This window comes from Poecilia mexicana, unplaced genomic scaffold, assembly GCF_051168715.1.
Source record: "Poecilia mexicana isolate PSO_F unplaced genomic scaffold, ASM5116871v1 scaffold_15, whole genome shotgun sequence".
In the NCBI taxonomy this organism is placed as follows: domain Eukaryota; kingdom Metazoa; phylum Chordata; class Actinopteri; order Cyprinodontiformes; family Poeciliidae; genus Poecilia; species Poecilia mexicana.
Window position 1 is genome coordinate 27,748,337 of NW_028263384.1, and position 68,987 is coordinate 27,817,323.

At 39.0% G+C, this 68,987-nt stretch overlaps 4 protein-coding genes across 6 annotated transcripts in view; 2 read left to right on the forward strand and 2 right to left on the reverse strand.

The window, feature by feature from the left end:
- Nucleotides 1-6,934, forward strand: part of plekhh2 (pleckstrin homology domain containing, family H (with MyTH4 domain) member 2) — a 32,698-nt gene extending 25,764 nt beyond the window's left edge. For both annotated transcript variants that reach the window (XM_015008422.2, XM_088013163.1), the window contains 9 exons: nucleotides 767-944; nucleotides 1,929-2,084; nucleotides 2,484-2,581; nucleotides 2,680-2,821; nucleotides 3,806-3,939; nucleotides 4,031-4,160; nucleotides 4,750-4,836; nucleotides 4,994-5,131; nucleotides 6,250-6,934. In XM_015008422.2, coding sequence (XP_014863908.2) covers nucleotides 767-944; nucleotides 1,929-2,084; nucleotides 2,484-2,581; nucleotides 2,680-2,821; nucleotides 3,806-3,939; nucleotides 4,031-4,160; nucleotides 4,750-4,836; nucleotides 4,994-5,131; nucleotides 6,250-6,435 — 1,249 coding nt within the window. In that variant the 3' untranslated portion in view covers nucleotides 6,436-6,934. The remainder of the gene's footprint in view (nucleotides 1-766; nucleotides 945-1,928; nucleotides 2,085-2,483; nucleotides 2,582-2,679; nucleotides 2,822-3,805; nucleotides 3,940-4,030; nucleotides 4,161-4,749; nucleotides 4,837-4,993; nucleotides 5,132-6,249) is intronic.
- Nucleotides 6,935-17,309: 10,375 nt separating this feature from the next.
- On the reverse strand, nucleotides 17,310-19,768 carry epcam (epithelial cell adhesion molecule). Its single transcript, XM_088013164.1, has 9 exons — nucleotides 19,412-19,768; nucleotides 18,981-19,091; nucleotides 18,632-18,896; nucleotides 18,487-18,552; nucleotides 18,345-18,408; nucleotides 18,134-18,232; nucleotides 17,862-18,059; nucleotides 17,731-17,775; nucleotides 17,310-17,632 (listed from the first exon to the last, which is right to left on the reverse strand). Exons 1-9 carry the CDS (start codon nucleotides 19,473-19,475, stop codon nucleotides 17,615-17,617), a joined length of 930 nt encoding a protein of 309 aa, XP_087869290.1. The 5' UTR covers nucleotides 19,476-19,768; the 3' UTR covers nucleotides 17,310-17,614.
- A 7,545-nt stretch (nucleotides 19,769-27,313) lies between these two features.
- Nucleotides 27,314-29,523, reverse strand: LOC148155381 (tumor-associated calcium signal transducer 2-like). The gene is made up of 7 exons (XM_088013203.1): nucleotides 29,351-29,523; nucleotides 29,023-29,133; nucleotides 28,674-28,938; nucleotides 28,529-28,594; nucleotides 28,387-28,450; nucleotides 27,746-27,844; nucleotides 27,314-27,671 (listed from the first exon to the last, which is right to left on the reverse strand). The coding sequence occupies exons 1-7, from the start codon at nucleotides 29,412-29,414 to the stop codon at nucleotides 27,525-27,527; spliced, it is 816 nt and encodes a 271-aa protein (XP_087869329.1). The 5' UTR covers nucleotides 29,415-29,523; the 3' UTR covers nucleotides 27,314-27,524.
- A 2,212-nt stretch (nucleotides 29,524-31,735) lies between these two features.
- On the forward strand, nucleotides 31,736-60,476 carry LOC106930706 (uncharacterized). Of its 2 annotated transcripts, XM_088013169.1 has the most exons (26): nucleotides 31,736-32,146; nucleotides 34,599-34,654; nucleotides 34,759-36,837; nucleotides 37,366-37,488; nucleotides 37,617-38,456; nucleotides 38,703-39,857; nucleotides 41,384-41,517; nucleotides 43,022-43,189; nucleotides 43,313-43,492; nucleotides 44,518-45,109; nucleotides 46,097-46,237; nucleotides 46,327-46,544; nucleotides 47,149-47,224; nucleotides 47,317-47,607; nucleotides 48,082-48,318; nucleotides 48,405-48,557; nucleotides 48,836-49,014; nucleotides 50,401-50,593; nucleotides 50,683-50,802; nucleotides 51,297-51,401; nucleotides 52,745-52,765; nucleotides 52,855-52,916; nucleotides 53,000-53,183; nucleotides 53,914-54,039; nucleotides 54,720-54,858; nucleotides 58,764-60,476. In XM_088013169.1, exons 1-26 carry the CDS (start codon nucleotides 32,106-32,108, stop codon nucleotides 58,903-58,905), a joined length of 7,755 nt encoding a protein of 2,584 aa, XP_087869295.1. In that variant the 5' UTR covers nucleotides 31,736-32,105; the 3' UTR covers nucleotides 58,906-60,476. The 2 variants fall into 2 exon arrangements, with proteins under 2 accessions (XP_087869295.1, XP_087869294.1); XM_088013168.1 differs by having other exon boundaries at nucleotides 37,617-39,857.
- The last annotated feature ends 8,511 nt before the right edge of the window (nucleotides 60,477-68,987 follow it).

Here is a 68,987-nt window from a genome sequence, read left to right on the forward strand (position 1 = left end):
GTCGTCCCCCCTGGTTGAAAAGGGGGTGCGGGTTTTAATGTTTTTATCTTTTTTAATCTTTTTTTTCAAAATCTCTTTCTTTCTTAGTGTTTATTCAATGTCACATGCTGTTTTTTTATAATGTAAAGCACTTTGAAATGCCTTGTTGCTGAAATGTGCTATACAAATAAAATTTGATTGATTGATCAACTAAGTTTGACACACAGCAAGCAAAAAAGCCCCAGATTATAGAATAGAATAGAAATATTCTTCTATCGTCCCTGAGTGGGAAATTCAGCTGTAAATTAACAGGCTGAAGCACGTAGAGTTACATAAATGTAAAAATTAAAACAAAAATAAGGTTGAGTCTGTACAGAAAGGTCAAATTTACAACATAAACAATAATACTGCACAGTTATTAAAAATAACAGTCATATTTAAAGAAATGTGCAACTGGCTCGAACCGAAAAATTTAAAAAAATTTACAAAATGTGTGAATGATGCTAAGATAATAAAGACAATAAAATTGAGAATAAACCCATACAGGTATGAAGTTGAGATAATCTGACGTTAAAGTCATAATATCATGAGAATAATGTCAATAATAACTTTATTATTTTACTCTCATATTATGATTTCTCAAAATATTATGATTTAATCTCGTTATTAGAACTGTATTCTTGTATTCTTATGACTATCTTATATCATTTTATGGCTTTTTCTTGTAATATTATGACTTCTTAAAAAAGAGGGTCAGAGTTTTAAGAAGCATTTCTCTCCCTGCCAGGACGGAGGTGGGAAAGTATGCCATCTACTGCCAGCGCTCTCTGGAGCGGACCCAGCAGAAGGGCGAGCGGCAGGCCCGGCCGTCCCGAATGGAGATCCTGTCCATCCTGCTGAGGAATCCGTATCACCACTCTCTGCCTTTCAGCGTCCCCGTCCACTTCCTCAACAACACCTACCAGGTAGGAGCACCAGAGTGCTGGTTCACTTTCTGGGCTCAAAGACTCGGCTAGCAACAACTGGAGCAAAGCCAGGTTTCACTTGGATGTGTTTATATCACTAGATCTGAACCAGCTTGTTGTTTATCCCACTTTACGCTCCATCGACCTTATATTTCTAGTATGTTTCATAATGACGGCTGAAGTGAAACTTAAGCATAATTTATAGTATGTAAAGGTAATTTTATAGCACATTTTCCGCAACAAGGCAATACAAAGCGCTTTGCAGAAACTAAAAGGAAATACAAACAAAATAACAAACCAAAGGAAACAGCAAAAGAAGAAAAAGCTAATAATGTTGGTCCAAATATCCAGGGTTGGTAGATAAGTATAAGTAAATATCATCTGGTCTAATTCATTTTCTGGGTTGGAAGAATAGGAGTCTAAAAAGTAGCTGCTAAGGTCGTTTTTCTGGGTTCCCAGTTCTAATCCCGGTTCTGGGTCGGTAGATAAATGTAAGTAAGTATCCTCTGGACTTTCTAAGTGTGCTCTAAATGTGTAAAAGTAATGAGCAAGTACTCCACAATTTCTAAGTAATAATAAACACTAAATGTTCCTGTTCTGGAAGATTTTTTTCTGGATTCTAAATTCGTTCTAATTCCTTTTCTGGGTTGCAATAATAGGAGTTTCTCTGCATAATAACCTAAAAATTAATCTAATATTGGTCTAAATGGTGAGTTATCTAAAGATTGGCTAATCTAATTCCTGGGTTAAAAGTGAGAACACAGTTTCTAAAAACAGAAAAAGAGGAAAGGACATATTAGGGCAAATGGCAACATTCAGACAAAGCAAAGGGCAAAACAGACATGTGTGAAGGCGGTGACGTCATAAGTTCCTTTCTGGGACGGGAACTGTTCCCAAAGTTAAGGAACCAGCGTCTCTCTACATTTCCCAAACCTCTTTTTCATCATCTGTCTTGTCCATCTTTCTTCTGCTCCGTCTGTTTAGGTGGTGAGCTTCGATGCGTCAACAACTGTGGACGAGTTCCAGAGTCGCCTCAACCAGGACACGGGGATGAGGAAGACCGGACTTTCCGGCTTCAGCCTGTACACAGACGATCCCACCGGACGAGAACTGGAGCACTGCCTGTCAGGAGGCATCAAGGTGCGTCTTTCAATCGCAGGACGAGTCTGGCTTCCTGCGGCTTTGCACCACAATACATTAAAGATCTGCTGTTGTTGTTTCAAACTTCCAGAAAACTGCAAAACAGCGGAAACGCTGAGATCCTTTACATCAAAAGTAAAAAAGCAGCTGCTTAGAGATGCTTTGGAACCAAAATAAATGAAACACTGACCAACATTTTTTATGTGTAATTTTAACGATGGCATTCATCAAAATGTAATGTTTGTTACTGTTTTTCTTAATTGTGATGCTTTTTCTGACTTTGTATTTTTATGAAGTAAAGCACCTTGAGCTGCCTTGCTGCTGAAAATGCTATTAAAATAAATTAGATTGACTGATTTAGCATGCTAACACTGGGCTGGATGGGATTTTTGTTGGCAGATTTGTGATATTCTCTCCAAATGGGAGCAGGCGTCTAAAGAGCAGCACTCTGGGAAGTCTGAAAACACCAGAACCGTCCGCCTTACCTACAAGAACCGGTGCTTTCTTTTATTCCTCAGTCCTTCTTTGCTGTGATGTGAAAAATGAAGAATAATTATTAGTAATTTTGTGATCTTTCTGCATTGTCCGTCGCCAGGCTGTACTTCTGTCACCAGATGAGAGGCGAGTCGGAGAGAGAGCGGCTGCTGCTGGCTTACCAGACTAATGAAGCCATCGTCGCCGGACACTTTCCCGTCAACAAGGAACTGGCTCTGGAAATGGCAGCGCTGCTCGCCCAGGTCCGGTAAAAAGCTCTCTCTCTCGTCGGTTTTAAACTCAGAACTCCAGCATATCTCATGAAGCATCACTGTACCAAAAAAACATATTTCCTATGCAGGGGTGTCCAAAGTTTTTACCAAATGGGCCAAAATCACTGAGTCAAAAGGACTCTATAGCCAAATTTTTTTATTTTTTTATCAACTCAGCAATAAACTAAACATGCAATACTTCAATTAAACAGAAATGTATTTAGATACGTTGCTGAAAAAGGATGAATAAATTATTCTAGATCCAAAACTTAAAATTGGGTTCTGCAATTAAAAATAATTTTACTAATTTTCTAGGTATCAGACAGAAAAAATAGGACATAATTTAATCAATTTTGAGTAATTAAATCAGTATTTAGGTCAGTCTTACTTTGAAAATTCTTGCTGCATTTTGTCAAATCTATTAAATTAATTATATTTGAGTACAGCAACATTTCTTTTGAATAAAAGTCACTGGTACTTTTAAGAGAATCAAAAAGCAAATCCTTTGTATAGTGAGTGCTGCTTTGTATTATTTCATGAAATAATTATTTTTTTATTGTGAAAAGGAATTAAATTGTTTATTTACATATTTTAAAGTATTTCTAATATGGTATAAAATAAGTTTAAATGGTAAAATGAATTTTTTTTTCCCAGTTTTATCCGATTAACTGTCAGAATAATTGATAGAATAATAAAATGATCATTAGCTGCAGCAGGTTGTGACTTTCTACAAGTTTTTAACCTAAAGTCCAAAAAAATAAAATTTGTAATTTATGCTAAAATTTTACAAAAATGTTTGTTAAAGACAAATATTTCTTTTTTTTTTTTTTTCAAATAAGCGTAGTTAAATAAAAAGTTTAAATTGTCCGATATTCTGCTCACGCAGTAAAACATTTAAGACTTTTAACTCTTTATCTGGGAGGCCAATGCGAGTTTGAAAGTGTAAAAACCTGCTGTGTTTGATCTCGTTTTCAGGTGGAGTTTGGAGATTTTGAACGGTCCTTGTTTGCCGGATCGGCTCAAAATAAATCCAATCAGACTTTAAAACAAGTGTTGGACCGATTCTACCCTAAACATTACCGCAGAACCTCATCTGAGGAGCAGCAGAGGTAAAAACACAAAAACAGTTTGCTTTTCGTCCTTGTATATGCTCTCAGGTCTGATTTTAAGGCCTCATGATGACATTTGTGCCGTTTTCAGACAACTGATGCAGCGTCTGTCTGCCCGCTGGGCCTCCCTCAAGGGGCGGGGTTCATCCGAGTGTGTCCGGATCTACCTGACTGTCGCCAGGAAATGGCCGTTTTTTGGTGCTAAGCTGTTCCAGGCAGAGGTGAGGGAAGCTGCATGAGACAAATGCAGCTTTGTCAAGTTTGGGCCAATACTGAGCTTCACATTTGGATCTAGAATGGAAGCCAATCCAGATCCAGAACCTGAAAAACGAGCCCGCATCATCACCCCTCCTCTACTGTGGTTGACAGTTGGTATGAGGTGTTTGTGCTGACATGCCATGGTTGGTTTGACTCCAAACAGGGTGCTGTGCATTATAGGTCTGAAACGATTAATCAACTTAATTGTGATTAATCAGATCAATTACGATTAATCAATTATTGAAATAATCGTCAACTAATTTATCAATCGATTAATCATTAACTGGAGTATACAGACTAAAAATGGCCGTTTGCTGAAAGAACAACATATTCAGAGCAGTAATTAAGCCAAAACTGTACAAAAAATAAATAAATTTCGCATTTAAGATGAAAAACTTTCACTGTCTGTAAATATGTTCAACCCTAAACTCTTCAAGTGGCATTTTTAGATTCACCAGGTTCAAATTCTGTAAAAAAAAAAAAAAAAAACTTTTGCTATCAAATTATTAATCAGTTAATCATAAAGACATTTGTAAATATTTCCATTTTCAGACTACCACTCCCTCCCCAGAGTCGGGCCAAAGTGTTTGGCTGGCGGTGCATGAAGACGGGATCAGCGTTCTGGAGCACAACTCGATCGTAAGCTGCCCTTCTGGAACAGACATGCAGTCATAAACACTTTGCTTTACGGCCTGTTCTTTGCCTCCATTGTCCTGTCATTAAAAACATAAAACCTTTATGTGCTCTGAAGTCCGATCAGAGACCGGTGTCGGTAACAGTTTAACCTGTGTGTCAGAAACTGCTGGTGACCCATCCCTACAAGAACCTGATGACGTTTGGAGGCTGCAAGGAGGACTTCATGCTGGTGGTGGGACAAAACATTGGCAAGGACAAACCTACTGAGAAGCATCTGTTTGCAATGGACGCCTCCAAAGTGAGCAATAATTTATTGGAATGATTTTACCACATGAGAATTTGCCTATCACCTGATTTTTCTCTAAAATATTTGAAAGAAAATGGAGCTTGTAAAGCTGAAATACCTTGGCACAATGCTATTTGGCATTAGCAAAGCAGCCAGTCCCGGAGTGCTAGTCATTTTCCTTGGTGCTGATTGGCTGTAATCTCCAAGAGTGGACATGAAGAAGACTGTAGAAGACGGTTTCCACCGAGGGTATTAATGCATATTACGAAAAAATTCACATTTTGCACGTTTTTTTACTTTCCTTTGGGTCTTAACTGCTTATAAAAACAACTTAAGTACTTAAAAAAACACCCAGACATATTTTGGTGTCTGGAAAATGAGCCATTTCTAAAACTTCCCAATGGTTGAGTCACATTCCAAGAGCACTGCATCGTTACCTAGCAACCCCAGCTGATCCCATACCCTCACCTAGCAACCACAGACCCGTTACCTAGCAACCCATGCAGATCTCCAGCACATTTGGATGGCTGGTTCTACCTCTGTAGGTTTTGTTGTTGACCTACTGTCCATAAACCACTTGCTGGATTCTTGTTGGTTGTGCAGGAGTCTCTATTTCTGCTTTTCAGTTTTGTGTAGTTATACAATGGTACTTTACCAAAGACTAAAGAGAAATTCTACAACCCGTAAAATCTGACACTACTCCATTTTTGTTTACAGTTTGTGAAGAAGGAAGTTGTATTCATGTCTTCTTCAAAGGTTTTTGTTTAATTTTCTTCAGTGGTTCTTGGTGCAGCGCCACCACAGGTGAGGAGGGGAACTGGTTTCTCAAAGAGTTCGTTTTTTTTCACAGTGCAATGTGAAAGTGAATCAGAGCAGCTGAAAATGTAATAAATGTTGCAACTTTGGTCCCCAACCGAACCGAGTTTAGCGGACCACGAGGTGTGAAAATGCACTTAAAGTCATGGCCATAGTGAATGCATGTAAAACATTTGGTTAGAAATGTCATCTTAAAAGTTCCATCTAAGTTAAGTGAAGCAAAAATGGCAGTCAGATAAAGTGAAATGTGTTAGACTTTAGCTAACAGCCCATTTACTCTGCTTTGTTTGTGTTTGTTTGGCTTCGTGGGACAGATCAGGGAAATCACCCTCCTCATCTCCAGCTACATCAACAGCGCTCATCAGCAGAAGGCCGCCGCCCACCACCTGTCCGCCCCGGCTCTGATGGTGGCCCAGCCCGTCAGCCTCAAGAGCAAAGAGCTGAGGAGCAAATCCCCGCCGGCGCTCGGACGCCCGAGCAAGGCCCCCACGCTGCTCTGACGCACGCCGAGCTTCAGCTAGAAAAACAAGCTCCGACTCTGTTCTTTCTGCAAACAGAATGTCTCTTCAGTTCATCCTGAAAAAGTGATCTGTTTGGTATATTTAGTATTAAAAAGTGGAAACCAGACCTCTCTTGGCCAGCAGAGGTTTTAGCATCTATTCTAAGTACACGTTTGCTTGTGATGAGGAAGGTAATGCTATTTATTATTAACATTGTTCCTAAACCGCTCATCAGTCTCTATGAGTTTGGTTTATTTCCTTCAGTAAAATTGTATTTAAAGTCTGTTTTGCTATTTTTATTATTATTATTATTATCATTATTATTATTATTATTATTATTATTATTATTATTATTATTATTATTATTATTATTATTATTATTATTATTATTATTTGTTTTGAGTCCAGGTAAAAAAAAGATGCAACAATTGCAGGTAGAGTTAAATCTAAGCATTAAAAAAACTCATCTGTCTACCAATCAATAAAGATTTTTATCATATTTTTTATCCAGAGAGCTGTTTTCACAAGCTTTACAGAAGGAAATATGAGAAAATATTTACATCAATACACCAACACTTTGCAAGAATTTAAAAAATCCCGGTGCTCATGACGGCAACTTTTGAGTATTACCGTTGCAAAAAGGTATTGTTTTTACAACCGAGAGCAGTTGATTAATGCTAATTAGAGTTGAAAATTAGGTTTTACGGATGCAGAGCTGGACCAAAGAGCAGAAGGAGGAAGTTCAAACCATCTCATCGGTCATAAGGATCTTATCCCCGACTCCAACATCTCTGCCCAGATTTCTTACCTAACCTGCCCACAGCATCAGCATCATCCACGACTCCTTGAAGATACATGGATGATGTGAGATTATGAGTTGGGATAAACAAAGTTTGTTTTTATCATTGAATTAAAGAACAGAAGTATTTTTTTACTCCAGGCTTCAAGAACAAAAGCAAAGTTCTTTCTGGGAAGGACATTTTATTCTTCCCAACAGCTCAACTTCAGAACCACAGAACCAGTTCTTAGTGCAGCATATTACTGTTAAAATCTTTCAAGTAATTGTATGTTTTTCATGTTTCCCTTCACCCACTTGAACTTGGCCAATTTTCAAAATGGCCACCATTTTTGAGCCTTATAAACCAATTATTGCCATAAAATGGTACCGATTTTCATTACTTGAATGAACTTTATGTCACATCATTTATTTTTGACAATGTGTGACAGAATTCCTTCATTTATTTAATTAAGTTGAAGGTTGTTCTGTTTTACCGTAGAAATTATTCATCGAGCTGTAAGCGTGGCAGTAGTCATGTAGTTGCAGCAGTTCGCCATCAGAGGGCGTATCGAACATTGAACGCTCCAACGGAAATTCAGCGCTCTAACGGCTGGTGATTAGCGGGGAGTTGCTCTAATATCTGTCTGCTAACAGGCACATATCAATTATTAATTCAATTATACTAATATACAAGTATTGTAGAAGTCCATATTAATGTAGGAAAAGTTGGCCATTTATCGCTGAGTGTGTAATGTTATTTGTTAGTTTCAGTAAGCTAGCTAGCAGTTTATGATTGAACAACGGCAACGTCCTCGTCGAAGAAGATAACGCCGTTGTTGAAGCTTGAGTGAAGCAGACCACTGTGCTGCCTTAACGCAGCACGGCATGCAGAAGTCACCCGTTCAACTCCACCATGTCCAACCAAGAGCCATCTCTCAAGACCCGGTCTGAGGCTTCCAACGTCTCCTCTACAGGCTCTGCAGCAGCCAAAGTCAAGAGCAAAGGCTGCCAAAGCCCGTCTTAGGTTTGCAGCTAAAGAAGTTAACTTAAAAGTAGAAAAGGAAAAAATAGAGGCATCTATTGAATTTGTACAAGAAAAGAATTTCGCTTCAGCCGTTGCTGAACCGTTGCATTAGAAGCAGCTATTGCCTCACAGATCGGTACCAACCCATGTTCATCTGTAAGAGCTGAACGTACTGAACAATATGTTATCAGTCAAGCTAAATTGATAAATGAGGAGGAAAATGCTGCTTTTCAGCCAGGACAAGTTGAAAGTGCACTTCAAAATATACCAGAGTTCAACAGTAATGAGTCGTTACACTTTAAAAAAGATGATGACCCACAGCAAACTCCAGTCTGTCCTCCCAGTTACTAGGTGAATATTAAGTAACCGCATAAAAATGCGGCTAAATAGCCGATGTTAATGTGATTATAATTTGACGGGTAAAAATAGAACATGACGATTTTTTTTCATCCTGTTGGTCAAAATGAAGTCTAGCGCGACCTCTGGTATAATTGTATATATATGAGGTGTGCCTCTAATATATATATATAATTGGTTCGAAAAGAAAGGCATCAAAAACATTGTATTCAGACTCAGTGCTCTCTTCCTTAGAGCTACTTTTGTCTTAATTGTTACCTGGAAATACTTTATGGCAAATCTTCTTCATCCCTGTGGTAGCTAAATAGCCAATGGCAAAACTCACGTGAAAAAACATGCTAACTAATGGTCCTCCATACTAAAAATCCTTGCAAGAGTGTTGGCGTTCGAAGAGCTGATTCTATATGAACTGATGTTTTGAAATACAAGCATTCATAACCTCAGAAGTTCTTTGATCTTTTTACCACATCACAGATGAGGTCATAGCTACAATGAGGTCACTGTAGTTCTGTAGTTCTTGCTTCTGCTCATTGCTATGGAAAAGATCAGATCGGTTCTGCATAACCCAAACTACTGACCCTTTGCAACTGCGTCACTTAATCATTCAAGGCGCCATGATGGTAGCGTTGCCACCTTTCAAAAATCAAAATCAGGGACGCCCACCACGGCGCGTCGTCCTACTGTCATGGGGTTGGATGTCCGTTGCAGTGATAGACAATATTTTATGGCAGTGATTTTTGTCATATTTTATGGCAGTGACATATTGCTAAGTGAGCCAAAGAGTGGCTCACTTAGCCACTAAGTGAGCCACTAAGTCACTTTGGCTAAGTGAGCCAAAAAGCCACTTGCGTCTCCACAGATCCAGGTTGCAGATCCCTGGCAGATGGAAAGTGTGATCCTATCTCCATACAGCAGCTAAAACTGCAGCACTATAATTTTTAATTAATTGTTAAAATAAAATTGTGAAGGTTAAAAAAAAATCCACCACTGATTATTAACATGAGACATTTATTTAGTATAACTTATTTGGTACCCCGTTGGCCCCCATCTAGATCCGCCTCTGGGCAGCAGGTCTGTGTCTGGTGCATTAATGACCACTGAACAATTAATTCATAAATATATAAACATTTCAAAATAAAACATACAGAAAGCCCTAACAAACCTTTTAAAGCATGAAGTATTTATGTATTTACTGTTAATCTAATCTATGTGATTTGTTCTTTAAATTATCATCTGTATTATTTTGGCTGATATTAAGCAAATAATCAAACCAATATAGTCTACTAAAAGCACAATAAAAAACTTAATCATAGCAAAATGTTACCACAGGGTCTGCTGTGGTCCTCTCCTGATTCTGCCTGGTATCACACAGCACTGCGCCACGATGGACACATTTTTCTTATTTTTAATTGCCTGTATTCATCCTCACTAACATTATTCAGCCTGGGATTTGTGTCTTCCTTCTCACGTCTGTATCTTTACGAGAGGTTTTGCTTCTAAGGACGGCGGAGAATCGGGTCGAGGATGTTTTAAAAAGATCCAGGTTGATAGCAGCTCACTGCGGCTGCGTAGTGTCCGTCTCTAGGCAACCGTGACAACAGCGTCGGTCCGTAGCGTTCTGGGGTCCTTTAGCTCTTGCAACCATAGACATGAATACGTAGACCCTCATGGAGCGCTGAGTCCTACGTAACAGCGTCCGCCATCTTCTATGTGGCAGCGGAGCGATCGGAGCTCCTTAAGTCCTGTTCTGTGTTTCAACTGTTTTACGAAACAAACTGGATTCATTGCTACGGAGCCCCCCAGGGGACATGGGGAATTTTTTTTCTTTTGCGTTCCCTCGCAAAACTTTTGCGTTCCCTCGCAAAACTTTTGCGTTCCCTCGCAAAAGGTTTTGCGTTCCCTCGCAATAATCTACTGATCAGTTCATGCGGCATAATTGATACTATAAGCCTTTTTTACGGTGGAAGCCGTACTTTCTGCTTTAATACAAGCTTATAAGGTTTTTCCATGGACTATTGAGTTATTATCGGGGGGTAATAAGTCATCTGATTGTGTCTCTATTGTGTTCGTGTCTGAATGGTTTAAAGGGCTGCTTTCTGTGCCGTTCCATCTGAGCCTTAACAGACATAAACATGCAGTAAATAAATCGATTTTCAATCAGTTTTTTGCACCAAAGCGTTAATAATAATAAACACGTTTTCACTGAGGCTATATAAGAGCAATATGAATGAAATAAGTAATTATTGATATGACAGGAGCAGCGGCTTTGACACCTGGTGGTGGGCGTGTCGATGTGGGAGTGACTGTCATGAAGTATGAATGGGAAGGTGACGCTGCTGGCTCTGTGTGTGAGGCAGCGGGTGATCGGGTGGTCAGTCCTCGCAAAGTTTGGAGCATAATAAAAATTTAAAAAATCGATAATTGTGACAGAACAAAGAAGAGGTTAGGAGTTGATTGATACACGGACAGATGAGATTCCCCGAGTTAATCCAGTGCGGCCGTCTACCACCATTAGTTTGCTGTGTTTTATAATAATAAAACGTGTTTATTATTATTAACGCTTTGGTGCAAAAAACTGATTGAAAATCGATTTATTTACTGCATGTTTATGTCTGTTAAGGCTCAGATGGAACGGCACAGAAAGCTGCACTTTAAACCATTCAGACACGAACACAACAGAGACACAATCAGATGACTTATTACCCCCCGATAATAACTCAATAGTCCGTGGAAAAACCTTATAAGCTTGTATTAAAGCAGAAAGTACGGCTTCCACCGTAAAAAAGGCTTATAGTATCAATTATGCCGCATGAACTGATCAGTAGATTATTGCGAGGGAACGCAAAAGTTTTGCGAGGGAACGCAAAAGAAAAAAAATTCCCCATGTCCCCTGGGGGGCTCCGTACATTGCATTACCTTTCACAGGTAAGGATGAAAGATCAGAATCACTTGACTTTGCAGCCAGAAATTCGCTTCTAAACAACCGAAAAAATATTTCCTATGTAGTTTAATTGACCCGAAATAACCGCTGATTGTTAGCGTAGCCGCTAACGTTTTCACACTGTTATCTAATGAGAGCTGATTAGAAACCACTGTTAGAGGAGAAGTTCATTAAAAACCAGATGATTTAGTGAGGAAAGATCAGTCAGGATCAGACCTGGAGCTGTTCTTCAGTCTGTTTCCAGCTCAGCTTCTCCATGTCAGTATTTAGCTATAAAGATGCTACGAGTCAGAGCCCAACATGCTGAAAATGTCTTTTTCTGATTGTGAAGGAAACATATATTTATTTTCTATTACACTTTTGGATAATTACTCTATTATCCTTGGCTTTAGCCTGTGAACCAGGACGTCTCAGAAGTCATTGAGTTCTCCCAGTGTGACCAGCAGAAGCCCTGCCTGTGGCCAGTGTTCCCAGTATAATAAATAAATGCTTTATTCTTTAACTTTTTGTGTATTTTTAAATATCTCAATCTGAAGTAATAGTGTATTAATACAGCTTATGTAATGAAATAAAAATAATTTACTCTGTAGAAAAGGGTATGGTTGTGTAGGAGATTTTCTATGCACCCTGAACGCATCACAGGTGTGCAGCTCGGTAACCCCACAGGTAGCAAAGAAGCAGTCGGATGACTGTGTGCGTTCATAAACCTAACCACACACACGTACCTATATACCTGCTTCATGTACATGTACATTCTGGCAAACATATATAAAGAGCAAACATTGAACTGGACTCTTCCTGATCTGAGTCCACATAAACCTGTGTTCTGATCGCGATTGCTACCAACTTAGATCCAGAAGTCTTCCCAACACTGTTGGAATTATTTTCACTCTTTGCTGTCAATAGCAGAGTTTATGTATACTGGTATACTGTAATAAATATTTTTTCTCTGGAAAAAAGTAAGAAAAATATGTAGTTTAATGTTTTTTGTCTGTGTATTTGTACTTTTACTTAAGTACATTTTTGAGTACTTTCTCCACCACTGTTTATTTGAACAATACTTATTAATAATTAGTTTTTTTAAACCAGGTTGTAAATATTTATTTACACGAAGCAGCCCAACAGAAATTCAGTTATGTAACAGCTGTTATCAGTTGTTAAAGGAAGCCTCAAAACCATACTGATCTATTATAAAGTGTGCAACATATATGATAATGCTGTTCATACAAATGTAAAGTAATAATATATAGCTAAATCAGGTACCAATACTGAAGGACCTTGCTGTATGTGAGTCTCACACCACTGGTAGGAGATAAAAATGTGTGAAATGGACTCAGAAGCAGTTGTCTTAATGGTTAGCATTAGCTTCTGCAATCTTTAATGTCTTTATCAACTTGTAGTTAGCTCATGCAATTTTAATTTTTTTAGTGATATAGCATTAGCTTACTTTTTTACATGTGTAACAGCTTAGCATTAGGATAGCTAAAATTTAGCAGTTTAGCTTTAGCTTCTACTAATTTTTATGTGTTTAGTAGTTTAGCAATTAGTGGAGCTAACTTTTTGGTTATCAGTGCTCACTTCTGGTAATAACTACTGCCAATTTTATTGAAGACATAATTTTTGGATTACAACATTGGCAGCCATTTTGAAAAATGTCAACCAGAGAAATGTATATGTTTTCCTTAGTTAAAATATGACACCAAATACTTTAGTTTAATTAGTAATTTTAGTGCAAAAATGTGTTTTACTTACAGCCATGTTGGTTGTCATCTGTCATCTTGAATTTTCTAGTTGCTAACTTTTTTTTTAACTAGCCCTTGCAAACTTATGTACCAAGTTAGGCTCTTATATCTTCATGTGAAAGGTGTTTGGTGAAATATCCAATTATCTGCTGCAGTATCTGCTCAGAATATGCTTCAGGAACAACAGAACGGTCATTTCATTTAGAGTTAAAGTTAGAAAATATTTATTTTTCTTCTTGCAGATGATGCTTTGCCTTTAACCTTTTCCCTGGGTCTTACTGTGTTACTCAAACAGTGATCATCATAAAGCACTAAGGACTTTGATATGAGCTATAGGGTGCGGTCCCTCAACAGGAAGTGAAACCAAATGAAAGCAGGAAATAAAATGCATACACTTGTTCAGCATAAGCTATATGCGGCTGTTTTCTAAACCATAAGATATTCAGGTTTGCTGAGCTGGTTGTATCGAAAGTGTAGAGTAATTTTTGTTTTGTGCTCATAGTTACTGAACAGCCAGGAAAGCGGTAAACTTTAATCCCCTACTGCCTTCAGGCCTTTCTGAGAAAGAGAATAACTGGAATCGGTTGACTCACTTGTCTCAAAGACTGTGTGACACAGTCTTGTATGGGCAAGTCTTATTTTCTTTAGGTTTCACAGAGAATGAAACTTAAAGCTCAAATTAGTTTTTTCAAAGTGAGATTATTGCAGTTGTGGTGTCTGGGCCTATCCCTTAGACCGGTTCTGTATTGTAATCTGTAAGAAATGGATTATTCTTGATTAAATACATCTACTTTAAAGCAGAATGCCAAACGTAGGACTGTTTGCCACTGTAAACAGTTTAAATACCACAGGTCCAGTTTAACCTGAATTCAAAGTTGTTCTGCGTTTAGGGAAAAGATGCTTTCTGATTTATATGTAAGAACCAAACCACTAATCCGTGAAATATCAATTTGTGATGTGGCAAATATGACTGATATTATTCATAATTTGGACATTAATGAGTGTGGAATCAGTTTCAGTTTTATATGGAAAGGTTGTCAATAGTCCAAACAACATGTTCTTTATTTTGTCAACATGTACCATCAATTAGAGCTTAGTTAGATCAGATTGGATGAAGTCAAAGTACACTGAAGATGTAACTGTTTATTCACAGAATAGGAATATAACATTTTATCATCAGCGAAGAGATGCAAACAAACAAAAAGAAAAATTTTTGTAGAAATTTATTTCTAAGTATTTTGACAAAGACATTACTTTTTTGGTCAGTTATTCCCTCCGGTTTTGGATGCGGCCAAAATGATTTCTCTCATACTTTTTGACTTTTGGATAGTTATGTGTAACCATGGCAAGAAGATATTTTTACCTAACTTTTTACAAGTTGAAGGAAGCTTCCAATTCAAACCATTTCTCCCATTGATAATAATGGACAATGATCATATACCCTACTTCAACATCTCTCTGGCCGGCTTTCTAAGCATATGGTCAGATGGAGATGTAAAGAGGAGCGGCAAAAGCAAATGAGGTGGATTAGCAATGGTTACCAATAACTGATTGTGCCATCCAGGACCCATTACTGTGTTTTATTGTCTCTGCAGCCCAGAAATTGAGCCTTAAGAGACCTTCTAGCTGAAATTACAGGCTGATAAAGATCTCCCAGCTGATGGAACGTAATAAGCTAACAGATGCACTACATTTGATCAAAGCTGTGTAACTGTGTGATACCTTCACAGGAAAACCTCAGACTAGAGTATCTTATTCACATCACAAGTCATGTGATCAACAACCAGATGCTACTACCTGACAGAAAAGACAAAGACGATGTTAGAAAGTGGTATGAGGATGATGGTACAGCATGAATTTTTAATGACTTACCGTGTGAATATACTTATTCACATATGATTTCAATTGCATTTCGTATTTAATGAAAACACTACAATGGTATAAACCAGACAGTACGTAAACGTAAAATTGCACCATTCTAAGCAATAGGAAAATTAAACTGCCTAGGGGCTATTCACCCTAAGATAGCAAGCTGTGAGACAGTTTTAGGCAAAATAATGTAAAGCTAAGCATATTTGTAATATATTTGGAGCAACTGCAGCTCAGTGGTTAGTGTAGTAGTCTTGTGATTGGAAAGTTGTAGGTTCAATTTCAGGTTCCTCCTGTTACATGTCGATGTGCCCCTGGGCAAGGCACTTAACCCCAAGTTACCTACCAATCTGTGTATTGGTGGATAAATGTGAGAGTATGAATGGATGAATGTGACTCTCCTCTACAGAGAATCACATTCACTCTGAATGTGACTCAGAGCGGAAATGATTGGAAAAGTGCTCTTTAAGTTCAGTCCATTTACACAAAAATGTTAAAATTTATATTTTTTAAAATATCTGAAATACTGCCAAACTGGTGGGGTAACTTTTTGTGTTTTACCCACAGGTTTCACTTCATGCCGTAGTTTATTTTTAAGCAGTTATGAGTCACGGTGTCAAAACCTTAAACTGTTGCTGCAGCCAGCTGGTTACTCCACAGGTTGTTGCTAGGTAACCAAAGAGTGAGTGAGTTAGTTAATACCACCAACCTTGCATAGCTTGCAGTGAGAAGTTGAATAGCAAAAGCTCTCTCTCTTCCTACATTTCCTAGAATGCTATTCGGTTCTGGATTAAAGTTCAGTGAATATTGTATAAATATCCTATCAGAAATATTTTCTATTGATATTAATCATGTGTCTCACAGTATATGTTATTGATTCATTATCCAGCCCTAACTTGGGTTACACTTTAAACAAAGGCCAATTTCAAGGCATCAAATTGCCTTCAACCATGCTTAACTTTTTATTTTTGTCCCCAAGTATCAGATAGCCTTCAAATTAAATATTAATTCACTCAGTTTTTCTCAGGTAAAAGTAGCACTACTTTTTTATTTTACTGAATTATTCAAGTAAGAAAGGAAATGTTAGAGATTGCTCAAGTAATGACTGTTGGATCACAGCACCTTAATTCTGATGTCAGACTGACAAAACTAGAAAGTGCAAATTCTGGTATTTTAAAAACTAAAATGTGAAAAATCTTAAAGTGACTAAATGACAATGTACTTTTATACCTTAAACTTGTGTTTTCTTCTAAGAGAGTGAGAGACGAACATTTTTTTAGTGTTGTGGACAAAGGGATAAATGTGTAATTGGTTTCCGTAAATGTGTCACAAAGCCTATGGAAATCTACGTAAAGCGACTGAAACCAGAACATTCAGTCATCTCCTTCTCCTCCTCATTGGTGCAGAGGGAACTGTCGTGCCGATACCTGCAACAGGTGCCGACAGCGATGTCCCGCCCTCATTCCTGTAACAGAGAGCCGGGGGGAGGGGAGACATAAGACACGCCGACCTGCCCCAACAAGTTACGAAACCTGTTTTTGTGGCCTGGTTGCTATGGAGACAAAAGGCAGGCAGAAGGGGACAAACTGGGTGAGGCAGGAGGGACCAGTAAACAACTTCGACACTTCGTTCAGCTTTTGTTTACGTTCTTTTGTTGGGAAGTTTTAATAATTTAGCTTCTATGGAAAGTTTTGCTCCTGCCGCCTCAGAACCATTTTGTTTGATTCTAGAGCTTGAATTGTCCAATTCTGTCTTATATGAACACCTGGTGTGTTAAAGCAACCAGACCAACTGGTTCAGCATGCAGAGAAAGCAGTTCTGTTGATAAGACAAGCAATTCACAGTAAAGGGTTTTCTGTGGAAAAGTAAACCTACAGTGTGTACGAGTATATTTTAGTAAATTAATTATACAACGCTCTAGGTTAAGACTGCTTTGGAAAACTTTACATAATACAGTAGCTTTCGAAGTCAAGGATGGATGGAAAACAAAGCTTCCAGAGGCACCACACCCAGGTGACCCTCACCTGAGCTGAAAATCTTCCACTGAAACTGCAAGTAAACATGTCAGACAAATTATTTGAGATCAAAGTGGTTTATGTCAGAAATTCTCACTTAAAATGAATTTTACTTTGCAACTTAAAAAAATACACTTAAAGTCAAGAATACATTTTAAAAGTAGTTTTATTAAAAAGTCAAACAGCATAAGAAACTGTACAGTCCATGATAAGAAATTTCCAGCTTTTGAACAGATTCTAACATTAAAATGCATTACATCAACCACATCTTCAAAAAAATAAAAAGTCATGATCAGATACATGTTGTGCCAAGAGTTTCCACATGTTATAAACGGGCAACCATAAGAGAGAAAAAAAACTTTTCTGGAAACAAATCTCAGTTTCTCAAAAAAAGACTAAAAACAAAATGGCACTCTTCCTCTCAGGATGACTCTCCATAGACTTCCTGCTGCCTTACATTTGCTCCCTTTGCTGGATTTTTAGGAGAAAAGAAAAAAAAAGGCAGGTCAAACAACAAAACCCATGAGCAAATAGTTTTACAGTGACGGTGTACAGGAAGCTGCTTTTACCTGAGTCTTGCTGTAGCGCTGCTGCCGTTTCCGATTAACAAAGAACTACACCAGGAAAGAAAAATTGATTAGAGATCCATGAACATTTATGCAGGAGGGTTGGGCGTTTTCACCATGAAGTGCGCACTCACCAGGGCCACTAAGCCGAAGACCACAACCAGCACCACGACCACGATGACGGCAATGATTCCCCCGGTCAGGTGCTGCATGGTGATAGTTGGACGCTCCACATCTACATAGTACACCACAATCTTATCCATCTCCAGGTTCTGGCTGCCCCCGCTTAGCTGGACCTTGCTCTGGTCCTGGAACAGAGGGGAGACCTTCAGCTGCAAGAGAAGAGAAAGTGGGTGAGGGTCCGTTCAGATCAACTCAACTGTATCAGAGACTTTCAGAAACTTACATCTTTCTCCATGTAGTAGGCCATGGTGCCAAGGTCAGTGGCACGGTCTTCTTTCGGCTTCTCTATATCTATCACAATGTAGCGACCATCAGGGTCATACTAAAAATACAGAGACAAAAAGGTTTCATTAGGCGGATCAGTTTTCATTATCGTTTCTTGTTTTAAGATGTGGCAAAGCAAACGGCTCCAGTCATTGTCTAGAAGTTCTCACCTGAACTTCTTTAACCAGATTGCTGTCGAACTGGTAACGGGTTTGAAGGAGGTTTTTTGCTGACCTATAGGATGGAGAGGTTTTCATTAGGAAGTTTAGTCATAAACAATGTCTGAATAAGACATGCGTTATATAAACGTACGTTTTCAGAGCATCTCCATCCACCTTACTGTTAACTTCTTTGTGCTTCAGCTCAATACGAATCATGCTGGAGAGAAAAAAATAAAACTTAAAAATGTCACCTTCCAACATTCACCTGGAGCCAGAACAGCAGGAGTTTTACTCACAAGGTCTCCACCAGCTTGGAGCAGTTCATGTTCTTATCGCCCATGTCGGTTCTGCGAACACCGGCGCTGTTGACGCACCAGCACTCCTCTGTTCTGTTGCACTGCTTGGCCTTGAATTTACCATCAATCTCGCATTCTGGGTCATAGATACCGTCGTTGTCTACAATGGCGTGTTCATGTGGCTTTCCACCGATGTTGAGACGGACGTCTTGGCCCAGTCGTCTTCTGTGCATCTCAGCTTTCATCAAAAAGCACTTTGGGACCACTAAAGGTGGATTATAAAAAACCCATGAGAACACAACCAAACACATGCAGCACCCATGAGTCACGATGTGTGTAGTTTACTCACATTTTTCACAGTTGACGTTTTGTGGGACATTCTCATCAAGGGGGAGTATACATGTACATGGGGGTGCAGCACCCTCACAGTTGACCCATTTCATTGTTTTACATGAACCACCTGAGCAAAGAAACACATATTTGGATTTAATCAAAGGTGAACAACACAACCTGCACTTATTGTACCCCTGCTACATGGAAAATATAACTAGTCGGAAGGACCAACAGGTACACTGGCAGGTTTATTTAACACCTGGGCGTTGGTTTCCGCAAACTGAGTGAGGTGGAGCTCCCATCCCCCACCTTTACCAATCTGAACGTTTCCAATAGTTTCCATACATTAAAATAAACATAAAATAACTCCAAATGTAAAATTAAACAATATTAATAAAAAAAAGACTAAATAAGTGTTACTAAATTTAATCAGTTCACGGTACTTACAGGCAGAGTCCACAGTTTGCAAAGCTGCAAAGACAGCCAGGGCCAGAAGGATGAAACCCTTCATAGTGATCGTTTCCAAAAGAATAAACTTTCTTCTTTAGAAATAAGAAGCGTCTCTCTAAGCGTCCGCCGTCCGCAGAGGTCACACAAAGAATGAAGAAGGCGCTCAACAATACTTCCTTTTTCCTCCTGACGCAGGTGTGTCTACCGGGCGAACCTGTTTGGAGAGAACCTTCACCGGGAGCGCGCACGCACAAGAGCAAAGTCACGAGCACGGCTCAGTTGTGGTAACGAGCAAAATTCCCACTGATTGTAATCCGTGGAGTTTGTTGTCGCTCTCAACTGACAAAAACACCGCGACAGAGTAGATTTATAAGAGAAGCGGCGCTTTACGTCACTCTAATTAGCATAAGCGGTGAAGGAGGGGGGAGGAGGGAGTGGACGGAACGGTGACGCTCACCTGGTTCCGGTGTGACCATATTTGTTGTCTGTTTCGGTCTTTTTGTCTCTGTTGACATATTTTCTGCTTTCGGCTGGTAAACATTCCTTATTTCCTTTTGGTCTCAGTTTTGTCGTTATGTATTTTAGCAACACTTTGTAAAATATGTTCATATCAAAACAAGTAAGCTAATTTTAAAAGAGCATCAAAAGACGTTTCACATTATGTAAATAATGTGAGCCAAAGGGCTATTCACCAGTTTTGGTGCCCCACCCACGCAAGTTTCTTTCTCACATAAAATGTAAATAGAAATTATTCTTTATTTTTAAGACCTCCAGCAGAGCCGGCTCAAGGCATAAGTGAACTAAGGAGCTGTGCACTGACTTTCAGCAGACCCCCATGAACATTTGAATTTTACCTCAGACCACAGAGCCAGCATACTGTTTATTGATGATGTGAATACTATTAAATACTGCACTGTTAAATTTTATGCCATGAGTTTAATCTTGGTTATCTGGAACAAACTTTCAGAAAACTGTCAAAACCAAATTCATTTGATTTTAAAAACCCTCCTGTTTAGAGTTGCCTTTGATTCATAATAACTGGAACACTGATCAACATATTTAATGTGTATTTGCTTGATGATCTTTGATTATGGCGTTTGACAAAATGCAATGTTTATTTATGTTTCATAATATTATGTTTTTATGGTGTGAAGCACTTTAGGAAATGTCTTTCTACATCAAAGCTTGTGCACAAACAAGAAGCTTCACTTGAACTCAGACTGAAGGCGCGTCTGCAGCTCGGGCATTTTTAGTTTGTTCTTCATCCAGTAAAGCTTCTCACAGTACGCAGTAGAGTATGCAGAAATTTGACTAAAATAGGAGTAGCGATACTTTATAAAAATATTACTCAAGTAAAAGTAAAAGGTACAGGGAAATGGAAATATTCCTATGAGTAAATTTTTTTCCCAAAAAGCTGTTTATGTAAGTTACTCATAGTTACCACTTCTGCTTAAATGCCAGGTGTGGAATAAATGACAAATAAAAGATACAAAAACATTTGATTCCTTATATTTCACTTTGTAATGATCCATCACATAAAATCCTAATAAAAAAATTGGTTATGATGGAATAAAATGGAGGAATGTTCTGATGTAACTACTGAAGCTCATTATGTCCCAATATTTGGCATTTTGAGCTAAACCAGTAAAACTGAATGTCAGCTGGATAATAAACAGAGTTATGTTTGTTATCCATTTTTGTTTTGGAGGAAAGACTGCAATATTATATTTATTTCCTCAGCTACTATTCCGTTTTCTAATGCGATTTAATCCTCTTTTTTTGATATAATATGATAAACAGCTTGTAGCGAACCCAAATCTTCTTTTTGGTTGAACTAAAACCTGCGTCCTGTTTGTTTATCTGTTATTGTTTCATTCTCTGGGACGCGATAACATCATCAGCTGTCCAGGCAGGCGTTTATCATAGCAGAAACTGGAGGCTGGGAAAAAAAAACTCAGGTGTTGTGAGTCACGTTCTGACAGCAGAGACGGTTGAGTCACAGCCTCGGGTCTCGATCCAGGCGAAGGAACATTCTCAGGAGTTTTGAGCCAGGTATCTTGGAGCTGTCTCATGAGTTTTTGTCTTTAATTCGGTGGAGGGAAAATATTTGATTAGAAAAAACACTTTGAGCTTTGCTGGTATGAAGCAACCAAAGCACAAATTTAAATAAAAAGCTTCCTGGAGAGAAGAACACAATATAGGAGGAACAAAGTCTGGTAGTCATTTCCTGGAGTCGCCCATACATCTACACTGTAAAACATTTGAGCTGAGTTTATCTTCTACTCTTTAAGTCAAATACATTCAGCGAGTTTTAGATTTTGAACCTAAATGTGAGTTTGTGAAAGATAAACTTACCTCCAAGAGTTTTTAGGTTAGCACTTAAAAAACTCGAAAGAAGAAAAAGACAGGAGTGGGAACTATTTCCCAGAATGCTTAGCGGCATGTTTTTGTATCCTGAGATGGACTGATCTTACTCTGGTGTTTTATTAAGGAAAATGTTTGTTTTTATGTCCTGTTCACACTAAATGTTTCTGACTTGAATTAATTGTGATGTTTAATAAATTTCATTATCAGATCAGATATTTTGTTCATGTGATTTTAAACAAGAATTTAAATTTCTTTAAAGTAAAAATAGTTATTTTAACTTAATAATGTGAGTAAAGATAATACAGAAATGTGGCTCTTTAACTCGGTCAGGGCAGTTTTTTTTTCTTGCATATTGTGAAATAATTATTTTGTTTAAATTCCAGTATTAAATTGAAACTCACAATTCAAGATTAATAAACTTAAAAAAAACAATCTTTAGACACTTGTCTCTTGTTGTTAAAACAGCTTCATGAACTTTAATTTCTGAATTAAAACCAAAACAGTTTTCTTATTAACTTAAATTGCACTTTCAAGGCAGCAGGTGGACTTTTACTTTCAAGTTAACCCACCTTCAAATGTTTTACAGTGTACCTCTCGAGGCTGTTTCCAGTACTGTCCTACAGGAAGCTGTCACATCACAAATACATGACCTAATGGGCCTAAAGGCTGCTTGTCAGCAGTAATCAGTCCTGCAACACACATTTATCTTCATAATTATCGATTCTACGTAAAATTCTCTTGATTTTTTGTCACATAAACCTCAATCCGGTCAGATGGCAACTTTTCCTGGGACTCGATTATCTCAGCTGTAATCTATACACTGCAAAAACACAAAGCCTGATTTTTGCTCTAGTTTCTAGTGCAAATAAGATAAAACTTACTTAAAAGTAACTTTCCAGCAAAATCTAGAGGCTTGTTTTAAGTCAATCATTTCTTAATATTTATGAAAAAGTACTACTTCAATTAGCAGATAAATTAATTTATAACATAGAAAAAATGTCTTGTTATGAGTTAATTTATTTGCCAATGGAGCAAGAACTTCTTCATCAATATTAAGGAATTATTTACTTAAAATAACCTCCAATATCAGACTAAAAAGTTACTTTTAAGTAAGTTTGATCTGTTTCAAGTTTACTAAGATATTTGCACTAGACAGTAGACCAAAAAACTTGGTAAGATTTTGTATTTTTCCCTAGTAACCAGTAAAAAAATAATATTTAAGAAGCATGCAAGTTAATCCAGATAACAACATGAGTCATAATGCTACAGATTGATTATTTGACCAACTGAACAAAGTATTGTGTTTGTATAATGTTCCCTAACAGCGGATAGTTTCCAGTAACCCTAAAACCTGCTTGGTCTGTTCTCGTTTCTCCCTGAAGGGATTAATCATGATGCATATTAAACCTGATGACAGCACGGATTTTCTCCCAAAGTCACATGCGGTTGGGAATGAACAGTTCAAATTTTCAAAAAGCTTTTAATTTTTACTTTTACCAGACGATGTTCCTACACAATGTTCCCACGCAGCGTTTGATGCGCTGTCAGCCTCCAGCAGATCCAGTTTGTCTGGGACGGTGTGGGGCAGAAACAAGGCTGGAAACAGTTTTATTTGTGAAGCACGCTTCAGCAACAAGTCGGTTCAAGGTGCGTTACGAAAACATGAAACAACAAACAAGAAGGAAACTTTACATATTCTCAAATGTCTTCATCATAATCATCACCATAAAAAACTGGAATAAAGACAAAAATTAATGAGGTTCCAGCAGGAAGTGCTTTACATAACAGTAACCAACTGTAAAACAAACATCAAACATTACATTTGATCAAATACCATCATCAAATCATCAAGTTTGGAGTTGTTACTAATCAAAAGTAACTAAACAGGTTTGGTTTAGTCTAGATTTAAAGGAACTCGGTGTTTCCGCTGCTTTGAAGTTTGTTCCAGATTTGGGTGCGTAGAAGCTGAAAGCTGCTTCTCTGTGTTTGGTTCTGGTTCTGGTTCAAAGCAGAACCAGAAGCCCTGAGAGGTCTGGAAGGTTGCTATGACAACAGCAGGTCTTTAATGTATTTGGTGCTACGCCGTTCAGTGATTTATAACTAAGAGCAGTATTTTAAAGTCTGTTCTCTCAGTGTAGTGACTGTAGGTCTGAGTGATGAGCTCCATCTTCCTAGTTTTAGTCAGAACGCCAGCAGCAGCGTTCTGGATCGGCTGCAGCTGGAGGATTATTTTTTTAATGTGAATGTTGCAGTAATCAGTTCAACTAAAGATAAAAGCATGGATGGGTTTTTCTAGATCTTGTGGAGACATTTCTTTGATCCTTGAAAAGTTGTTGAGGTGATAGAAGACTGAATTTGTAGCTGTTTTTATGTGACTCTGAAGGTTCATGTCTGAGTCCGTTACCACAGCCAGATTTCAGGCCTGATTTCTGGTTTCTAGCTGTAGTAACTACAGCTGCGTGCTCACTCCAGATCGGTACTTTTTAGGTCCAAAGATAGTTCAGTGTTTCTTGGCAAATGTTCATAGGAGTTTGGTGGTGTTGGGTTTAATCTCCAGTCTCTAATCTCTTAGTCCCTGAGGGCTTGATTCACGATTTTATAACCAAAACATCAAGGAATGAGACACTATTTCTGTTTTTGCTTTAGCTCACCTCAGAGTTTCTGGATAATTTAGATCTGAGGACTGAAACGTCCATGAAAACGGATTGATTTTTGTCTTGTGAAGTGTTTTTGTGTTGATTTCTTCCTAAATATTAGATGGCTATCCTGTTGATTGGCCGATTAAGGAGGGAGTTTTAGTCTTCTGGTGGAGGCCATCATATTTTTAAAAAAATGCAGTGTTGTATTTCACAGATTATGATGTTGTGAAAGAGGAAAGTGGAAATAAATGGGAGAGAAATGAAAGGAAAAGTAATGATGTGACGGGAAAAAGAAAAAAGTGGGAAAAATGGAGAAAGAAGAAGCTGTGATGGAAAAAGGAAACGAGACAAAACAAGAAAAATTTTGAAAAAAAAAAAAAATTAAAGAGAGAGGTCATAAAAATCACTTTCCATGCCTTTCAAACAACCAGAAGGCATGTAGGTGAATCTAATACTAGAGTCCTCTACTGGTGAACTGTGGAGAGATTTTTTTCCACTCTTAACATCCTGTTCACCAAACCAACTCCAGCTCATCTCCAACGTTGTTTGATCCCATTCCTCTGTTCAACGGCCGATGGTACGCAAGTTCAGACAAGTGAAAAATGTTTCCTGACTCTGAGATCGACCTACATCTGCATTACTCAGATGGCTTGCTCTCTCGTCTTTCCTGAAAATTCAGAGATTACGGTAATTAGCCTTTGTGTCTCTCCCTCCTTAAATCTCAAGGAATTATAAAGCATAGAATACTAACAAAAGACTTTTAAAAAGTTTCCAGTGTGATATAATGTGACTGTGATTAATAACTTTTTAATTTTGAAGCTTCTTGCTCATCTTTGGCAGGGAAGCCAGTCAGTGTCCCAGCATTGCTGCCAGTTTATGATCAAGTTGTTGCACAACGTTTGTGTGTTACTTGCTTTCAGGGGGAGTAGATGTTTAACAGGGTAAAAAAACAAACAAGCTGACACATGCACCAGCTTCTTCCGCAGCAGTATTCCAGGTTTTGTTCAGGCATTGCTTCCCAAGAACACAAATCCTAAAATCTGTTATTGTCGTTGAGCGTACTAAATGTTCCTCTCAGGGACGGAATGCAACTTCCTCATAGCATCACAAAAATGTTGAAAGAAAGCATTTCACACTGTGGTTTATTGTGTCTGCATGCATTGCTTCAACTGTAACTTTAATCTTTCTTTGGTGAGTCAGTGCCTGTTTAAAATGTTATATCTGAGTTCCTGCATGACTGCAAGTATGTGAGTGACACAGTCATTTTACAAGAGACTGAGAACCCATTTCTGATGACACATTTTACAACCAAAATTACTCAATCTTGTGTTTGTAGCTATAAGCATATAAAGTGTTTTAAATCCTCATCACAGATTTTAAACTATGAGATCAAACTTGCATGGAGACGTCACATTATCCCATAAAAATACAAAAGCATCCCAGTCAGGTCTGCACACTCCTCAGAGCCCCTACTTTCAGGTCAGGTGGCACAGCTCTCCACACAATTGCTCAAGCCGACCCAAAAGGAGCCAAGGCGGACCACAGGGTGTGCATAGAGTCCCATTTGTCCAGCAGCAACACACGGAGGCGTGGCGGGGCATACAAGACATCACAATTAGAGGCTGTGATGCATCACCAGGCGACCTGAGTGCGCTGATGGCAGAGGAGCTAAACTGCTTCTTTGAAACCTATCAGCACCACTCCTCTGCTCCAGGCCTCCCCCCTCCCCACCTGGTTCCCACACCACTCATTGTACAGGAGCATGATGTCAGACAGATGCTTCTGGCAGCAAGCCTGAAGAAAACTGCCAGCCCAGACTAAGTACCTGGCAAGGTGCTCAGAGTGTGGGCCTACCAGCTTGCACCCATCTTTACCAGGACCTTTAACCTCTCCCTGGCTCAGGAAGTCATCCCACCCTCCCTAAAGTCAACTACAATAATCCCTGTGCTGAAGAAGTCTCCCATCATCAGTCTGAATGATTACCTTCTGACTCCTGTAATCATGAAATGCTTTGAGAGAATAGATCATATTCCCGAGACTGTGGATCTGTTTGCATGACATGCTAACAGATCCACAGAGGGCGCCGTTGCCTTAGCTCTCCACTCAGCGGTGAACCACCTGGAGCAGCAGCAGAGTTACATCCAGACGCTTTTGGTTGATTACAGTTCGGCCTTCAACACAGTAACCCCAGACAGACTCATCTGAAAACTGGTCACTCTCAGCGTTCCTCCTGTCACATGTGTGGATAAAGGACTTCCTCACCAACCGACCTCAGACTGTGAGACTTGGGCCTCTTCTGTCCTCTACTCGCAGGGCTGTGCGCTGAACCCCCTCCTGTATTGCCTATACACCCAAGACTACAGCCCAGCCCACAACCGCATCGTGAAGCTTGCTGAGGACACCACAGTGGTCGGACAGGGTGATGAGGCAGCCTACAGAGAGGAAGTCCTGAAGCTGGCAGCCTGGTGTTCAGAGAACAACCTCACTCTGAACACCAAGAAAATCAAAGAGGTCATCCTGGACTTCAGGAAGCTCGGCACCGACCCAGCTCCTCTCTACATCAACGGCAAGAGTGTGGAGAGGGTCTACACCTCCAGGTTTCTTGGTGTCCTCATCTCTGCCGACCTCTCCTGGACTGACAGCATCGCAAACTAAACTCCAAGCTTCTACCGCTCGTCCATGCAGAGCCTGCTGACAAACTGCATCACAGTATGGACAAACTCATCCTGTCTACAGCAGCTGCACTGCTACAGACAGGATGGGGTTCCAGAGGGCCGTTGGATGTCCTCTACCCTCTCTAGTGGACATTTATGCCTCCCACTGCCTCCATCCACAATGCAACCTGCATGCGCAGAAGAAGAAGGTTGACGCCACACAGCAGCGAAGTCATAGATTTATGGATCAGTTATTTAAAGTTTATTGTGCAATGTAAGCTGACAATATCACTGCAAAATAACAGCAAGACAAATGAAGCTGATAAAAGAAAGCACAGCTAACAGTGATAGTGATTGCGGAGCATTAACTGCATTTCTATAGAGGGATTTGTTTGGATGCGTAGTCGGAGTACAGAGTGGGCCAAGCGCTTCAGTAACTCAGACTATTTTTTAGTTTTCATCAGAAGGGTTCCTCATGGTGATAGTTGGACGCTCCTCATCTACGTAGTACACCACAATCTTATCCAGGTCCAGGTTCTGGCTGCCCCCGTTGAGCTGGACTGAGGTCCCGTTTGAGAACAGAGGGGAGACCTTCAGCTGCAAGAGAAGAGAAAGTGGGTGAGGGTCCCTTCAGATCAACTCAACTGTATCAGAGACTTTCAGAAACTTACATCTTTCTCCACGTAGTAGGCCATGGTGCCAAGGTCAGTGGCACGGTCTTCTTTCGGCTTCTCTATATCCATCACAATGTAGCGACCATCGGGGTCATACTAAAAATACAGTATAGTTATTAGGAGGATCCGTTTTCATAATGATGTTGCCACATTTTGAAGCACGTTAGGTTAGGAAGTGAAAACAAATCATCACACTGACCTTTGTTTATGTCTGCTTCATTTGGGCCAATGTTGGAGGGTTCTGGCCGCACCTGCATTACACAAATCATATATATTCTCACAAATCACATACATTGTCACAGAAATGTGTGTGATGTGTGTGAAATGTATGTGGTGTTCTCAACCAGGCCAGCTCCATTGATGCCGATCTCTTGGCTCCAGTTTCACTGAAATGCTACGAGATTTTCCAGGAATCGTCCACAGCTGGGACCATTCAACATTTGGCTGGATGAGTGTTTACAACAGTTTAGTGATTGTTATTCCACATCTCTCCAAATACGAATTCCTTCCTGACTTCCAGTTCAGACTGGCACAGTACGTTTCCTTTTAATATAAACATACCTTAGTGCAAACAGCCAAACAACATAATATTTCTCTACAGTTACAAACGGCTCCAGTCATTGTCTAGAAGTTCTCACCTTAACGTCTTTAACCAGATTGCTGTCGAACTGGTAACGGGTTTGAAGGAGGTTTTTTGCTGACCTATAGGATGGAGAGGTTTTCATTAGGAAGTTTAGTCATAAACAATGTCTGAATAAGACATGCGTTATATAAACGTACGTTTTCAGAGCATCTCCATCCACCTTACTGTTAACTTCTTTGTGCTTCAGCTCAATACAAATCATGCTGGAGAGAAAAAAATAAAACTTAAAAATGTCACCTTCCAACATTCACCTGGAGCCAGAACAGCAGGAGTTTTACTCACAAGGTCTCCACCAGCTTGGAGCAGTTAATGTTCTTATCGCCCATGTCGGTTCTGCGAACACCGGCGCTGTTGACGCACCAGCACTCCTCTGTTCTGTTGCACTGCTTGGCCTTGAATTTACCATCAGTCTCACATTCTGGGTCGTAGATACCGTCGTTGTCTACAATGGCGTGTTCATTTGGCTTTCCACCGATGTTGAGACGGACGTCTTGGCCCTGTCGTCTTCTGTACATCTCAGCTTTCATCAAAAAGCACTTTGAGACCACTAAAGGTGAATGATAAAAAAACCATGAGAACACAACCAAACACATGCAGCACCTATGAGTCACGATGTGTGTAGTTTACTCACATTTTTCACAGTCGATGGGTTGCATGTTATTCTCATCAAGGGGGAGTATACATGTACATGAGGGTGCAGCAACCAGACAGTTGACCCATTTCATTGTTTTACATGAACCACCTGAGCAAAGAAACAAAACAAATGTAATCAAAGGTGAACACCACAACCTGCACTTATTGTACCCTGGACCCCAGAGTGAGGTGGAGCTCCAAACCCCCATCTTCACCAGTCTGGATGTTGTTCTCAATAGTAATTAAAAAATGTAAAATTAAATAATATTAATTTTAAAAAGAGACTAAATAAGTGTTATTAAACCTAATCAGTTCACGGTACTTACAGGCAGAGTCCACAGTTTGCAAAGCTGCAAAGACAGCCAGGGCCAGAAGGATGAAACCCTTCATAGTGATCGTTTCCAAAAGAATAAACTTTCTTCTTCTTTAAAAATAAAAAGCGTCTCTAAGCGTCCGTCGTCTGCAGAGGTCAGACAAAGAATGAAGAAGTTACTCAACAATACTTCCTTTTTCCTCCTGACTATGTGGAGCCTGGATCCAGGCTTCGAGGCAGTACCGAGTAAAAAGGGGGCATGTCGGATGAAGCCCCGCTCCGATGCTTGTCCTGCTGAAAACCACGTGACTGACAGTAAACGATGCTTTGTATTGTATGGGATGAGACTGCTTCGTTTAGTTTTCAAAATAAAAGCGTGACGAGCAGAGAGCATCTTAGGAGAGTATTTGTCGTCAGCAGTGGGTGAAGTGAAAGGAACATTGACCAACATATTTATATACGTATGTAAAAAAGACAGGAGTGAGAACTATTTCCCAGAGTGCTAATGGCATGTTTTTTTATCCCGAGATGGAAGTTCGTTACATTGATCTGACTCTTGTGTTATTAAGCCAAATGTTAGTTTTATTGCGACCGTAAAGCTTGAGGAAAATGTCCTGTTCACGCCAAATTTAGGCAGAATTTATTGTGATGTTCAATAAAAATTCATTGTCAGATCAGAAATTTTGTTCATGCAGTTTGAAACAAGAATTTTAATTATTCTAATGTAGATTATGGCAGTTTTTTCTTGCATATTGTAAAATAATTATTTGGTTTAAATTCTAGTATTAAGTTAAAACTCACAATTCAAGATTAATTCACTTAAAAAACAATGTTTAGACAACTTGTCTCTTGTTGTGAAATCAACTTCATGAACTTTAATTTCTGAGTTAAAACCAGAAATTAACTCAGAAATTGGCTATAAAGTGGCTCAGGGACAACAAAGTCAGTGTTTGGCCACCATGAAGCCCTGATCTCAACCCTGAAAACGGCTGTAAGTTTGGTGATTTATAGAGGACTGGGCCAGAACTCTGAAAATCTTGTGGACGGAAACCAAAATGTTTTGACCCAAGTCATCAGACATGTTGAAAGCAAAACTACCAAATACCAAGGAAATGTATGTAAACTTCTGGCTTTAAAGACATCAATAAATAATTCTCTGACACATCCTTTCTGTCATTATTGTGGAGTTTAGCAATAATTTAGGTAATTCGTAATTCTGCCTAAAACAAGAGAAGTTTGGTCTGATCTAACTTCAGTCTGAGTGCATGTTAACCTCTCGTTGCAGCTGCAAATGTCCCTGCAGTTGCACTTAAGGTAGAAGAGAAACTGGGTTTTTTAATCTTTTTGAATATATATATATGGTACAGTTTAGCTGTGTCCATTTATTTTGGGTCATAGCTTAACAGTTTTAACTTTGCGCCAAAGAGCTAGCTCTGCTTTTCCAAGCTGTGGCAGAAGTAAATCTCTCTTTTATTAATCCAGTAGCAGCTGGTAGGAATTTATTAGTGTCAGATATGACACAGGTGTGATAAGATAGATAAATATTGGCATGATAAATTGCCAATGTCAAGAGAAATATTCACCACTTGATGTGTCAAACTGCATTTGTTTACTGAAGAGATAAAAAGAAATATGGTGATAAATGGACTAATAACGCAATCAGGATTAATTTACTTTATGTGTGTAACTTGTTTCCTGAACAAACAGCAGAGAACATTGGAGGGAACCAATTACAGCGAATGAAACCTCCTGGTTATTAAGTCACACATTGACACAACGTTACCTAGCAACCCAAGCCGAGTCCGGCCTGTTACCTAGCAACCCAAGGCAAGTCGGCCCATTACCTAACAACCCAAACAGAGTTCCAGGACATTTGATCAGCTAGTTTTACTGTACAATGGCTGCTGAAAGACAGGGGTTTTGTTGTTGACTTAACATCCAGAATCCACCTGCTGCGTTCTTGTTGGTTGTGTGGGAGGCTCTGCTTCTGCTTTTCAAAGATGTATGGCTGTATAATTTTGCATCTGTTTGCAGCCATTTTCATGTGTGAGTGTAAACGTTGATTTTGGGGGCGTGGCCAGCAGCAGCTTATTTGGATTTAAAGTGACAAGAGGCCCTAAAACAACTCTTTCTGAGAGGAGCTCAAACCAGAATCTCATTAGCTAAGAATGATTTTGTGCAAAAAAATGTGCTAGACATGTTTTGAATACAACTGTATGTCTTTGACAAGCAGAAGAGGAGCCTCCTGCACAATCAACAAGGATACAATTGAAAAGATAAGAAATGAAATCAGAGGCTACACCCAAACCATCTTGTATCGTGACTGGTTGAAGATTAGTTTGGCCTTTTAATGCTGCTAGTGATTTGTTTGCATCAGTTTATGTTAAATATTGGACAACTCATGGCAGCCAGGAATGTGTCTACTTGGATTACATTGAAATCTTTTCCAGAAAAATCGAAACCTCTCTCTCCCGTAATGAACAGATGAATAAAAGCAAATTGACTGATTATCGTCGACGTACAGTAAAGAGGACAAATGGTGTCCTCAGGTTGCTGGAACATTTATTGTGTATGAGTTGACACATAACCAGAGGAACATGGGTGTTCCTCTTCCCAGAGGTTTAAGATGTCAGGGCTGAGCGTGCTGTGGCGGACAGGGGCATTGTCCCAGGTGGGGTGGAGGAGTCCAAAAATAAAAAGCAGAAGAAGATCCTCCAGGACAAAGACGTGCAGCAAAAGACGAGCAGAGGGACGGAAATCTCTCAGTCATGGCAGACACAAACGGGACCATCAGACTGGGAATTATGAGGCGAGTTAAAATCTCTGTTTTATTTTTCTGTGGTCGTAGTCAAAGGGATTAATCCAGATTTTTATGTCTCTCATGAGGAAAACATTCATGTTTTTATTCAACTGTTTCTGTATGTTTGAGGAAAGAAAACAGTAGTTAGTGTCATAAATTTATTTTGTATAGTGCTAAATTTAATTGACCAATTGGGTATTTATTTAAGCTTTGATAAAATATTCAAAAGAAAAATATTTCAAGAGGTAAACGGGACGAAAGAAAGGAACTAATTGATTGAAGTCTGTGTGGAAAACAGAACAAAGAAGTAAATAATTAAATATAAATAAAATGCACATTATAATATTATATAAATTATTACGCCACCTGAAATTACAGGCTACATGTTACATTTTAAATCATTTAAATCTGTCTTAATCCAGATTTAAATCTCTCTCAGTAAAGTCGTTTTGGACTAAAGTTACAGATTATCTTAGTTATTTCTAGCCCAGTTTAAATTTTAAACACGTGAACATCTAAACCCAACTCTGTCTCACAGCAAAGCCTCAGAAAAGGCTTCACTTTGCAGCAGGTTATTAATTCAGTATAAAAATTATATTTTCCTCAATTTCTGTCAGTTTTAGTTTTATCACTGATTGAATTCAGAACTGGCATCTGGGACTAATGTTTCATTCAACATAAATACTGATGTTCAGTCATTTTAGTCGAGGTTCTGTTGGAATATTATAACCATTTCACAGACTTTTTAATGCCAAAATGTCTATTAATGTTTTAATATTCATCAGGGATGATAATAAAAAAGTGGAGTTTGATTTTTTTAAGGGTGTTTTCAAGAACTTTTCACACCCAGATGGAAAACATAATTTTAGACTTTAAATGAGTGAATGACTGAAATCTTCACTCTGAAATTATAAACAAGACATATTAGTAGTAGAAAAATAATAATAAAAAAAACATCTGTAGAATTAACATAATTAATAATCTTGACAATTAGGATTCTTAACTGAATTTAAGCTATACATAGAAAAGTACAACAGCAATAAAATGTATATATTTTTATTGATCCAGCTAGCTAATTAGCTACCTATCAATGTGTGTATCTATAGTTGAAAAACTTCTGTAAATCCTACATCTATTTGATCCATTCTGGACGTAGATTAAGGCCACACTTCACACTACCTATAAACGATCTTCTCCAGCTGTAAATACAGTATATATGTCTGTAATTTATCAGTCATTTCATACTTTCTATCTATATTTCTTCAGCATCTACCTTTAGGACTCCATACATATTCACTGAAATATTCCATATAAATGACCAATATGATAAAAATCAAGCCAGTATTTTATATATCATATTCAATCAGTCATGCTCAGTAATATATTCAGCTGTTATATTACCGTTTTGTGGTACATTTTTATCATTTATTTTTAATTATTTATGTTCATACTTTTTTAAGTCCTTTTCTCTGCTGTATGTGCTGCATGCACAAACGCCTTAATGTTGTCTTTTTTTCAAATGAAACTTTATGTACAGTATTTGACTTGTTTTAAATTTATCTATGTCTATAAAACTTCTTCTGTTCTGTCTGATCTTAAAGATAATTAATTGACAATCACTGTGTTTAAGGTAAAGACCACATAACAAAAATCCAGAAAAAATGTAATAAAAAGATTAAAATGCTGCTTAAAGAGCATTGGTTGTTACCTGTAACAGTGCATTTTTGACCCACCGTGCTGTCCTAGTTGCAGGAGCTCAGGGGTGGTAGCTGCTCCTCCATGTATGTAACTGGAGTCTCTCCTGCCGTCCATCCAAAGCCTCCGTTGAAGGCAGACAATAGCCCTGCATGTCCTCAGGGGTGCTTTAGCATTTAGACTGAAACCTAATAAGAGCAAACACAAGAGATTATTTTCATTACTGTTCAGATTTATGCCAATCGCCTCTTTGAGTCATTTCCTGACAGTGACAAAGCATTCAGGCCTGGGAATATTTACATCAGTTTGACTTCAATATGTTTGATAACAACTTGAATGAATCATCTAGCACACATGCCAAACTCAAGATCCCGGCGCCAAATCTGGCCCGCCGTAGCTTTTTATGTGGCCCTCTGGACTCCAGATTACATAAATAAGTCCCTCTAGTTTTTCACAAACCTGCAAAATTCACTCAGAATCAACAGATTTAGCAGTTTAATGGGTTTAATTAATACATTCTTGCACAACTGGCCCTTTAAGAACGTTCAGCTTTCTGATGTGGCCCAAAATGAAACTGAGTTTGGCACAAATTGAAACTCAATATGCATTTATTTGTCAAATTATCAAGGTCAGCTAATATTTTAAAAACATCGAAGCCAGAGACTGAGAAACTAGACACTCAAAAATGCATCATTTGGCTTGAAGATTGCTTTAGCTAATAAAGTGAAATCTATTCTATGTGAAAATGATTTTTTTTCCCTTTTAGGTTTTCTATCTTGTGGCTGTTAACTGTCTACGCCCAGCTGGTTTGCTGCTTAGCAGGTTTGTGCAGCTCATGTGCAATAATGAATTGAGTGATTGATATTTCTTAAAATTTAAAATAATTTGGTTTTTCAACTTCCTGTCTTTCTTTTTTTCTTTTTTAGTTGTTGTCGACAAGAGTGAATGCGAGGCAGAAGGCATTAAGTGCCACGCTCAGGCTGACTGCCTGAAGATTAGCAACAACTTCACCTGTGCGTGCCGCGTGGGTTACCAGGGTGACGGTCTGCAGTGCAGCGACATCAACGAGTGTCTGAGTGGCATTCAAAGTTGTCACTCGAAGGCCAGCTGCACAAACTCCCCAGGCAGCTATTCATGCGTCTGTCTCGATGGATATGTTGGTGATGGTAAAACCTGCCAGGACATCAATGAGTGTCAAACGAACAATGGGGGCTGCCACCCTACTGCAGTCTGCACCAATTTGGATGGTGGGAGAAGGTGCCAGTGTAGTTCAGGATTCACAGGTGACGGCTTACAGTGCACAGACATCAATGAATGCACAAGGGAACGAATCTGCCATTGGAATGCCACCTGCACCAACAACCCCGGTTCTTTTGTGTGCACTTGTAATGCAGGCTATAAAGGAAATGGAATCTACTTGTGCATGGACATAGATGAGTGTTCAGAGAGTCGTGTGTGTTCTACTTTATTAGGTTTCAAAGGCTGCATAAACACACCTGGGTCCTATCGTTGTACATGCAACAGTGGTTTTCAAGCCACTGGACAGAACTGTATTGACATTGATGAGTGTGCAAGCAACATCTGCAGCCCTAATGCAGTTTGCAAAAACTCTGTTGGATCATACCAGTGTACCTGCAAAAGTGGGTTTGTGGGAGATGGGTTGACATGTGCTGATATAAATGAATGCATTAGAGGCAATGAATGCGACTCGAAGGCTGTTTGCATCAACAGGTTGGGCAGTTATGAGTGTGTGTGTCCGGAAGGTTTTGTTGGAGATGGACGACGCTGTGAAGATGTTGATGAGTGTGCAAAGCCAAACATTTGCCCATCTCTCACTACCTGTGTGAACAGTCCCGGGTCCTACAAATGTGACTGTGGCAGTGGATTACTCTTCAATGGGTCCAAGTGCAATGACATTGATGAATGCAAAGCAGGGCAATGCAGCCCTTCTGCAAACTGCACTAATTCATATGGTTCCTTTTCTTGTCAGTGCCTGTCAGGCTACACGGGAGATGGTTTTACCTGTGAGGATATAAACGAATGCTCTTTGAATTCAAAATGCCACTCGAAGGCTGTTTGCAAAAACTTACCTGGTTCTTACAACTGTACATGTGTGACTGGCTACTCTGGGGATGGGCTTCAGTGCAATGACATCAACGAGTGCCTGGTGAATAATGGAGGCTGTAAAAACAAAGCAACGTGTGTCAATAACCAAGGGTCTTTTGCTTGCCAGTGCCAGTCAGGTTTCATCTTGATTAATAAGACAATTTGCCAAGACATCAATGAGTGTGTGGAAAAGAGCAATCCGTGTGGAGAGAATGAAGAGTGCAAAAACACTGATGGTTCTTATGAGTGCTCTTGCCTGGCTGGGTACAACCGCCCTGCGAGCAACATGGCCTGCGTCGATAGGGACGAGTGTCAAGACAAACCGTGCCACATCAATGCCACATGTCTCAACACCATTGGCTCGTACACCTGCACCTGTAAGAGAGGCTTTACAGGGAATGGCTCTCATTGTTTGGACAAAGATGAATGTGCTCAGGGGCAAATATGCCACACAAGGGCCACATGCACTAACACTATAGGGGGATTTTTCTGTTCTTGTCAGCAAGGTTTCATAGGTGATGGATTTTCCTGCGAGGATGTGAACGAGTGTTCCCGCTCCAATACCACCTGCCCTCCTTTCTCACAATGTGTCAACTCTCCTGGTTCTTATGTTTGCTCATGTTTGAATGGTACCGTGGCCTCCAATGACTCCTGTGTGTCACCAGTTTTTCTGTGTGATCCTCCCTGCCATAGTAAAGGTTTGTGCCACCTTTCACCTTCCGGATATCAGTGTGTTTGTGACATGGGCTTTGAGGGCAATGGAGTGACCTGCACCGACATCGATGAATGCCAGATGGACAATATTTGCCCTGACAATGAAACTGAATGTTTGAATACCCCTGGATCATTTTCTTGTGTCTGCAAACAAGGCTACACTCTCAACGGGACTCAATGTGTCGGTAATGATTATTTATTTATTTATTTAAAACAATGAATGTCCAGAGCCAGGTTCAGCCTAAATATTAGGGCATGTGATATTTAATTACATATTAATATCAATTAATATTAAATTATATCCCCTCTAATTATATCAGACACAGATTACTGTAAGTATAAAATGCAGTTTTCAAATTACTATTTAATTCATTAATGGAAGACAATGGACCCAAACCAATATGACCTTATGCAAAAATGTAAACACCTCTTTTTTAAATCATAAATATATTTTTATTGAAGTTTTTTCCAGCCACCCCAAGTACTTTAACAGTCTATCTACTGATCAGGCATAATATTATGAACAGTGAAAAACATTGGTTAGCTTCATTGTGGCACCAGACTAGTTTTTGTTTTAACTGGGTACCATAAGCCAATTAATTAATTTGATGACTATACTTGAACTAGACCTGCTTTTAGTTTATTCTGATTGCTAAATTATTTACCTTTCATTGCTTCTCTCTTATTACACTATTTGTTCATGACTTTTCCAGATGTGAATGAATGTGATACGGGGCAGCAAGACTGCAGTGAGTTTGCCCAGTGCAACAACACAGTGGGCAGCTACTCCTGCTTTTGTCGAAGTGGTTACACAGGAGATGGGAAGAACTGCTCTGGTACGTATCACTTCCTTACCATGTACAAGCTGTTGATCTTGCTTCTGTTAGTGGACACTCTTGTGAGTTTTTTTTAGCACATTTTGGGGCTGTTTCCCTGACACTGTCCCATTTTGGATAAATTATAGACATTGATGAATGCCAAGACCAAAATGGAGGATGCCACCCATTTGCCAACTGCACTAACATGCCCGGATCTTTCTCCTGTGTCTGCCCGATGGGCATGGAGGGGGATGGCTTTTACTGCAAGGATGTGGACGAATGTGAGCAGAACTCTACCCTGCCAAACAACTGCAGCTCACAGGCAGTGTGCCTCAACACCAATGGTTCCTACCTGTGCCAGTGCAATCATGGACACCAAGGGGATGGCTTTATTTGTAATGATGTTGATGAATGTGAGTTAGCCACAGCTTGCAGCAAGAACATGACATGCACCAACTTTCCTGGCTCCTACAGCTGCTCTTGTATATTGGGAAACGTATACAATGAGGGAACATGCATTAGTGAAGATACCTGCCTAAATGCTACTAATTACTGCCATCCTCTTGCCAAGTGTAACACATACCAGGGTTCTTTCTACTGTCAATGCACAGATGGATATGAAGGAAGTGGGATTGACTGCTGGGACGTAAATGAATGCGATCAGTTACAAGATAAAGTCTGCCCTCCCTTCTCACACTGCCAAAACACGAATGGTTCTTTCATCTGCGAGTGTTGGAAAGGTTTTCAAGACAATGGTACACACTGTCAGGACATAGATGAATGTGAGATGGGAAACTTCACCTGCCCTGACAACAGTACCTGTAATAATACAGAAGGGAGTTACAACTGCACCTGTGACCCAGGATTCTCAGCCAATGACTCCTTGTGTTTGGACATTGATGAGTGCTCCCTTGGCCTGATCCAGTGTCCTAATTTTTCCAACTGCCTTAACACGATTGGATCTTCCATCTGTGGGTGTTGGGAAGGTTTTCGAGACAACAGTACACACTGTCGGGATATAGATGAATGTGAGATGGGAAACTTCACCTGCCCTGACAACAGTACCTGTAATAATACAGAAGGGAGTTACAACTGCACCTGTGACCCAGGATTCTCAGCCAATGACTCCTTGTGTTTGGACATTGATGAGTGCTCCTTTGGCCTGATCCAGTGTCCTAATTTTTCCAATTGCCTTAACACGATTGGATCTTCCATCTGTGTGTGTTGGGAAGGCTACCAAAGCAATGGCACAGAGTGTGAGGACATTGATGAATGCCTGGACAATTCCACCTGCCCTGACCACAGCACATGTGTGAACACCAAAGGAGGCCACCAGTGTCTTTGTGATACTGGGTTTTCCAATAGCACTGACTTATGTGTGGACATTGATGAATGCAGTGAAAACAATGGGCGAGAGCTTTGCACAAATGGAACATGCATGAATGCTCTTGGTTCTTATTACTGTGATTGTTTTAGTGGATTCTCGAGCAATGGTACAGAATGTGTGGATGTGGATGAATGCTCAGAGTTTCTCAACTCCTCAGTGTGCCAGCCTTTCTCCACATGTGTTAACACTCTAGGTTCATACCTCTGTCCCTGTAATGTAGGTTTCATTCTGAATGGTATCAACTGTCTGGATGTGGATGAATGTCTTGACCCAGTTGGTAGCCCATGTCCAGAAAACTCTATATGTAACAATACAGAAGGGTCTTTCCTCTGCCACTGCTCCCCTGGGTACCAACCCATTGACACTGGCTGTGAGGATATTGATGAGTGTAAGAGCAGCAACACCTGTCGCTCTGATCAGGTGTGCACAAACCTACCGGGAGCATACAATTGCTCCTGTCCTCTTGGTTACCATGAGGAGAATGAGGCATGTGTTGACAGCAATGAATGTGAGAATTCGCCATGTCATCCCTTGGCATACTGTTGGAATACACCTGGCTCCTTCTCCTGTCACTGTCACAGAGACTTCACTGGGAATGGCTCCTGGTGCAAAGATGTGGATGAGTGTGTTGCCTCTACCAACCCCTGTCACTCCCTTGCTCAGTGTCATAACACCCCAGGATCATTTGTTTGTGTCTGTATGCCAGGCTTCCTCAGCATTGGGCCCCTATGTGTGGACATTAATGAATGCCAGCAAGAACATGGGCAGTGTCACTCAGCTGCTACCTGCATCAATTATGTAGGAGGATTCAAATGCTCATGCAACCAAGGCTGGGAAGCTACCAAGGATAACGGTCTTGGAAAAGAAGGCTGTGTAGACTTGAATGAGTGTGTCCTCCCCAACCTGTGTCCTCATCAGACGTCCTGTACCAACCTGCCAGGGAGCTACACCTGTTCCTGCCCAGCAAACAACCCAGATTGCAATACCTTAGCCAAGATGGGTTAGCTATGCATTTGTTTTTTATTACATTTTTATAACCAATTCTTTATGCTGCTCATTTTGTTGATTGGTAACAACCCAATCAACAAAAAAACAACTCAAATCTATAAGAAACTAATCTCCTTCCAGTCAGGTATGTAGTTAATCCCAAAGTTATTGTTATACCTGACAGATTTAGATCTAAAATTATTTTTAATTTAACCAAGACAATTCTATCTGAGACAGACATTTCTAAAACACCAGTAAAGTCATGTGAAAGCAATATTAGTTAGAATAAAAGAAATAAATTTTTCATATATAAGCATAATTTCCTGAATAATAAATTATAAATATTTTGTGGAATTACAGCAATCAAAACCTTCTTTTCATGTCTTCTTTAGTGTTTTGATCTTTGGTGATGAACTTCAAGTCTTTAAGATTGGAAGGCCTCTTTACCATTACCCTAATCTTTAGCTCTTTAGCTCCCTTCATATGTTTTCTATTGTATTCAAGTGTGGACCAGTCCAAAGCATCGATATTACATCAATATTATTATCCCACTGATGGCCTCTCAGTTATCTGTGGTGCAAAAAAAAACAACAAAAAACATCTAATTTGTTTTACTTTAATAATACAGTGTTGTTACAAGAAAATTAAGCAATATTTGCTAAGACCATTTAAAACCATTTGTACCTTGAAAAATAAAGAAGCAATTAAAGTGAAACATTACTGGTTTAAAATGATTAAAAACAGGCTAAAATGCAAAATTAAGTTATTTCTTAGCTGTATGTCTTAAACAAAGAGGGCAAAGAAAACCGTCTTGTCTTGGGCTGTGTTCACACTGCAGCCCGAAGTGACCCAATTTCAATTTTTTTTGTCAAATTGCTTTTTTTTTTTTTCTTTTTTTTTTTTGGCGTGGCCGTAGTTCACACTTCCAAATATGTGCGACCTCTGTGATCAGCAGTTTGAACTGCAAACGATCTGAAAGTATCTCGCATGCGCAGTAGAGGGCGCAATGACGTCACACATAGAGCGCGTTCTCAGTGTTTTGCCAAGCGCAAACAAAAAGAAGAAGTACTCAGTATTGGCGGAAGTAAACACAGGATGCTAACGGTGGAGCATAGCTTGTTGTCCGGCCGGAGGCTGGACATTAACAACTTAATCCTCATTATAATCCGCCATGGTTGTTGTTTTGCTTCCCGCTTACGCGTATCAGGACGCAGAATAGTGACGCTTGTCGAGTATCAATGACGTTCAGGACATGGACTTTTCAGATTCGGGTCCCGTTTGAAAATATCAGATACGTATCAGACATCCAAGTGACCTGGGTCGCATTTGAAAAATAAATAAATAAATAAATAAATAGAAAAAACGACCTGTGTTGCTCAGACTGTCATCAAAAGATCAGACAGGTATTAAGGCAAAAAAAAAAAAAAAAAAAAAAAAAAAAAAAAATCGGAATTGGGTCACTTTGGGCTGCAGTGGGAACGCAGCCTTAGGTTGACGGCTAAAAAACCAAACTTGACTAACTGCCTGTTCTCCACACAGAGAGCTCTCTGTACCCATACGGAGTAGAGGCTGGAGACAGAGAAGTGAAAATAGAAACTGAAGATGGAAATTCTCCCTACATCGCCCCACCAGCAGGGTTTCCTTTCATGGGGAAGCTGTACGACAGAGTATTTGTGAGTCTGACTTTTCCTTCTTGCACAGTCTTGACATCATGTTCACTTTTCCTCAGCTCGCCTCACAGGTTTTCTATAGGTTTGTAGGACTGAAATCACCATGAATAAAGGCGTGGATATGTTTCAAATCGTTATCCTTCTGAAGGACTCAGCGATTCTCCGTTTTCAGTTTTCTGGGAGAGCGTATCAGATTTCCATTTAAAGTCTCCTGATGTTTTAAAGTGGTCAAACGCTTACCAAGGATTTTTTTTAGTCTAGTTCTTACTGCAAATAAGACAAAAATAAATTTCCAATAAGATATAGAAGCTTTTTAAGTCAATAATTCCTTAATATTGATTAAAAAAATTTCTTTTTACTAGTTTCACTGCCGGATTATTTGACTTATAAAAAGACATGTTATATATGATATAACCTGCCAATGTAGCTAGTACTTTTGAACAGTATTAAAGAATGATTTACTTAAAACAAGCTCCTATTATATCTTGCTAAAAAATTACTTGTAAGTTAGTTTTGTCTTAACTCAAATGTAAGATATTTACACTAGAAACAAGACAAAAATACTTGGTAAAATTCAGCATATCTAAAAATCATTAAAAAAAATTTACTATAAAAGTTTGAACCATTTAGTCAGATTTTGCCCTAATCAGAACTGTTAGGATCCTTCATAATATTTTACATATTTTGTCCACTTGGTGCCATTTTGGCTCTTCACCCTGCTGTATTTTCTCAAGAAAAACACACAAAAAAATAAAATACAAATTATAAATTATGATGTGCGAGTTGAATATTTGGTATTCATGGCAGACCTCTTTGTTTTGTAACAATAGATGTTATACTTTTGCAATAATAGAAGAAAAATAAAACAGGGACTCATTAACTCTTAAAACAACATATTTGATGCTGAAAATGTTGTTTGAATGGTCGTCCTTCGTCTGCAGTGCCTGTGTAACTTGTTATTAGAAATGATCTGGCTGTATTTATGGAAAATCATATGATGTCAGTATCAACACTGGGAAAAGAAGACGTTAGTTCCTGGGATCTCCAGAGGCTTAAAAACTATGAATTACTGAAATTTTTCAGTTATATTTCAAACAAATTTTAATTCTTACTGTGTTTTTTTTTTACACTGAATGATTTTACTAAATTGAAACGTTGTTTTCCTCTAAAATGTTTCTGTTTGAGATTATTCTACTTCAGTAGATGAATTTTCTTTATGCACATTTTCACCAGAAGCGCCAATAGAGGGCGCTGTGTGACTGAAAATATAACCAAAGTAACATCCTGGTGAGTTCAGGAGGTTTTCCCAGCAGCACAATAAACAAAAAGTTATGAGATCAGTAATTTTCAGTGTTCAGGTGTAATATTTACATCAAAGTATTTGGTTACTCACAGTTCACAGAATAATAAACTCAACAGAAAGAAAAACTTTGATGGCTGAACATTGTTCTCATTGTGATTTAGTTTCAGTAAAAAGCCTGACTGTGTCTTTATTTTCGCTCCTCAGTTTTCTGATAACGGCCTGGTCCAGTTTCAGTCGTTGGCTGAGAACGAACAATACCTCCTCCCGTCTCCCTCTGCTGACGGTTTCCCTGACGACATGAAAGTGCCACTATTGGCTGTCTTTTGGGATGACGGTGACCTCACCAAAGGCAGCGGGAAGCTGCACTATCAGGTCAGATGTAAACAAAGGCCAACGCTCGGAAAAATATGTTTTTTTTAAATTGGGTTTAATTTAAATCAATCAAACTTTCTTAATCTTTGCAATAGTTGCATCGTTGTTGTTTGGTTCTTTTAGGAATATTCAGAACTGGATGTGTCAGATGTTTACTCCCAGATGGTTTTCAACCGCACAGCAGATGAAGTGACAAAGTTTGAGGGTTCGAAACAGAGACCTCCATTTTCCCCCGCCTGGATCCTGAAGATCACCTGGGAAAACGTGATGCCCGTCTCCTTCCAGAAGGTCAACCTGTCAGAGGTCAGGTCACCTTTAAAACCCTGACACAGAAACAATAACTACAAACATAAAATGTATTAAGCTCCTCACTAAATGTTCATCTCTCATCACTAGAGTAAATACAGTCTAGCATACTGAGCATTTATACTGTGTTTCTTTTTATATGACCTGCTTGTATTTTGATTCATAAAGATGTGAAGGAGCAGGAAGTGTTGTTGTTTGGTTGTCCTACTTTAATGTTATTGTGCAATGTGAGATTTTTAAGGTGTAGGCTGGGAGAAAATGAATAAGTCATGGTTTCTGTACAGCTTTCCAGTTTGGTATCTGGTGCCACCTCGTGGCGTCTTAATGGGATTTGTTTCTGCCATTCGTCTTATTTTTAGCATCATCTGTCTGTGTAGATAGAAAAAAAGAAGTAAAGTTTTGCCCAAAAAATTCTCAAAAAAATAAAATTTCTGAGCTTTAGAAGTCCAGGATTTGCTTGAAAAAAACTGAGAAATGTTTAATCTCAGAAATCGTCTAGAAAAAAAACACTGACATTTCTGAGTTTCAAAAGATGAAAACCTTGAACTTTCTCACATCTTTGAAACTTAAAAAATTCCCATTTTTTTCTAGAAAATTTCAGATAAATTTCAGACTTTTTACTCGCAAATTTTCAACTTTTGAATCTCAGAAATTTCCAAATTTTCTTAAATAGAAAATTTGGGAAAGAAATCTCAAGTTTTTTCTTGCACAAACTCGCTTCTTGCTTTCAAACTCAAAAATTCCCACTTTTTTCCAAAATAAAAATCCTGACATTAATCTCAAAATGTTTTAGTTTTTTTTCTAGCAAATGTTTGACTTCTGGAGCTCAGAAATGTTCAAGTTTCTTCTAGAAGATTTTTAGGGTTTTTAGGTGAAAATTTACTCCTGTATTTTCCTGCTCTGGTATGCCTTTGCAGTGAAGTCTTACCTGTTCTATCGCAGTTGTTTCTTGTATTGGATCCAATTTAAAGAGATGCTAACCTTTGTAGCATTTGTTGAGTTTAAATGGTTTTCCTTTGCAGACCAACACCTTCCAGTGTATCTTGACAACAGATGGAGAGCGTTCCTTCGCCCTCCTGCGATACGGTCAGATGAAATGGGGTCCTGGGCTGAGGAAGCATCACGATGCTCTGATCGGCTACACAGACGGAAAAACCACCTTCAAGGAGACCACAGAACCTCCAGGAAACCTGTTTGGGCGCGCAGGCAGATACAGACCCAATGAAGTTACGGGAACACTGGGGAATCTCGGCCAGTTGGTCTATGATTTAACTGGACCAGTAGGGTCGGATGCAGATGCTGGGATCAAATGCCAGGCGTGGTCGAAGGGGGAGCCGGACCCGGCTGTGTGGACGGTGGGGCTGTCCTCCTGTCCCTGCACCCGCATGCAGGCTCTGGAGGACCTGGCGCTCCTGCTGGACCTCTCTGACCCGGGTGAGACAGTCCAGAAGCTGAGGGCTCAGCGGTGGACGGGCTCCTCTGGGCAGGTCTTTAGGTCGCTCCTGTCCAACCAGTATGGCGCCGGGAAGAGGTGCGTGTACGAGCCGGAAGGCGCCCTGCTGGCTGGGTTCAATGAGCGCTACTTCTACGGACAGAACATGCAGAAACACATTGGTAAGAGTCTCAGGCTGGTTTGGGTTTTCTGGTGAAAAAGTGGAGTGCGGATAACGAGTGGATGGTTTGTTGTTCCACTGGTAAATTTCACCGTAAAATAAATTAATATTTCATTACAGGAACATAACTAAACACAGGGAAATTGAATCTTTAATTTAGTGCATTCATTCATTGGGACCTTTTATGCAAATTTCACTTCCATTTGAGTTTCTACTGCTAGAAACAATCCAAGTGCTTAAAAAAAAAACATCCACCTGTTTTCTGTGAATAAGTTCATGTTTTTTGGTGTCTGGGAAACGAACCTTTCCAAAAACCTTTTGATTATTAAGTCACAATTGGCAGGCGCTGCGCCGTTACCTAGCAACCATAGCAGAGCCGAGCCGAGCCCCATTACTTAGCAACCTGAGTAGAGTCAGTCACCTGGTTTTAACGCTGCACAATGGCTGCTGGCAAAGACAGGTGTTTTGTTGTTGACATACCATCCAGAAACCACTTCCTGCATTATTGTTGCTCGTGCAGGAGGCTCCACTAATGCTGTTCAAAGATGTTGTATAAATGTGTTTACAGCCATTTTTATGTGTGAGTGTAAACTCTGAGTATGGGGGCGTGGCCAGCAGCAGCTTATTTGGATTTAAAGTGACAATACGCCCTAAAACAGCTCAAAGCAGAACTGAGCAGACAGAAATCTCAATATCTAAGGATGATTTGTAATGAACATGTTTCATATCAACCATACAAAACATTTGTTTTTACTTTCCTCAAGGCTGATCTTCTCCCTGCTGCTTAGAGATAAACTGAATCATAGAGTTTTATGGTGTTTCTTACTGCAAGAGTTGACTGTAGATTTGGAGAGCTCTGTAAAAAAACAAAATATATTATTGTTTAGTTAAAATCTGCAATGCTTTAATACCCAGACATCTCGTCTGATCATCCAGCTAAAGCTGAGCATCTTTAAGAGACATAATTTCACCAAATGTTTCCTTGCAGATGGGGATCTCCTCCCATTTCAGTGGTGTTGCATCGACTCTCCCCAGTGCCACCTCTACCTCGGAAAGAGACCTTTGGATCGCTGTCAAAGTTACGTCTCCAGCATTCGCAGCGGCTCCAGGGGGGCAGCGCGGGGCACCGGTGAGGAATCCCCAGAAAAAAGTCTAAAACAAGCAAATTATCTGGTTTTTAGTCTTATTTTAAAAGTGGAAAACAATATTTCCCTACAGCGTTGGTGTACGGCAGTCTGCATTTCATCACCTTCGACGGGGCAGAGTACTCGTTTAAGGCCCTAGGGAAGTTTGTGATATTACGTCTCTCATCCGCAAGCGGCTCTAATATCTTCACCCTACAAGGACAGATTGAAAAGCTGCAGACAGTCGCAGGAGGGATCATTGACGTCCCAGTGGTGGTGCGCATGGCCGCCTTCCACCAAGGCATCGGCAAGGTCAGGACGGAACCACAGCAACGCTCGCCGTTTGGAAAAGTCATGCTGACCTCTGAGAATAATCCTTTTAACTCAGATTAAATCAGATTATTCAAACCTATTGGAGGCAAAGTTTTATGTGTTTCATTGGGATATTATGTGACAGGCCAACGTAATTTGGACTAATTAAATGTGACAGTTTTGTTCAGCCACCAACTTTCACTGAATTTATACCTTTAAACCCGACAAAGTACTGGTTCCATTGGCAGATTCTTTACTTTCGTCATGTTTTCTCATGTAATAAGTGAGAAAATCTGCCAGTTTTCATCAAGATTAAAGAATAATTTACTGAAAACAACCTCCTGTTTCTTGCTGAAAAGTTACTTGTACGTTACCTTTGCCTTATTTCAAGTCTGCCAAGATATTTACAGTAGAAACTTGACAAAAATACGTTGTATGATTTTGTTTTTTTGCAGTGTGTGGTAGATTATGAGGTCAGTCTTGAGATCTACAAAAGGAAATACAGTATTCCAGAATTTTTTACCTTTTGTTCTAGTTTTAGTAAAGCAAAACTAACTTGTACCTGTATCTTTAACTAGCTTTAATCTTTTTCCGTTATCCTCAGATTGAGTGGAGATGCTCTGACAAAGCGAGCGGACTGCAGATTTATGTGGATGATGCTGAATTTCCAGTCAGAATCGGTAACATGCATCACACACTTTCAATATGCATGACTAAAATCTAATTAACAGATCTTAAGGAGAGCATCCGGTGCCTCTACCTGTCCTTCCAGGTGTTGTGTACGAGAACAAGCAGGGCTTTGCGGTGCGCTGTCTCTCGGTGAATCGCTGTGCAGCGGTCTATGCCAGCGGTCTCAGGGTGGTCGTCTGGCGAAGTGAAGGCTACCGTCAGCTGGCGGCCATGGTGGAAGTCCCGGAGAACTTCTACAGACGCACAGTGGGTCTCATGGGGCTGTGGAGCGCCAACCGGTCCGATGACTTCCTCATGTCCGACGGGAAGGTCGTCCCCTCCCAGGATCTCAACCCCCCTGAGGAGGAGCGGCTGAAGCAGTTTTGCATGTCCTGTGAGTAAAACAGGGACTCGGTTTTCTGACAGTATTCTCAGTCCAACCTCAACCCAAACTCATCTGAAGTTAATTTCCAGTCTGAATTAATTTACCAACACAGTTAATGAGCTGCAGTACCTCTGCTTATCAGTGACTTCAGAAAGACATTTTAGGGTCTGATTGCAGTTTTCTGGCAGATCCCAGATTACTGATCTTTAAAAAGCTACACTGCAAAAACACAAAATCTTACCAAGTATTTTTGTTCTAGTTTCTGGTCCAAATACCTTGGCAAACTTGAAATACAACAAAACTAACTTGCAAGTTATTTTTTAGCAACATATAGGAGCTTATTTTAGAGGATGTTTGTTTTACCCTGAACACAGTTTTAAAAATGGTTTTTGTTGCTCACCAGCTGCGTTTGCTGGGGCTGAGCCCCCCTTGTCTTTAAACTCTAGTGACACCCCTGCTGCTCACATCTCGCCTGTTTTCCAGGGGCGGTCCCGAACCCTGAGAACCTGCTGGTGTCTTCGTCTCAAAACGTCCCCCTGGCTTTGGACTCCACTGCGCCCCTGCTGCAACGCCTCAGTCCTGCTGAGCTGGAAGCGCAGATGAGACTTTGCAAAAACAGCGTTGAGTGCGTTGAGGACAGCGTGGTGTCCGGCATCCCCGACCTGGGCCAGCAGACTCTGGAGGCCCAGACTCAGTTCAGGAGCCTGGCTCTCCTCTTCGGTACATTTATCTGGCATTTCCAGAACTTGAAGTGCTTCTGTTTCTGCCTGAGCCTAACGCTGTGCGACATGTTTGTGATCCGGCAGGCAACATGCCGCCTGTAGTGACAGAGCCCGCTGTGATACACACAAAGGTCAACTCTCAGGTCAGCGTTCAAATTGTCGCTCAGGACCCAAACGGTGACCCCATCACCTACTCATTGCTATTCCCCTGGCCTCCAGAGGCTCGTGTTGGCAGTGGTGAGACACACACACACACACACACGCACACACACACACACACACACACACACACACACACACACACACACACACACACACACACACACACACACACACACACACACACACACACACACACTCTCCATCCATCACTGTTAGTGATGGCATCACTGTTGACATTTGTTAGCTGGACGGAGAGGCCACTGCTGCTGAGTCACACGGACAGAGAGCCTCTTCCTTCTGTGACAGCTGCGATGCGTAATTGGTATGTGTGTGATTTTCTCCTTCCCTTCCAGTGAACGGCTACCTGACATGGACACCGCGCAGCACTCAGCCTTCCCAGCTGACTGTCAAGGTCAGCGACGGGCAGACAGGCTCCTTGTTCACCCCCGTCCTGCGAGTCTGCGACTGTCTTAACGGAGGAACCTGCCTGTATGACAGCGTGGCTGAAAATCACCTGCAGGGAAAGTTTCAGGTACTGCATTCCTGGGTTTAAGCTGTTATTTTTCCTTTTCTTCAAAAGACAAAAGTAAAAGTCTAAATTAAATTTTGAAAGCGGAGGTAGTGGAGCTGTTGACTATTTTAATGCTCAGTTCCAATTTTTTTGTGAAATCTGATTTGTTTTTGCGTAGTCAACGGTCACAAATTTTGCAGGATGATAAATTGCACCAGAAGTTATTGCAATGAGCGATAATATTGTTGTTTTGACATTTTGGAAGTAACATAAAGGTAATGGCACATTCTCAAAGATGGTTCTGGAAGACATTTTAAATATCCAAAATAAGCAAAACAACAAAATTAATTATGAGGATTCTGTAAGCAAAATTGTACCATCAGCTAATTTGCTCCTGTGGTAATACAAATACTTATTTTTTTGTTCTTGTAAGTCATTGTAATCATAAAAATGGTGCAGTGAATATTAAACATTCATCAGTTTCCCTCCTTTAACCTTTAGAATGATAGAAATCTACTGTTGCCATGGTGATTCCCGCCCTTTTCATGGCATGAAGGGCGTGTCCAAGTTCTGCTGGAATCCTTCAGTTTGTCCTGTCGCCTAGCAACCATGGCAGCACTAAACACAAGCCATAGTAAACATGGAGCTTGAAATCTTGCTGAGTTTTCTTTTTTTTTTTACTTACTTAATCCTTTTTAATTTATTCAATTATTTGTTTAAAGTAATTAGGCAAAAAGTATATTCAAAAAATGCTTATGAAAATGACATAAACCTAAAAACTCAACCTGTGTAAGCTTCCACTTTTCTTTTCTTTAGTGAAAGCAAAAATAACGTGTTTCTTTAGATCAGCCTTGTTTCTGTTTTACTTCATTTCAGCCCTTAATTTGTGACTCTAGTTTGTATTATTTCATGTGTTTAGTTGTACTTTAGTTAAACTATCTTCCTTTTGTCCTCATTCTTTAGCTTTAGATTTATTTCCCACTCCTCTGCGTACTCTCCGCCGCCCCTGGTGTTTTTGCTCTGCTCTGGCTCCCTGTCTTCTCCTTTAGTTTTTCTAAGTTCTGATAATCATTTTTTCATTAAAACATTCTCCATATACACCTCTGCCTCTCTACATTCGGGTCGTTCATCAGCCAACCTACATCATGGCAGAATCGTGGGATATTTTTCTCTGTGAAGGAATTTAAAAGTGTAGCAATGACAAAACACACCAAATAACATTAGGTGTGTTCATTGGTTTTCCAATAGGACACCAAATCATTTTGTCTTTACTGAGAATGACACTACCAATAATTTAAGCTTAGAATTGTCAGAGTTTCTTAATTTGAGAAAAACCATCCAGTGATGTAAAAAAGTGTATGTTTTTAAAATTTGTCATTTTCTTTTTCATCTTTATTTAATTTTCAGGTAGTCGGGTGCTTGTGCCCAAAGGGATACAGCGGGGCGTTCTGTGGAAACGCAACAAACGCATGTCAGGGCAAGCCGTGTTTCAGAGGGGTGCAGTGCGACCCAAAGTCCGGCCCTGACCAGTTCAGCTGTGGAGACTGTCCTGACAACACCGTCTCCAACGACAAACAGGGATACAAATGCTTTGAGTATGGTCTGTAGTACATGATACATCATCTTTAGATCTCCCAACCTGAGACCCAGTTCCTGTCCTTACCCTGGTTCCCTGGTGTTCCTCCTCAGACATGTGCAGCCCTCCTTTCCCCTTCCCGTGCCACCAGGATGCAGAGTGTCTGTCCACCAAGCTCAGCTACTCCTGCACATGCAAACCTGGGTTCAGTGGAGACGGACACAACTGCACAGGTGCTTAATGTCGACCCATTGCACAAGTATTTATACTCTGCTTACTCCATCGCTGTACAACTGCTCAGCTTTCTTTGTCGTCTGATTTGGAAGTGGAATAACAGTTACTGTCTGTTTTGGTAATTTCTCATATAGTTTCCAGAGGCTGAACACTGAAAAAACACAAAATCTTACAAAGTATTAGTTTAGTTTATATTCAGATATCCTATTACACTTGAAATAAAACTAAACTTAACTTACAGCTAACTTAAATCATAGCTTATTTTACACAAATTAATCAACTTCTGAAGGTGATTTTTTATATTTCGGTTGATCAAAGTGAAACGGACTGACTCGTTTATTGTGTTTTCTTCTATTTGAGTTGATTTGTTTCGGAAAATCCCTGTAATACTCAAACGTTTGCAGTTGCACCGCAATAAGACTGACAGCGTATGCTAATGTTTCCCAGTATTTACATGTAACAGGTGAATTTTTTGTTGCTCTTTGTGTTGCAGACATGGATGAATGTGCAAAGCTCATGCCATGTAAGAATGCCAAGTATGAGTGTGTGAACAAGCGCGAATCTTACGACTGCAAATGCAGATATGAAGATGGATGTGGTACGTACACTGATATTAACGGTAAATTACCGGCAAAAAGGGATTTACTGAATAGACGGCATTGATCATTTGAGAGGATCAGAGATTTTTAAAATAAAACAAATCAGACCTGAACCTATGGAACGTTGTACTTCTGTTTATGGAACAATCTGTTTCGTCTGGGGTTGTTCTGAGTTGTTTTTTCAGGTTCGATTATTCTGATTATCTAGTCTCTTTCTTTGATTAGATCAGTCTTGTTTCTGTTTTACTTCAGTTCAGTCCTTCTTAGTGTTTCCATGTTTGTTTCTTGTCTCTTCCTTGTTACTCTAGGTTAGTTATATTTCTTAGATCTAGTTATTCTTTAGTGTTAAATTCATTTCCTTGCCCCTTGTGCCACTTTCTCTCTCTCTCTGCAACCCTGTCTTAATCTAATCTGATCTAATATAATCTGTTCATTGTTCAGTAATCAGCCTTCCCATTACATATCCAACTCATTCTCAGTTCCTCCTGTTAAATCCAGTCGAATCCTGTTATTTCCCAGCTGTTTTTGCTCTGCTCTGGCTCCCTGTGTTCCCTGAGGTTTTTTTTCATTTTTTTCATTAAAACGTTCAACATGCTCTCAGGTATTTTCTGCATTTTGGTTCATCCACACAAACTCACAATTCATGACACAATCTGTCTAAAGGAACCAAAGAGATCACTTAAGAAAATCAAGGACTAATGAAGGACATTGGTTCAGTAGAGTGCCGTATCATACATGTTTTTTTCTTTATTATAATCTTTATATGCGCTCATTACCTGTTTTGTGTTTAATATATGGATGATTGACTGATGTTTAGTAGCTTCTGGTATAAGGAATTGACTTTTGAGAAAAATTTTAAACTTTTGAAATTTGGTCTTGTGGTGTCCAAACTTTTGTCATGAGGCCCAAAATTATTAAGCTGCAGCGATTTGCCTTCGAGTAAAAATAGGTCAATAATTACGGTTCTAGTTTCTCCAAAATTAAGATGAATTAAAAACATTGATATATGGGAATCTTTTTTTGGATTGTTATTTAACTGTAAAAAAAAAAAAAAAAAAAAAAGAGCCAGCTGCGCTTTCTGGCCAGATTTGCTCAATTCTTGAATTAAGGTCTGAGGGCCACAAATGGCCCCCGCACCTCACTTTGGACACCACTCCGATATACTACATAAGATTTTTGTCTTCAAACTACTCATTTTCATTCCAATTTTGTTTGTCAATATATGACAAGAACATTTTAAACTCCAGAATGAAATAAATATTTATTCAGTAGTTTATTTTGATTCAAAGAAAATAGCTCACAGTCGGAACCGTCTTTGATTTTTGTTTTGTTTCTTATGCAGGTAACTCTACGAATCCTCCAGGTTTGGGCTCCTACCAGCACCTCCATTACTGTAGCTCTATCTGTCTTACAGAGACGTTTGTAAGTTTCTCTACATTTGCATCTGTTCAGGGTACAACATGTTCAATCTGACCATGAGCTGGACAGACGAGAAAACGGACGGACTCAAGCAGGTGTGTGATCAGGCTCTGCCTTCCCCCCATCGTACTGATAGATTCTGCTTGACAGCAAAGTGATGGTTCAGTGTTTTCCTCAGCTGGATGACATCCTGGCCAAAGGTTTCACAAACAAGTTCTACAACATCAGTCAGAAAGCTGCATCCGTCCCGGGCATGGAAGAGTACCGGCTGGCCGTGTCCAGCGACACGCCCCACTGGTACATCCGGGACTACCTAGTCAGAGTCAGCAGATACTACGGCATCAACTCGGTGCAAGTTGATGGTAAAATACTTCTGTGCAGCAAAACATAGTAAACAATAGAGCAGAGCTTGGAGGAGCTGCTTACATTTATTCAATTACATTTGTTTGACACTTTTAGGAGTACTTTTACTGCTCTGTACATTTTACTTTTACTTGAATAATTTTATTACGAAATATTTCTACTCTTGGTCAAATTTCTGGATTTTCTACCCATTGAATGAAAAACTGTGTTTTAACCAAACACACCTGCAGTTTCTGTTAAAGTTTTAGCAGTTTTTCTACTGAAAGAAACTCATTTAGAAAAAAATTATTTTGCCTGATTTTGTTATTTTTAATCATTTTTGTAAATTTGGTCTTTAAAATACCAAAATGTCGTCTTAACTTTATATTTTGTTCCGTTTGCTTATGTACCTTTTAAATATTAAATTAATGATAATTTGATCAGTTACTCAGTATTTGAGTTGACTTTTTACCTCATACTTTTTATTTTCACTTGAGTAGAAATATGGTGAAGTACTGATACTCTTACTGGAGAATAATTTTTGGGATCTCTGCACACGTCACTAAAAAAACTAACCGTAAAGTTGCACTGCAAAAACACAAAACATTATCAGGTATTTTTGGTCTAGTTTACAGTGAAATATCTTAGTTTTGTTGTATTTCAGCAGTACTAAGGTATTTGCACTAGAAAATAGGCCAAAAATACTTGATAAGATTTTGATTTGCTGCTTCACTTTGATTCTGTAAACAGATGTAGATGAGTGCAAGGCCAAGGAGGCAGGGTGTGTCTCAGCTGCTGTGTGCACCAACACCTACGGAGGCTACATGTGTGTCTGCAATGGCACTGTTGTGGACGGAGGCCAGTCCTGTATAACTGGTGAGTTTACTGGAAAAAGCAAAACCCGACGACGTCTCAGTGAAACTATCACTAAAAAGTTTGTTCATTTCAGTAATTCAACTCACATTATCCTGGTAAGCAGGTTAATGGAGGAGAGAAAGAGTAGGAGCTTCTTAAAGAGACAAAGACCCAATTTCAAGGCGTCGAATTGAAAAGTCTCTTTTAAGTTATGTTTGATGTATGCAGCATTTTTATAACATCTGAAGAAGACATAATTCCCTGATTCTGCTGTAAAATGGCTCTATGTGCCTGGAAAATACGCATTAGCTTATCCGCTTAAAAAAACAGCTAATTTATGCAGTAATTCATGCAAAAGGAGCCCTGACCAGGTATTAGGGTAACATTATTTATACGTCAACATTTCTGTATTAAAAACCTTTTTTTATTAGTGAATTCAGAGGGAGACCAGTCAACTTTAATTTCTTTTAAATCATGTTAGGTTCATTGGTCTACTTTTATTGGCTTTTCACATTTTCGCAGAGTTTTGTTTTCAGCTGCAAAGTCATCAAAGTAAGAATTATAAATATGATTATAATGCGAGTTTGAATTACATTAACTTTGCCATGCTGTTCTGATTTCACCAATGAAAGAGCTCTCTCTGCATTCATTAAAATAATAGCTGTGGTTTTGACATTGTTTTGTTTTTCTCTCTCAACCAGCCGAGCGATCAGTGAAGTCTGAACCGAATGTGGACCTCATTCTGGGTTTGGTTCTGGGCATCGGCATTCCTCTGCTCCTGCTGCTGCTGCTGGCCGTTCTGCTCTGCCTCTGCTGCTGCAAGAAGACGGTTACTGGAGAGTGAGTAGCATTAGCAGGAAACCGACCTTACAGTTTTTAATTAGGACACAGCATTCGAAGCAGGCTGAAAAAAATGGCTGCTGAGGTGCTTTTAATGTAGGAGAAGATTAGGGCCACTGGAAAAAATGATTTCTGAATTTTGACTTTAATCTACTGAGATTAAAAGTTAGAGTTCTTGAAAAAAAAAAGTCAAAATTCTGAAAAAAATTTAGAATTCTGAGAAAATAAATGAGGATTCTGAGAAAAAAGTCAAAATTTTTAGGAAAGAAGTCAGAATTATGAAAATAAAAGTTAAAATTCTGACATTTTTTCTCAGTGGGTTTTATTGTCGTCTATATTTTAATGATCATACAGATAAAAAAATGTTAGTTTGACTCCAGTTTATGGGAATCCCAATCTGAAACAATCCCTAATTGTTCTCACTATGCAGACAATAAGAGCAGACTTCAGGCGGTTCAGTCTGCGTTTAGCTGAGTCGCCTCCAAACCTGCATACCGGCAAACATCCTGCAGCCTGATTGGCCCGGAAAGCTGGCAGTAACGGAGCTCTGAATGTCAAACGACTGGGATATTAACCCGGTTTTGGGTGGGTCAGCAGATCCTCGGGGTGAGGGGAGATGAGGTTCATGCAGAGCGTTGGAGAATAAACTGCCGTGAAGACACACAAATTCACGACTGTATTTCAAGGTACAGTAGTGAAATTGGCCGGGCTGGAAACGGTTCTTCTTCCCAGAAACTAGAGGCTGTAAATCCCGTCTGCTGCTGCTGCAGCTCCAGCCTCCTCCCGTTTAATTTCTCAGTCGGAGGACAAACTGCCCACTCTATTACTATATTAAACTAAACACTTCCTACTAACAGCCCTGTGCGAGTTATGAAACTTTTATTCCACACAAGACTATTTGAAGAGGCATTGCTTGGTAAAGCAGAGCCATAAAAAGGATCATGGATGGATGGATGGATGGATGGATGGTTGGATGGATGGATGGATGGATGGATGGAAACTGTTTTGTTCCAAGCCGAATAAAATAAAACCACAATTATATGTACTTATAAAAATAGCAAAAGCAGTATAATTAACCTATTTTAGTTTAGTTGAAATGTTTAGCTTAGCTTTAGCTTAGCATGATGTAGCTTATATTGACTTCTTTGTTTCTTATCTGATTTTATTTGAGTCTGTTTTCATCTAGTAGCTCTGGTTTTTAGCTAAAGCTACTTTTTATTTTATCTTAGCTGGACTTTCCGCTACATATTAGCCTGATTATTTCTGTTGATTTTAAGTTTAGCTTAGCTAAATTGCTAAGTGTAATTTGTGACAGTAGCCTGGAGAAAATATTTCATTGGTTTTTTTGGTTATGAGTTATTTATTTCACAGTTAGTTTAATTAAACTGCACTTTGTTTAATTATTTTATCTGTACTTAAATTACCCAAACCTCTCGTGGTTTTCTTATAGAGTCTGTTTCAGCTTAGCTTAGCTTTTCTTTCATTTGGTTTGTTTGGTTTATATTGGTTAAACTAACTTAAACAAAACTTAATGTTAGTTTTATTAACCTCTTATTATTGCTGTTACTCATCAGCATAGCCTGTTATCTCACACTGCTTTAGTTTAATTAATCTACATTTATTTTAGCATAATTTATTTTATTTTGTTTATGGATGCCTATCTTAAGTTGTCGTAGGTTTTAATTGAAATTTAATGTATAAGTGAACTTTTACGTATAATTGGACACAAATTGTCTGTTAATAAGCAGAGGTTGTGATTATTATGAGTATTTTTGCCTTCTTCAGTTTAAAAGCTCTGCTGGAAAGCCTCTTGTATTTTTTCCAGATGCCGTTGTGTTTTGTAACGTGTCCTTAGCAGCAAAGTGTGCTGCTGTACATGTGCAGATGTACGGCATCTGGACCAGGTGCTAGTGGGCCGCAGAGATGCCTAATCCCCCTGATGACTGGCCTCCTTTTTCCGCTTTCACTCAAACGCACTCCGAGTCCAACAATGCTGTCTGCGGCAGCGTTGTCGGATCACCTTAGATGAGCAGGCAGAAAAATAAAACCCACATAAAGAAACACTAATTCTGTTTTACTTTAAAAAAACAACTAGGGTTCACTCACATTTTCTGAGAAAGCCGTGACTAAAGAACAAAGAATCTGATGATGCCTCTGCAAACAGCGTATGAAGTCATTTCACAAGTTGTGTTGTCTTTGTTTTTAGTTTACCGTGGGATGATTAGGCAGCAGAGTGACTGCGCCTCGTTATCCAGAGGGACATTCTGCACATATTTACACAGAGAGCAGTGGTAATAATGTGTTTTAACTGAAAATAAGAAGCATTCAGATGTGAGCTCCATGTTTTTAATCAGCTTTAGCCCCAGATCTCACTATCTTTCAACTCTCTGGGTATCTAGGCTAGACGAGGCATGAATATGCATGAGTCACTGTTGCTCATCCGAACATTTCCATAAACCATCATAATAATATTATCTGTTGTATGAGAAACAGCAATAAACACAACCAGGACATTCAAACCACATGGAAATATAAGACTTATTATTCAAAGGAGTAGACAGACGACCACAATACAAACAAAACCTTTTTAGCCCAAATTGCAGATATTATTCCCTTAAATTATTCCTGAACTCAGCAGCTCACAGAAAAGTGAATAACATTCTGTGTTTATGTGATTTAAAGGAAATTACACCATGATAAATGATTTTAAAATTATTATTTTTCCCTGCACAATTCAACCAACTCATCACAGTCAGTTCAGGATAAAAATCTAAGACAAAACTAAACAAAAACAATGTGCATAAGCTTAAAGTAAAGCTTGTATGAAGATAATTCTGATTCAATTCCAGGTTTCATTCTTCTGCATTTGCATCAGTTGTAGTTAATCTGAATCACCAGAAACAAAAGATGGCGCTCCTTTTAGGATTTTCCTGCCATTTAGACTCTTAGATCCTTCAGCTGAGCACAGAAACTGTTCAATAGTATCAGTCAGAAGAAGGGTACAAAAAAATGCACAAAGCACTGAATAAAATGTTATTTTTTCTGTAGCTTGTAGCTTCCAGTCCATCTTAGAAAATCTTAGAAAGCAGAACAACACCTTAAACCAGTGGTTCCCAAACTTTTTCTTCTGCGCCCCCCCAGTGGTCACCTGAAGAGGGCAGTGGACAAGAGACTTAGAAATCTTTTGTAAACTGGAGTAAATAGATTTACCCGAGGCAAGATGTGGCAAAAAGACTTAAAGCTGCAATATGTAACTTTTACAAAAATGTGCTTGTTTCCATATTTGTTAAAACTGTGATCAGACTGCCGTCTCCTCCACCTCCTCCCTGAGCTGTCTGAAGACATGCACAAAAAACAACTGTCAATCAACCTTGTGTACTTGCTGCTAAATGTGCTAATGGCGGAGAAACAACTCACCATTACAGGAAGACTGTTTATCCACCATCAGCTGTGGTCAAGCTAACTAGCTTTAGCATTTGTGAAAGAGTATGTTGTGGTGAATTGGCTGTAGCTTAGCAGATAGCAGGAGGGGATGAGCAGTGAAAAAATCAGGGGTGATTGACAGCGCTAAGACCCGCCTCTTGACTCTGATTGGTTGTTTCTAGTTAGCACTGGGAGAAGACAAGAGAGCTGCAAGCTGTGATAACATTGTTTCAACAAAAAATATTTTTTATAAAAGTTACTGCAGCTTTTAAGCTAAAATTGAATATAAAGATGCTTCAAAACCTTATTTTCCACATATAATTATACTTGTTAAACTAGATTATTGTAGTTTTTGTGTTTTTTTTTTTTTTTACATCTTTCACTGTTTGTAATTTAGCTAAATTGACCGGGATACGTGCCACATTAAAAGTGGAAAAGGTTTAGAAATATTTGTTTTACTCCTGGTTCCTGTTGTCTTGCAGCCTCCCCCACCTGATGCCAGACCACATCCAGCAGCAGTACAACCCTCCACCCTTCAACTACGCCGACCCGGCCCTGCAGTACATGAGCCACTGCAGCCCTCGGATCTTAGACAACATCACGCCCCGGCAGCGGCCAAGATAGCGACACCCGCAGCTTAATAACGGCAACACAAGCACTTTCCCTGACATAGTACCAGATAATAACGCTGGGGGTGAATGTTATTTATATTTACTTGAACACCCAGTTGAATCTGCAAAGTTGAATTATTTTCATTTTCTGATCAACAGTTTTCAATTTGTCTGACCCAGCAGAAGCCGCCGATGTCTTGGCAGGAAGTGTTGATTAAAAGTAAAACACTGCAGTGCTCTTTATCTTCCAGTTAGTGGCTAGCCAGCAGTAGCATCTGTCAGAGTATCAGGTGTCAGATTCACATAGGATATATGATTTTAATCTACGGGGATCATTATTCCAATACACCAGTCCACAAAAAGGTGCTACCGTTTTCTGGAAACCATTCATACAAAGTTGAGTTTCAAACTCTTGAGTTATTATTTGTAGCTAAATTGCATCCTAGTTCATTTTCCATATCAGAGTGTTAGCTGGAAGCTGTACCGCAAGTAAAAAAACATGTAGATATATTGTAAAATATTAATAAAAAATGTTCCATTCAAGAAAATGTAACTGTGGAAATCATTTCAAGAACAAACTGCTGATGCAGCGTTGAATTAATGCTGGAAATTAATTCAATATTAATGCTAGGAGAAATGTTTCTTCCTGGAAGCTGATGAGCAGCAAAGAGATTACACTAAATATTTATCCTTTCAGCCTTAATTAATAATCTTTAAATAATCAAGGCAAACGTAAATAAGTTTGTTCACATTAAATATAAAAGTAATAAATCTGAAGAACTCAAAGATATTTAAATCCAAGATGTTATGAGGCCTATTAAACAGAAAACTAGCTTATTTATTTCATGCAAAACTTGCACACAAATGTGAAAGTATTCTTAGCTTATTCATGAATTATGCATACCACTGTAGTGACCTTCATAATTATTGATATCCTTGTAAAACTGTATAAAAAGTCTTAAATTAATTTTTATTGCAGTAGTATAACCTCAAACTAAAAATGTAATAAAAAGCCAATCAATTATCTGGCGTCAGCAGTTTGTACATCTCCCCTTCAGTTGACGTCACTTTTGTTTTGCTAGGTTTCAGACTTGAGGTGTTCATGGAAGAACGTTGATTTTGTATCAGGTGATGAATTGTTTCAGTGTGGATTTGATGTCCTGGACATTTTTGCTGAAAGACCCATAAAAAACCAATTTTCATCTTTTCCTGGTAGTTTTCATATTGAAAACATCTTGGTAATTACAAAAACAATTCATCATAACATTCCTTAGGAAGATAAGACAGCCCCATAGCATCACAGATTCTCCACTGTACTTTAACATAAATAAGAACTGGAGATGAAGATCCATGGTATTTCTAGCCAAAAAAAAGCACAATCTAATCGTAAAATCCTAGTTATTTAGAATTTTCTTTAACTCGAAAATCGATCAACATATTTGGTATATTTGCTAGATGACTTTCATGATGGCATAACAAAACATAATGTTGCTTGTTTCATGTATTGTTTTTATGGTGTAAAGCAACTTTAAACTGCTTTGTTGCTTAAATACGCTCTACAAATAAACGTTACTTGACCTGAAACCTGCCATGCTTGATTAATGTAGTCTTCTCTCACTCACGATAAGGTTATGGTTAGCTAACATAACCCTTAGGCAGACCAGATTCTGCTAGCTAACCTAGCTAACGGCCACTTCACAATCTGTTCCGGAAGCACAATCCGTGATTCTCTTTAAATCGCAATAATATTTTTACAGTAACTTAGAAAAGAAATAAAAAGTACTCTCCGTGGAAGTATTTCTTTAGCACATGGGCTTATTAGATGATGGTACAGATCGGCTTCCGAAACAGATCGTGGCAGGCATTAACCGTTAGGCTAGGTTAGCTAACCTAAACCGAGCCAGACGTAGCTAACGGTTTTTTTTTTATATTTTGAAGAAATAACATTACATAGAAGATCTTCAACATCGTGAGGAATATCAGAATGCAATAATATAAAATAACCACAAACTTGCAATCCAGAAAGTAAAATAGAGTAAAAAAAAAAAAAAGTTAAATATACATAATGGGTACCTTTCAGTCTGTACAAATACTATTAATTAAGTGCCAAAATACATTCAAATACTTATAATGGTCTGTTACAGCTATTTTTTTTAAAAGTATAACATAGGAATCTGCTAATGAGATAAAGTTAAATTTCTGAAGAAGAGTTATTGTCTTTAAGGCATCACGTTTTTAAGTCAATTTCTTTGAAATTATTAAATGAGGGGGATTTTTTTCACTCCATTTACTCTTGTGGACACAATATTTTACTAGGTTTATATTTAGATTTACTATACATTTCATCCGAAGAAAAACCTGAATTGTTAAAGATGAGCAACCTACCTAACGGTTAGCTAAGGTGAGCAAGAATAGATTACTAGCTGACGTAGTCTGATCAGAATATTCGATTTAAAATGCTCGGCAGGACTTATTTGTGACAATAGCTGCAAATGATAAACTGCTTGTGATGTACACATTTTGTTTGAACTGAGAAAGTATTACTAGTTGCCATAATTTTTTAATCCTCAGCACCATTCTTTTCAGGTCTGCTCCAGCATCCTGCAGTTCCTTGTCTGGTCAGCAGGTGTCACCGCTGAGTCGCTCTGTTGCTCTCTTGAGGAAGATCAATTAGACTTGTTTATGAGTGGGGTTTCAGCAGAGACGCAGCACTCTCGCAGCCTCCGGCCCCACGAGCAAGCGCACACATCTAACGAGGCACCTGCTCTCTGCAGCCTTGATCTGAAGTGGCCACAGCATGCGGCGAGCCTGCTGACCCCTGCAGAATGAGATCATCCGAGAGGGGCGCGGGGAGCGCGGCGGCCCTGCAGGTCCCTGCCTCTGCAGAGACAGACGCTCCGGCTGAGGTCAAGGACTGGAGAGCTGGATCTATCTTTTCTTTACTGTTGCTTACTAAATTGTGCATTTTGCACACATGTAGCACGACCCTTCCTCTATTTCTGTTGCTGTAGTTAAAGCTGCAGCATGTAGCTTTTATACAAAGAAAATGCTATTTTTAGAAAATGGTTAAAACTGTCACCATGTCATGACAGACAGTTAATTTGTGCTGCTATTGATGTATGAGAAAATCACAGCTCTTAACCAAAAAACAACCAATCAGAGCCAGGAGGAGGGTCTAAGCGCTGTCAATCAACCTTGTGAGATGTGCTAATGGTGGAGAAACAACAAACAGATCATCTGGAAAAAATCGAGCTACTCTGCCTTCTCCCAGTGCTAACTAGAAACAACCAATCAGAGCCAGGAGGCAGGTCTTAGCGCTGTCAATCATGCCTGTGTGCGACTGATCCATTACGATACAGCTTCTTGTCCTTAATGCTAAAGCTAGTTAGCATGTCAACTGATGACAGCAGATAAATGTGTTTTTTCTGTAATGCACTGCAAAAACACAAAATCTTATCTGGTAATTATGATCTAGTTTCTAGTACAAATATATTAGTACACTTGAAAAAAGACAAAACTAACTTACAAGTAACTTTTCAGCCAGATATTGTAGCTTGTTTTATGTCAATAATTCCTTAATATTAATGAAAAAGTACTAGTTCCATTGGAAGTTTATTTAACTTGTAACACCACATTTATTCATGTTACTTGTAAGTTAGTTTTGTCTTATGTCAAATGTACTAAGATATTTGCACTAGAAACTGGACCAAAAATTCTTAGTGAGATTTTGTGTTTTTGTAGTGAGGTGAGTTGTTTCTCCACCATTAGCACATTTTACAGCATACTTACAAGCTAAACATCCACCATCACTGGTGGACATGCTAACTAGCCTTAGCATTCAGGACAGGCTCTGTTGACAGAGTGAAGCTGTATCATAGCAGAGACATCATCCGTTGTCAGTCATACAGAAACAGACATGATTGACAGCGCTAAGACCCGCCTCCTGGCTCTAGTTGGTTGTTTCTAGTTAGCACTGGGAGATCGATTTTTTCCATAGATTATCTGTCTCATTCGACATATTCTACGAATATGTTTTTATAAAAGTTACATACTGTGACTTTAAGGAGTGTTTGTGTAAACGAGAAAGTTTCTGGTGACACCTGTGAGTCCTTTAGTGTTCGGCGAGAATGAAATCACCGTTAGATTTCTGGAAGCTTCCTAGAAGCAGCTGAAGGCTGCAGTGTTTGAACTCCTGCTCCTCTCTGACTGCAGCAGACAAGCTGGAGGCAAGCCAATGAGGGAAAGGGAGAGCAGGCGAGAAGGACAGCATTGGATGGTTGGAGAGAGCGACAGAAAGAGAGAGAAAGAGAGACAGAGAGAAGTGAAAAGAGGGAAAGCAAAGAGCAACAGCAGGGACTCTGTTTTTTCAGACAGAAATAATAGAGACACGTGCAGGTTTAGCAACACTTGATGACTTTCTGGCAGACCAGCAAACAGAAACACATTTGTTAGAAAGGAATGCTCAGCTGTATATCCATTTCGTCATAACATGATTGAAAGGGGCTGGGAACTGCAGCAGACGAAAATCCTCTTATCTGATTTAAAGCCATTAATCTTTTCTTAATTTTGGAATTCAAGTTATTTTCTCAGGGACAGGTAGGCCAGCCACATCCTACTGTTGGACTTTGTGTGGCTAATGGTCTTATTGCATGCTGTAAAAAAGCCATACTGCTGACTGGGTACGGTTTGCTGCAGGTCATAAAGTTTTTCCATTGGCCAGGAAGCAATGCTGCTTGTTCTGAACTCCTGTCATTATGTGGTCAGAGGTTGAGTGAGGAAATAAGTATTAAAACACTTTGTTTTCTTGCTATGCACAACCTAATCTGCACATAAGCACAAACATTCAGTTGTGAAATAAAGTGGAACGCCACAGGGAATGACTATTGGACACGTTTACGGAAGTTTGTTCAGTTCATAGTCCACATAAGTCCGAACACCGTAAGTGATACGCGCAATCTTAGTAGGCAAGCACAGCCAATGCATAGTGGTCCCATGGCTTCGAGACCAACAAAAATAAAATATGTAGAAACTCTTGACCAATGTGCGAGAAAAAGATACATAAACAAAATGGCTGCTGTAATGCTGTAAGAGACAGAGAAGGAAAATAAGTCAGAAAAGCAGCCTCCGATCGCATACTACGATATGCGATCTAGTGAATATGAATATTACAACATGAAGGAGCTTCACCTGAAATCCATGTACGCATCCAATCCAATGTTTAAATGGGTTTGTAAACTGTTTACATGAAAAGCACGTGTCTGGTGATTGGCAAAGTAAGTACGAGTAGCAACAAACACATAAGCTATCCATTTTAGCTAGCAGATTAAAGCTACATTAGCTAAGCTAATTTTGCTAATTTGGCAGTAAGTACTACAGCAAATACCACTCATATTTATCTTAGTATTACATAGAGGTGGGTAGAGGACTCAGAAATTGTGATCAAGTAAAAGTTGTACTTATATTGTTCATAAGTTATGTAAGAACAAGGCAAGATTTAGTTATAAGCTTGTGGCTTGTTCATTGTTGTCATAGCAACTCCATAGCAACTGCCTGCCAAGATGGCTGTCAGTTAGAAAGTTCACGGAAGTGTGAAGTCACATGAAAGCTATGTACATTTTATATATGAAGAAAACTTCAAGACACCCATTACATCGGATCGGTCAGTTTGAAAACAATGTTTTCAAATCTCTAAGGATTTTGGGAATCTTTTATCCACTTTTATTCTCAGCTGTTCTCACTGTAGCTGGATTCAAGCTGTGTGACTGCCTGGGCTAAGACTCTGCCACTGCAACTTTTGGATGCATCCCTGCCCCAACACACCTGAGTCAGATGAATGGTTAATGACCAGGTCTTTGCAGAACTTGCTAACAAGCCAAGGAGGGAATTCAGCCTTTAGTTCAGGTGTGTTGGAGCAGGAATGCATCCAAAAAGTTGCTGGAGAGTGAAACTCGGAGACTGGATTTACCTTTCTCTGAATAAAAAAGAGATTTTCCTTGGCTTTCTTTGAGATTATCCATCCATCCATCCATCCATCCATCCATCCATCCATCCATCCATCCATCCATCCATCCATCCATCCATCCATCCATCCTCCCACCACTTGTAGCAGCATGATGCTTCCACCACCAAACTTCACTGTTGGTATATTGTTTTATGGTTAGTGTGCAGTGCAATTTTTATCCCACGCTTGTATAACCTAACTACATTCTCTCAGTATTTAATTGGTTCATACAGATATTCTTTTCCTCCAGGGCTTTAAACATGTTCAAACATGCATTTCCTTCAGCAGTGGAGTCTTGTGCAATGAGTGCCATCATCTGACTGCGATGACTCACTGTTTTCATGGAATAAACTATTCCAGGTATCTGCAGAGGAAGCATTTCTTGACTTCTCTGTCAGAAAGTTTGAGAGAAACACCTGTTAATGACTGGTTTATGTTGAAATAATGCTATTTTTTGTCTTCTAAATCAATACTCAATATTGTTTAAAAACAAATCTGTAGTAAATCTGTAATTAATGACATTGTTGTAGCTAATATTTATGTTTTTTTCATGTTTTCCTTTTTCTTCACTGTCATTACACTTTACCACAGACTTTACATTTATAGAGAAAATTGTTTTGATTCCTTCCTCAGCAGGGATTACCTTGGTTCATCTCACTACCCTGATTAGAAGCATATTTACTGGAAAAAGCAATGACGTGTTCAATACCTATTTTTATGTGGATGAGCACAGCTCCTCCCCCTTAGATCAATCAAATACGCCCTGGAAAGCAAACACATGCAGGGCTCCATGTGCGCTCTGAAACAATGCAAAGGTCTTTTCACTTCTAGCCTGACATGCTCAGGAAAACAGGCAGCAGCCATTGTCTCCCATGAAAACCGATCCCCTCACCAGCCAGGTGCATTACAAACCCCTCATTCATTAGTAACGCTGACTCTGTATTTCAGTTACACAGGCAAACTTCTTCTCATATTTGTCACCAGGACTTAATCTCCCTAAGCAAACACAAACATTTACATTTTTGATTTGTTTTTGCTTGTAATCTGCTTTATTTCCATCTGAAAACGTGGATTAGCATCACAACATCCATATTCTGTTCCAGGCTGCAGAAAATTACCTAACCTTTTAATTTCCTGTGAAGGAAATAATGCCAGTTATGGGAGTTATTCCTTCCCACTGTTGCCATGTGCTTGCCAAAAAGGAGGAACTGCTGGAAAGTTAGTTACTCGATGCAGGCGTTTCAGCTTACTTACGCTGCAAAAACACAAACGTTTACCAAATAATTTAGGTCTACAGTACACTTGAAATAAGAAAAAACTAATTTATAAATTAGGGATTACAGAGGCAAATTAGCATATGGTTTAATCTGGTGTAGCGCATCAAATGGTGACCTTTATGTTTGAGTTGTACATTGTCCCTTTCAAACAAAGTTTATTACAATTAGGAAACTTTTTAGCAAGATAAAGGAGTTTAAGTCAATAATTCCTTAATATTGATAATAAAGGCAGATTATTTCACTTATAACATGGGAAAAATGTCTTATTATGACTGAAATAATCTGCCAATGGAACTAGTAATTTCTCATCTATATTAAGGAATTATTGACTGTAAATAAGCTCCTATATCACACTGAAAAGTTATTTGTAAGTTAGTTTTGTCTTGCTTCAAGTGTACTAAAATATTTGCACTAGAAACTAAACCAAGAATATTTGGTAAAATGTTGTGTTACTATTTATATTTTGAGTTTGACTGCATTTCATAATAACTGGGATTGAAGTCTAACACATCTGAATGTGGTTGGTTTGATTTTATTATAAATTTCTGCCTTCAGATAATATATATTTTTTAGTGAATTGGCACTAGATAGAAGAAAAGGAAATGAAAAGTGGAAATCCAGGAAGTAACTTCAACCTTGCCTCTGCTAAGCTAAGTGACCTTTGAACCCTGCGGCACAGAAATTAAAACTGGTGATTATAAATGCGGTCTGGGCGCCGCCTGATAAGCATGTATTATGTGGGACAGCTAATATTCACAGAGCTGATAAGGAGGAAATAAAGTCAGCAGAGGTGTACACAAATCAATGCAAGAATAAATTATTACATTGGCATAAAAATTACACCCAACATTAATAATACAAATACTACAACATAATAAATGCTGTACTGGATGTTACGTCATACACATTGGGTTTGAGTTTTATTGACAATTATGTAAAGACTCATAGGTTTCCCTTTGGACCAGTTTTTATTGACCTTGATGGTAAAACAACCTCTTCTAAATTCAGAGACGTAACAACTTTTTTAAAAACCAGGATCTAAAAATATTTAAATCTTTGAAAGAAAAGTTTCTGTTTTTATTTGGTTGAATGGGAGAACTAAATGACTGAAGTTTGGTTTTCAGGAACATGGAGATTTGAGTTCAGCTTCTATGCACCACAAATCTGCATAGAAGATTTGATATATATCAAACTTATTTTGATATATATATATATATATATATATATATATATATATATATATATATATATATATATATATATATATATATATATATATATATATATATATATATATTACAGTTTTCTGTTTTGCAGAAAACTGCAAAACAGCTGAAACACTGAGTTCCTTTCATTAAAGACTAAAAACCCCACTTGTCTAGAGTTACTTTTGAACCATAATTAATGAAACATTGACCAATATATTTGATGTTGACACTTCACAAATGTCATGTTTATTGGTTTATTGTGTGGCGTCTTCTATGTGTTTGCATGTTTGGGTTTTTATGATGTTTGAACTACTTTGTTATTAAAATGCAAGGCAATCAAATAAACTTGATTGGTTGAGTTAATATGATATCAAAATGAACCAATTGGGAACATCAATATGGGAAAGGACATAAGACAATTTTCACCTGTTTGAAAGACTAGAACCAAGAGGTAAGCATGGATGTCCAAGCAAATTCACCCCAAACTCAGATTGTGGAACAGTCGGAGAAATATTAAATAATGTGAACATGTTTGAATTGCTTAGAAAGGTTCAATCAATCAATCAAGTTTATCTGTATAACACATTTCAGTAACAAGGAGGTTCAAAGTGCCTTACGTCATAAAAACACTAAAATAAAGTCATAAAAACAGCATGCAGTCACCAGTTGAGAAACCAGTAACAAACATTACATTTTGTCAAGTGCCAAATTATCAATACACATCAAATATGTTGGCCAATATTCCAGTGATTATTGGTCTACAGCAACTCTAAACAGGTGGGTTTTTAGCCTTGATTTAAAGAAACTCAAGTTTGTTCCAGATTTGTAGTGCATAGAAGCTTGACATGAAGAAGGAACATTTTTATCTAAAGTCAAACAGCAGGACAACTTGGATTTGACTAGACCATAAAAACACCAACGTACTTTGGTGAAATAATGGTGGTGGAGGGGTTGTGATCTGGGGTTGTTTTACAGTCATTACCTTGACCACAAACCACCCAATGTGGGTTTTCTAAGGCTAAATGGCTTAAAAAAAGAATCAAAGTGTAATAGCCTAGTCAAAGTCCTGACCTGATTGAAATGGTCAACGTTGGACCAAAATTCCTCCTCTACAATGTGATTGGAAGAAATATGTGGATTAAGTGTTGTATATTATGAAACTTTGCCTGTATTTTAGTGTTTCTGGGGTATTTTCAGGGATCTAAAGGTGAATTCACACACCTCCAGGTACAGTCATTTGCACATGCAACAGCTTATCTGGTCCTTGTGACAGATTTAGGCTTTTGTGCCGCCACCTCAGGAATTACATAATTTATATACTGACATAAATCCCTGCAGCACCAAAACAAATTTAAAAGAAAAACAGGACTCTAATTTGCTCCAGATTTTGACAGAACCACTTTGGATGGAAAGTCAGTTTTCATATCTGTGTATAAACTATGAGCTTTCCACATGTTCTGCACCTTGTATTTGATTTAAAATAACTTTATGTCCTTCTGCATCCTTCTGGATATCAGATCCCATCCACATGGAGCAGCACAATTAGGCCCAGAAATCTGCTGCAACCCCTGTTAAAGTTGCAGTTACTCATAAAAAATAATGCACAACA

What these genes read in the sequence shown, in the direction of transcription:
- epcam (XM_088013164.1), bottom strand. Translation starts at nt 19,475, where the DNA reads ATGAAGGGTTTCATCCTTCTGGCCCTGGCTGTCTTTGCAGCTTTGCAA. An exon ending in TCCAAGCTGGTGGAGACCTT is followed by an intron (nt 18,553 to 18,631) that starts GTGAGTAAAACT and finishes TTTTCTCTCCAG; the next exon opens with CATGATTCGTATTGAGCTGA. An exon ending in TCTTCGGCTTAGTGGCCCTG is followed by an intron (nt 17,776 to 17,861) that starts GTGAGTGCGCAC and finishes TTCCTGGTGTAG; the next exon opens with TTCTTTGTTAATCGGAAACG.
- LOC148155381 (XM_088013203.1), bottom strand. Translation starts at nt 29,414, where the DNA reads ATGAAGGGTTTCATCCTTCTGGCCCTGGCTGTCTTTGCAGCTTTGCAA. An exon ending in ATCTGGTTAAAGACGTTAAG is followed by an intron (nt 27,845 to 28,386) that starts GTGAGAACTTCT and finishes CTGTATTTTTAG; the next exon opens with TATGACCCCGATGGTCGCTA. An exon ending in CCTACTACGTGGAGAAAGAT is followed by an intron (nt 27,672 to 27,745) that starts GTAAGTTTCTGA and finishes CTTCTCTTGCAG; the next exon opens with CTGAAGGTCTCCCCTCTGTT.
- LOC106930706 (XM_088013168.1), top strand. Translation starts at nt 32,106, where the DNA reads ATGGCAGACACAAACGGGACCATCAGACTGGGAATTATGAG. An exon ending in AGAAGGTCAACCTGTCAGAG is followed by an intron (nt 43,493 to 44,517) that starts GTCAGGTCACCT and finishes TTTCCTTTGCAG; the next exon opens with ACCAACACCTTCCAGTGTAT. An exon ending in AGGCCAGTCCTGTATAACTG is followed by an intron (nt 54,040 to 54,719) that starts GTGAGTTTACTG and finishes TCTCTCAACCAG; the next exon opens with CCGAGCGATCAGTGAAGTCT.